At 37.9% G+C, this 72,089-nt stretch overlaps 1 protein-coding gene across 2 annotated transcripts; it reads left to right on the forward strand.

The window, feature by feature from the left end:
* The first annotated feature begins 1,140 nt into the window (after window positions 1-1,140).
* HPGD (15-hydroxyprostaglandin dehydrogenase) lies at window positions 1,141-30,925 on the forward strand. 2 transcript variants are annotated; one of them, XM_045831565.1, is made up of 7 exons: window positions 1,141-1,296; window positions 1,602-1,725; window positions 4,877-4,983; window positions 11,017-11,113; window positions 25,096-25,172; window positions 27,320-27,483; window positions 28,496-30,925. In XM_045831565.1, the coding sequence occupies exons 1-7, from the start codon at window positions 1,204-1,206 to the stop codon at window positions 28,632-28,634; spliced, it is 801 nt and encodes a 266-aa protein (XP_045687521.1). In that variant the 5' UTR covers window positions 1,141-1,203; the 3' UTR covers window positions 28,635-30,925. The 2 variants fall into 2 exon arrangements, with proteins under 2 accessions (XP_045687521.1, XP_045687522.1); XM_045831566.1 differs by lacking the exon at window positions 1,602-1,725 and having other exon boundaries at window positions 1,153-1,296.
* The last annotated feature ends 41,164 nt before the right edge of the window (window positions 30,926-72,089 follow it).

Below are 72,089 nucleotides of genomic sequence, written 5' to 3' on the forward strand. Positions count from 1 at the left end.
CTCACCTCCCCAACTGTTTAGATTTCTCTGTTCATATAACAAATGCCAACTACATGAAAAAAGAAAAAGAGAAAGAGTGAGTAGGTCAGCACACTAGCCTTGGCTGAATGCATCTGGGCACACAGCTGCCTCTCAAGTTCCTGGAGGACGGGGAACCTCTGTGTCGGAGTTAACTTCAAGCCCCGAAGCGAGTATGATTCAGTGAACAAGCATTCCATTGAACCAACAAGTCACCAGTCTGACAGTGACCTGGAAGTTCTGGGCAAGCAAATGAGGACAATTCTTGCAGAGTGCTCTCAAGATGACACACAACTGATACTGATTTGAAATGGAAGTGTCAACAGACTGCTGAAGTCCCAGCCATGAAAAAATAGATTCAGGGATTTGTGGTCAGGGCACAGTTCACTTATTATCTCCTGACTCTGTAAAAGTCCGTCAAAAACACAACAAAGTAAGAAATAGGGGTGTTACTTAACTCAGCTCTCCCCACCCCTACTGCAAACGCTGTGAAATTAGAATTCATACAAAAGCTTAGATTGTGCAAAAGAACAACATCCCTAAAATTTTGCTTTGTTTCCTTGGTGGGGGCGGGGGGGGGCGTCTTGGGAGCAAGGGAGCAGAAGACCTGCGGGCAAGTGAAAAAAATCAAGCTCCTAAGCCTCTCCTCTGCCCTCGTTTTATGGAGGTGGTCTTGGGGAACTGAGGGTAAATATTTTATTTTATTTTATTTTATTTTATTTTATTTTATTTTATTTTATTTTATTTTATTATTTTATTTTATTTTTCAGTCACTGTTTATGTTCAACATTATTTTGTATTAGTTTCAGGTGTACAGCATAGTAGCTACACAATCACATACTTTACAAAGTGTTCCCCCTGATATTTCCAGTACCCACCTGGCACCATACAATATTATTGATGGAGGGAAATCTTTTTTAAAAATAACCTTTCTGCTGTTCCTGTCGGCTAGCCGCCAGTCACGAAGCCAGAGGTTGCTGAGTCAAGAAGGCAAAGATCGTGCAGCTAGGCGCCCAGAGAGTGTTCAGTCCAGGTGACAGAGTCCTGCGTGCCCCAGGGTTGGCTTGACAGTTTCATCCCCGCCCACTTGCAGGAGAGCGCTGGGCCGGGTCGCTAGCGCACCAGGAACATAAAAGCCGCTGCGGCGGCAGCGGGAGGCGGAGACGCACGAGCTGTGGCCGCACCATGCACGTGAACGGCAAAGTGGCGCTGGTGACTGGCGCGGCTCAGGGCATCGGCAGAGAGTTTGCAGAGGCGCTGCTGCACAAGGGTGCCAAGGTAAGAGCGGCGCCCGGCCGCAGAAACTTCTCTGCTCACCCCGAGACTCACCCTCCACCCTCGCCAAGCCACGGGGCTCCCGGGGAGATACGGAGGTTGCACCCCAAGTGCCCACCTTGCCACTTTCAAAAGCTATTGAGGCTGAGGCTCTCGTGAGAAGCAGTCCTTGAAAGCGTCTAGGAGAAAATCTGACCTTTAACTGCAGAAAGTCAGATCCAAAAGAGGAGCTACCTGCTGCTAATTTACTGTTTGTGTGTCTGTTTAACGAGCTGCGCAGGACCTGGACTCCTCTCCTCTGTCCATAGGTAGCGCTGGTAGATTGCAATCATGAAACAGGTATGAAGTGTAAAGCTTCTCTGGACGCGCAGTTTGAACCTCAGAAGACTCTGTTCATCCACTGCGATGTGGCCGACCAGGAACAACTGAGAGGTAAGAGAGGATCCATCCATCAAGGCGCTACACACCTTGAACTAGCAATAACCTGAAGGCAGCCCAGGGCTAGAGCGCCAGCCTGGAGTAAGCAGGCAGCTGGGACTCCTGTAGAGAGCCTAGAGATAGATAGCTTGGAGTGTTGTGTTCCGGCTGACATCCCAATAGCCATAAAAACAGAGAGAAGGGCTGGGGGATGGGGAAATCCAAGTCAGCTTGAGAAATCCTTTTATTTTAGTCATTTGGCAGTGCATAATGTAATCAAAATTCCTTCATGAATTGAAAGACAGTACTGCTAACAGTAGTTATTAAATGATTAAAACTGCAGATGGAACTTGGAAAGTTAAAAGTGGACTAAGGGACCGTGACAAACGACTTTCCCCAGAAAGCTGGAAGACACAGAGTCCAATGACAATGAAATGTGGCAGGTTTCTCTCTAAAATGTACTGGAGTGCAAGCTCAAGGGGTATCATCACAGACATGCTAGATACTGTTAACCACATGTTCTCTTTGGGTTTTCCCCTATGAGATGGTGCTTTAAAAGTATTCATGGCTGTGCTACAGAAGTAGAATGGCAGAAGACAAGTTTCTGTCAGACTTTCCTCAATGCTTTCCTGTTCCCGTCTACTCACTTAGTATAGAACGATCTACTTGTGAAGTATCAGGGACACTATTGGCATATAAACAAATTTGGTCATATGGAAGCCAAATAGATGTGCATGAAAACATTTTTTTTTCTGGGAAGAGAAGGGAAAATTAAAATATTTGTATCTCACAAAGTTTTATTGAAAGACTGAGTAAACTGTTGGGCACATTTTTTTTTTATCAAGGGAGCAAAAACATCTGTGAAAGTCACTCTGATACTTCAGTTCTTAAAGGAACACTGAAGTGTGACTTTCTTTGAAAATGTTGGGATATTCTGTAAGAGAACAAAAATAGAGCAGAATGTTAGAAGGGAGTGTTCCTTACACTCAAGGGAAATTGTTTTAAAAGAAGATGTGTAATTAAAATCTGCAAATGCTAATAAAGATTTGTAACATGGACTATGAGTATGAGTGGAAGAGATCTATAAACACTGTGCTGGGGGAACATGTTTTGCCAGAGGATAAAGTTTTGTTGATTGCACATGATGTTTTGGATGAAGAATAGAGACATGTCAAATCTCAGCATCCATGTGGATGGAATAAGAAACAGGATAGACCATCTGTAAGCAATTTCTGTCTGAATTTATGTAGTTTCACATATGACATTTAACCTTAATTGTTGTGCTTTTCTGTATTTAAAGTTAGTACCTTGGCTGTAAACACATTCCTTAAGGATAAATGACTGTGGAGGAGGAAACTCAGACACATAATAAGTGACCAGGAGGCGTGTGGCCATGAGAAATCCACATGCCGTCTGGACATCAGCACTTATTTGCAGTTCAGGAAAACATGGCATTGCCTCTTCCAATTTCAGGATTAAGTACTGCCTACAGCTGTTGAAACAATTTAGACATGTGGCCAAAGGAGACTTCATTGGAATCATAAAAATACAGAGATTTTTGGAGAATACAGAAAATGTTTGGAGGTGAACAAGACATAACTCATTTTATATACGAAGAAATGCACCATGGGGGTGGGGGGAGGGTAGGTAAATGATAAAGAGTACCACAGCATAGAAATGCCACCAAGAGCTAGATTTTAAGTTGCTCGAACCCCAAATCCAGTGCTATGTCAGAAAGAAGATGGTGTATTATACATTGGTGAGGGTAGAATATAAGGAATACAGTAGAGATGAAAACAAGAAAATTAAAGAAGCTATTAGACATATATATTCAACAACCTAATTTCCTATAAGGTGGTTGTGGAGTTCTGAAGAGAATGTTCTTAAGATGGGATGCAAAAAAATATATTTTTAAAGGTTTTTCTCTTACTAGAGGACCTTTTCTAGTATCAATTTGACATCTTAAAAAGCACTTAGAAGTTCCTGAAAAAGTAAAGTTTTTATTTTGTTGTTTTCCATTCCAGTATGGTAAAGGGAACATATTAAAATATCTTGGCCTAATTTTTGACAGTTAACTTGCATAATGATTTATCTATTTGGGAACTGATTAAGCCATGCCCTCCTCAATATGTCTGGTGGTTATTAATAATTCTATGACTTCATTTGAATCAAAATAAAGTGTGTGGGGATGTACTTTCTTCAAGGAACTTACATGTTGGGCCCAAAACCTTAGAGTGCGGAGTGTCGCTTAGAAGAGCAGCCACAATTAGTATCTATGGTCCCAAGTAATGGAATGAGAACCAGTGTTAAAGGGCCTGGGGAGACAGTTTAAATCAACAGAACTATGTAAAAGTCAACTCTGAGAAAGAATGTGTTTCTCAATATGCAGGGAGTAAAACCTAGCATGAACTGGCTTAGGAAGGTTTGCAAGAACTGGATTTGTAGTTGGATAATGGAATGAGTGACCTTCAGGTCTCAGAAGCTGTGCACACTTTACCTTGGTTGAACATAGTTTTTACACAAAGGAGTAATAACAGTGTGAGAAAGAAAAGAATGAAATAGTACATATTGAAGTTACAGTAATCAAATAAATCAAATAAAATGAAAAGTTGATTTTACTCACTAGGATCTTAAAACGCCTTGAAATTATGAGACTGGATTTGAATACACAAGAAGATGTGTTTAACATTACAGTTTATGAAGATAATATGACTTATTAAAAAAAGGGTACTCATTGTAGTCTGAGCCCCACAGCTCCAGTAACTTCTTAGGGACAGAGAGATGATGGCTGCCCACCTGACTTCTAAGAGCTCTTAGTGTAGGAGGTTCAGTTCTCTAAAATTTACACCACTAAGTTACTGCTAAGCAAACTTCAGGGTACAAGCAAATCATCTATGCATCTTATTAAAGTTAAGATTTTTGCTTCAGTAAAGTTAAGATTTTTGGTGGTCACAGATTCTACCTTTCTAATAAATCCCAGGTAATGCTGATGGATGCTGCAGGCTCGCTAACCACACTTGGAGGAACAAGGCATTCAGTCGCTGTCCAAGAATGTAATTTTCATACCAGGGTGGATAAATAAAAATTCATTTCATGGCATAGGATATGATGTAAATGTATATGTGGAAAGTAAGAACATACCTATACTATCTCTCTTTTGTCATAGATACTTTCAGAAAGGTTGTAGACCACTTTGGAAGACTGGACATTTTGGTCAATAATGCTGGAGTGAATGATGAGAAACACTGGGAAAAAATGCTGCAAATTAATTTGGTAAGCTATCGTAGCCATGTTTATCACCCAAAATTATTTAATAATGTGATGTTTTTCAAGGGAAATGGTTTTTATATTCATGGAAACAACACAATGACTTATAGAAAAAGTTACAGAAAGCTAGACATAAGGTGATTCCTTTTACAAATGGGAAGATAATTGAGATTTTTAATTATGAAAATAAATCTCTCCTAAAATGATACATGAAAATGTGAAAAGGAACAGAGGTTCTTGCATAACTTAGGAGCTAGTGAACTATGGCCCACAGGCTGAGCTTGCCTGCCACCTGCTTTTGTATGACTCATGAGCTAAAAATAGGTTCTACAGGGCTTGAAAAAAGTGAAAAGAAATGCAAAAAGGATGACAGCCATAGTCATTCATTTGCACATTGTCTGCAACTACTTCCATGCTCCAGTAGCCGAACTGAATAACTGGGACAGAGATGTATGATACACAATGCATAATACACTTACCATCCTGTCCTTTACAGGGAAAAAAATTGCCAACCCTGGCTTACTTATTTATTTAAAAAATAAATCTTAATTCCAGAAATATAACAGAAAACAAGGCTAGAGTGACTTTTAGACTCTGTAAATTATTAAGATTTTTATCCTGAAAGTCAGTGTGTGTGTGTGTGTTTGTATGTGCGTGTGTATGATTGTCACCATGTTTGGTCACTACCTCTTACTTAAAATTACAAAAATATGGAATTAGGAAGTAAAATTTCTGTTTCATTCATTGTAAAACATTTTCATTGAATATCCCATTTTGTAAACACATTTGACAAGATATTGGGGTTTGGTAAAACCCAAACCTTAGCTAAAGCAAAATGTCCCAGCTGAGCTGTGCCGGTGGTCACCCTGCCCTTGCTAAGGTCATTCTCGCCTGGACAGCCAGCCTAGGTAAAGTCCAGGGAGTGGCCTCTGCTTCATGGTGTCTAACCAGGAGATTATAAACTTCCAGAAAAGGAACTGTGTTCTGTTCTTTTTTTATTCCTCTCTCAGTAATCAGCCCACTATCTTAAAGACAGTGCTTGGTTAATAAATGTTGACTTGAATCAACATTTTCAGCAGTAATTACTAAATTCTATTAATAACTTTATGGAAGCAATGAGAATTACACTAGTTTACAAGAGAGCTAAATCTGTAAGCATAACTTTGATAAGGTTACAGAGCTGCTCCCAAGTTGATAGATGTCTAAAGTCCATTAAGTGAAAAGAAAAGCTACTATTTGAAAGAACAAACACCCTCCTGGAATTTTTTTGAAATTTTTCTCAAGTGTTCTTGGATATCACTGTATTTCAAAGTAAGTTTAAGACCCACTTGTCAAGTTTCCCTCAAAATGTTTCTGGTGTGTGTGTGTGTTTAGAAATACCTCACATTTGCTCTTCCTGAATTAAGACAATCCTATGATTTCTCTTTTACTTTAATCTAGTATCATAAGTAAAATGAGATGAAATATTTTCTCATTGTGAAACTTACTTACATCTCTTAGCTAAATTATACTTTATAATATATCAATGTTTAATACACCATTGAATTTAATTTTATATTTTTGTCTCTTTGCTTATAAATGATTGTAGCTTGCAATTTTATTGTCTTTTAATATTTTTTGTTTGAATGTCAGTTTTTCCTTTGCTGACTTTTATCTCCTTGATCTATTTCTGAACAGAACACAGATCTATCTCAAGTGACAGATGTTAATCAACCTGACTGTTAACATTTAGTTCCTCTACTTTACTTCCTAGTTTATACTTCCTAATTGTTTTTGGTTTTGTTCTTTTTCTATTTACTTCTTAAATTCCATTAGTTAGCTTTAATTTTCACCTGCTGGTAAGAAAACTGTACATTTAATATTTAATCTTTGATAATTATCCTGACTTATCATGAACCATATTTCATTACATCCTTTGGTTGCCAAATAAAACAAAAAATTAATATACAACCAGTTGGGAGCTTCATGAAGTTTTAAGAATGTGTTTTCATAAACTTATGCTACTCTTCAAAACCACATAGGGACAAGACTTCTTCTTCTTCTTCTTCTTTTTTTTTTTTTTGGCATCGAGCAGCCCTAGTGAGAAAGCACACGTCGTCCCTCGGCAGCTCTCTCCCTTTGGCTTCACTTTTGAAGTTTCTAATAGTTTCATCAGTAGCGCACGTCTTCAGGTATTTTATAGAACAGGGTCACTAGGGCATAAAGTTCCTATACTCAGTGCAGTCATAATGGACACCTACTGCGTGTATACTCTGAGAAAGCACATGTCCAAAAAGTGTGCAATGATTAGGGTCAATATAAGAAACGTGAAAATAGTGAAAAGATTGTCACAAAGGATTTGAATGATCTGCCTTCCCCTAGCTGACACAGGCCACTCCTTAGTTTAACACCAGAGACTGATGACATTTGTTTAATTATACATAGGACAAGAAGATATAACCTTTGTCACCCATATATGACAAAAAAAATCTGTTACTTCCCTTCCTGCTTAATTTACACCCATCGCAAGAGTAGATTAAAGTCTGACCAATCTTTGTCCTCCAACTTGACTATCTCTGTTAGTATAATGCAAATATTTGTGTGTGGTTTATTGAATAATTTTTTAGACACTGTTCAGAATGTAATTTGCTTCCTCATACAATCCTGTGTGTTCTTTTGCACACTTTTCTATGTTCCTGTCCATGTAAGAGAGTAGCCACTTATTTAAAGGACCTTCCTACCTACCTATCTCTCCCTCTTCTGAAATCTCATACAACATGTTTATACCATTCTTATATGATATACCAATTTTTAAATTTCCTAAAAATTAGTATTTTTAGAATGATTTTTATACTTGTATACTTTATGATAGTGTGCTATGAGGTCTTTCAAGGCAGAAAATTGTTTTGTGTACAGAGTATAACATTTATTGGATAAACTGCCATTCTATAATACTTTACATCCATGGATATTCAATTTTGCATTTTAATACAAAGTTTGGATAATTTCCTAAGACATCAGTATTACCAAACAGTATTATCTGTCCTTCCACTTTGACTTCTTACCAAACTTACCCCTTCCTTATTCTCTGATCTCACCACTCTTCCCGTACAAGAGATACACAAAACCTCTTCCCAGTCTTTTGTTTCCATTAGGTTGTTCTGTACTTCCTCCTTAGTCTGAAGCCAACCTCAGCAGCCTTATTTATAGCTGCTCAGAACTATAAAAGAAGTCTTCATAATAATTATCAGAGGTTACATTGGCAATTGGGCAGAGGTAGATTTAACTTTGAATATAGATAAGGACATTCTGTAATGTACTTATTTTGCATTCTATAGCTTTAATAAACTTAAATAATTTATCTCTACCCAAGTGGGATTTATAATCTAATTTGGACATATAACTAACATATTAAAATTCCTTAGTATATTCATATAATAATTAAACAACATAGATGGCTATTGCTGTTTTTTTCCCCCAGAAATACAAGAGTTGACTAAATATTTGAACTTGGAAAGGACATACATTTAGAATTAGTAAAAACTAGATTTTAGTCCAGAATTTAGAATTCGTGAACTTTTATTTTTCTGATCTTGAATATCCTAGTTTGTGAAAGGATGAAAATAACTTCTTAGGATAGTTAAGCATAAGTAAACCATAATTTGTATGAAACATCCAGCACAGTGCTACTACAGTATTATCCACCTGATAAATTTCATTTCTTCTCCAAAGTATAGAAACCTACATTTTCTTCATTCTCACTATCTCATTTCTGTATGGGTTGGGTTCCTCTGTCCCAGCTCATACCTACCTCTAAGTGAGTATCTAGGTGAGTGATCATTCTACCTCTAAATGAAGAGTTGGAGGACTGGATAGAAACATTGCTGTCAAATGCACTCCCTTTCCTTGGCTACCAGGATGTTGATTACAAATTAAATTAGTAACTACTTTCTGGTATTGCTACTCTATAATATCTAAAGATCCAGTTGAACTATTATTATAGTTAGACAGAACTTGCTAAGTCATAAGTAATTCCCATAGCAGTAAGACAATAATACAGCAAAAATGGAAAAATATTGAACCTGAAAGATGAAAGATGACACTGAATTTCAGAAAAAGGGATCATGTAGATTAGTGTATTTCTTGAGAACTGAACTGAAGAAGAGACAAGAACTGAAAGGCAAAGCATTAGGCCTTGTCATGTGGATTTATTCCAAGAATATTTTCATTGAAAAGTTACGCAATTCTTATCCTGATAACGGTTGAGAAAATTATCCTTCATCCTCCTCCTCTACCAAAGACCTGGGAATCAATCTTGCTTTAAAAAAAATAAAATAAAGCTTACACATTCCCAAATTTTCTAGCTGTTTGCATCTTGTAGATGCTGAAAACACAAAAGTGAGGTGTCAGCAAGCTGTAAATACCTGAGAATAGAAGCATAGAGCCAATACGTGTAAACAGAAGTTCTGTTCTGACATGCTGGAGACTTGGGCGGGAGCTAAGAGCATCTAACTTCAGTAATTTCAGCAATCTACATTTTTTCCTTCTTATACAAACCATTAATGTTTTGTGTTTCCATTTTAAAGAGAATCATGTGGATATTTTACTCATGCTCTCTAAGCCTACTTAATACCAAACTGACACACAGCTTAAGTGAATAGAATCTTCGATTTACTTCTTTGTAAATTCCTAGGAGGCAGAGAGGCAACTCTGAATGCTTTTCAAAAAACTCCCAAAGGACTTTTTAAGTTATAAGAAGGTAAAAACTAATATGTGCCCTCAGTTCCAGACTCATTATCTGTTGTATCATTTTCTTTGCAGTATTACAAAGAATGAAAAAAAGTAGGAATTAAGATGTCAAAAGGAAATTTTCACCTTTGCCAAGTCTGAGCTAGGAGAGAGTTCTTAAATTAAAAGGGAAAATAGGATTTCAAATAGAAGTTTCATATCACAAGTTGTTTTGGGTAGGGGTGAATTCTTAAATGTTAAAATAAAACAGAAAAGGTGCGTACATGTGATGACGAGTACTGAAGCCGAGTGAACCATGAAATGTAGACTCATAAGCTGTGACGAACACAGTTAAGTGATGACCATATGCCCCAAATGACAGAAAGTCTCCCACTTGAACTGGTGAAAGTTGACCTCACACCACAGAACTTCAGTGTCAGGACTGTTTGTGGTTCTGTCTCAGTTTCTTATCTGCTCTTCCATCCGCCATTTTTTTTTTTTGCTGGTTCATCATAAAGATGATAGCAATACTCAGTGCAGCCTTACAAAGCAATGACAAAGGAGTAATGTAATAATTTTTCTGGTTTTCTTAAGAGTAACAAAATTTTCTCTGATTCTTGGCATTTTTGTTCAACCCTTCTTCCAACCTCCACTGACTACTCTTCAAGCCTCACTGGCCAAAAATGGGTCACCTCCCAGCTCCTAAACTATTCACTGGCAAGGAGAATGGTATTTCCACAGATGAATTACATTAACCAGAGTCTACACTAAAGCTAGGAGATCACCTTCTTCTGTATTACATGGGGAAGAAGTAGACACAAATGCAAAATAGAGTTTTTATTAGGGAAAAATGAAGCAAATGAAAACTAAGAAGTTAAGGGTATCTACTCTTACATATTGCAAGATCTAAGATAATTGCATAGGGCAGATGGTTGTGGACTCCCTGGACATGAGAACCATATGCTTCTAATGAGGATAAATAAATTTTATATCCAATATTTAGAAAAGAAAAAGAATATGTAGAACTCGTAGAGATAGTGAGAACTGAGTTAACATTGACAAACACTACAGGGTAAAAATCTTTATCATAAAATCTCAGAGTGGACACCTAAGTGAAGTTCTGCAGAGATGTGATAGCTCCACAACTTCAGGCAAATGAGGGAATCCAGGTCAATGACTAACTTTAAAAAAAAAAAGCCATTTCAAAACCCTTCATTAATAACAGTTGCGGGAATCTACATTGGTGCCTGGGATAGTGGTGGACACTGGTGTGGGATTGTATGACAGAGTGTAATGGCTTTGTTGCTTTTCTCCTTCCTGCCTCTGGACTAGGTTTCTGTCATCAGTGGAACCTATCTTGGTTTGGATTACATGGGGAAGCAAAACGGAGGTGATGGTGGTATCATCATCAACATGTCGTCTATGGCAGGTAAGGATGCTGGTTTTGTTAATAATTATTTATTGGTGATTTGAACCACTAAAGTAGATTGTCACAGTGTATTTATTAGCATATTGGGTTTGAAACTGAAACTTTAATTTTTGCCTTTTCAATGGCTCTAAAAATTAATTTTATAAATTTTCTATTGCATATCAAAAGTTTGAACTGTTTTTATTTCTGTTAAATTGTGACTCCTTAAATTATTTTACTGAATTATTATTTTTAAAATATGTATTTATATATTTTCCCCCCAGTGTTAGTGTTTTTCAAAGGTGGTTGTGAGATTTCTGATGATAATTCATGTGAAAGCACCTTTGACAAAGTGAAAAGTATAAAACAAAGTTAAGGTATCTGTACTCCCATGTGATTTTAGAAAGAATGTGAAGTTTTATTTTTTATTATTTTTTAAGGATTTTATTTATTTATTTTTAGAGAGGGGGGAGGGAGGGAGAAAGAGAGGGAGAGAAACTTCTGCTGGTTACCTCCTGCATGCCCCCAAATGGGGGGACCTGGCCTACAACCCAGGTGTGTTCCTTGACCAGGAATCAAACCAGTGACCTTTAGGTTTGCAGGCCAACCCTCCATCCACTGAGTCACATCAGCCAGGGCAGAATGTGGAGTTTTAAAACACGTCATAGGTACTAGTTGGGGTATACTGTCGGGAGGCTGTACTTTACTTCTATTCTTTAGGTTCGCTGTGTGGGCCTGAGAATTAGATGTGAGGTAGATTCACTGGAGAAAAGCATACAGATTTTTACATGTACATGGGACCCTCTTGTGGAAAGTGGAAACCCACAGAAGTGGCCCAGAAAGCGCTTATGAACAGTGAACAAAGAGAAGCAATTGTGGAAAAGTAACTAAAATATACAGGGAGACTAGAGGAAGAGTTAATTTATTTTAACAAGGTCTATACAGATTTCTCAGCCTTGACTCTCAGTCTCTGATGATAAGAATGTTTCTTTCTCCCTGGTGTAGGTAGGGCATCCTTTACATAGATTTTTAATTCCTGCTTTCAGAAAGAAAAGGGATGTACCAGTGCCTTTCTTGCACCTGCTGTTTTTCAAGTCTTTTTACTCCAAAATAATGCTTACTCAAAAACATGGCATATTTGGAGGCAACCTAGTCTGCCACTCATCAATGTTAAACTGCTGTAATAAATAGACCCAAACACATAATGGCTGAAATATAAGGTACGCTTAGTTGTCACTCACACGCGTCAGCCCAGGCCAAGGTTCTTGCTGCAGGGAACCTCTGCTCTATGCAGTTATTTGGAAAACAAGCCTGGCAGAAGCTTTCTCTTCACCATGGAGCTTTCAAGGTTCACTGTGGCATTGGTAGATTCCTTCTCTCCAATGGAAAGAGAACTCTGAGAAGGCACAGCTGCTTTTTTGAAACACCCCTCCCCCACCCAGTAATGGCAAACTCCACTGCCGCTCACGCTCCAGTGTAGAATTTGACCTCATGGCTCATCTAACCATAGGAGAGTGTGGGAAATGTGGCCTACCTGTGTGCCTAAGGAAAAAGTAGATTCTTGTGGGCAGTTAATCTCTATCACAACATGCCATCTAAACTGCTTTACTCAGGGCAGAATGATTTACTATCTGCCAATATCATATCACTTGGGTAGGAACTTTTCAAGCAACTTAGCCAGATCCCTCACTTTTAAAATTCTAGGGAAAGAAAATCAATGGTTCTTGAATAGTTCAAGGGTTCTTAAGAAATTTTAGAAGTCTGATCAATAATGACAGCAATTCTAAACTATTTATATCTAAAAATAGTGAGACTCTCTTAAAATATCTGGTTGATTTCTTTTAGTATGGTCATTTTAGCATGATAGGTGACCCCACCCCGTGCCCTCCACCTCCCAGCTCCAGTAGTATCTGGGGAGTCATGTTTGCTGGGACGTGTGACCACAGTGGTATCTGATTCTCAGCATTTTTCTCATTCCTCCAGGAATCATTCTCAGATGGTCCTTGAACCACTGAAACCTGCCTCCAATGGAGACTTAGAAATTTCCTTCTGTAGAAGTTCTCAAAAAAAAAAAAAGACTCATTTTCTGGGTTGCTTAAGGTCAAAACGGCATCCCTGAAGTTATTATATAACTAATTCTGTAATTTTTTCAGGATAATCTAGTTATTCCAAATATGACATCTACTTATAAATTATAAAATATTTTAATTCTAAGAATACATTGAAAGGTAAGAGCATGGGCAACACTGAAGATATTTAACCTCGGAAAGGACCACATTTTAGATGCTAGGAGGCTGAAACCCTAAAGACAAGTTGTCAAGGCTAAATCTACATGGTTTTAAAATAAAACCACAAGAAAAAGTACATACATAATTAGAAAATTAACAAAAACTTGCCTGTTTTATTTAAAATATAAATGTAAAACAACCTGGGGTAGTAGTGAAGAGAGACAGTCCCATAGATTCTCTCTCGAGCTAGGAGAGCTAGTAAAGCTTGAACCGTGAATGCTGTACAGGGAGCCCCTTGCCCTGTATCCCAGGAGACACTGATTTCTTCTTAGGAAGGCTGGAGGTCCTCAGGATTGGATCAGTTTAGGACTCTAGAAGAAGTTCTGTACCATAGAGGAGGCTTACTTGCTATATAGACCATAAATAGAGAGATGCAATATACTGCCTTTTATCCAATTAGAATATTTAAATATATAATAATTAATATTCATTGAGCACTCACTGTTTACATGATATTGTTTTAAATATTGTGTATGAGATTATCTCATTTAATGTAGCAACCTTATGAAATAGATTTTATAATCTCCACTTTATAGATGAGGGAACCGTGGCAGGAGAGTTTAATTAAATTTCTTGCAATAGATTTTCCATCAAAGAAGCAGTAGAGCTGGAATTCTTGTGCAAGCAGCGTAATGAAAGACCTCTTATGTCTAATCACTAGAGTATCTTCTATCTATGGGTTTGTCTGTTAATCTCTTCAACCATGTCCATCTTTGCCTGTTAAGTAAAAAGGAAAGAACTACAGCATGATTAAGCCAGTGTAATTTGCTAGTATCTTTAGGCCTCCTTGGCACTGCTTTAATTTTTTTAAAGATTTTTTTTAAGATTTTATTTATTTGTTTTTTAGAGAGGGAAAGGAGGGAGAGAGAGAGAAACATCAATGTATGGTTGCTGGGGGCCGTGGCCTGCAACCCAGGCATGTGCCCTGACTGGGAATCGAACCTGCGATACTTTGATTCAAAGCCCGCGCTCAATCCACTGAGCTATAACAGCCAGGGTGGCACTGCTGTAATTTTTTTAATGCACTGTTAAAATTTTCTTGGGATATATTTATTAACAAGAAAAATACCTTAGCTTTCTTGAGGTCTATGGTCCTTTTTTTTGGAGCAAATATTTCAGAATTAAAATAAGAATGAAAAAATATTAATATATAGTGAATATAACTGATAATAAACCTGTATGATCAATAAAATGGGTATAAACATAAACCTACACTTCATAGAACAGATAGAACAAATGGCTAATAAACAGGAATAAATGGTCAACCTCATTAGTAATCATGATGCAAATGAAAGCCAAAATAAAATGTAACATTTTAGTTATCAGATCAGCATAGGCTTAGTGTAAATACTCATGACTGGTCAGAATGTGGGGAAAAGGGATCATCAAATACTGCTAGTGTATGCAAGCCACTGCTTCAATATGAAAACCACATTACTAAACCTTCAGTGACATCGTAAGCTTTTGCCTCCATTTGACACACAAAGTAAAGCCCTGCAGACATTTGGGGAGCTTACCAGTCTCCAGTCAAAACATGCCATTGAGAAGAGCAATTTAAGGATCATAATTAGAGGTCCACTTTGCTTTGTTGGCTAAGAGTTTGGTATTTATTACACAACCCATACCTGGGTGTTCATTCTCTTCTTACCTATCTCAGAGCCAATTTTGGGGCCATGCATGGATCTCTCTCTAATCACACAGAACAATGAGTGGATGTAAATTCAGTGATAAGATTGTTCTGGTTTTAAGTGATCTGTCTTAGCACTCTTATAGTTAATGAGTGCCTCAGCATTCCAAACTTCTCCTCCCTCTGATGCTCTACCTGACAGGCAGGGTGACTCTGTTTATAATGATTAAATAGTTTATCTTTGTCCCTTCTACTTGATTCAGTCCCTTCATCAGTAGGAAGGGAGGCACCCACCCTTCTTAATGCCAGGCCTCCATAACTGGTGCATTTATACTGTTTCCAGTGGCCAACCTGGACAGCCCCTGCTTCCTCTCCACGCACCAGGACTTGGTCACTAAGGAGCCCTCATCTCAATAAGAGTGTTACAACGTATTTCATTTTATCCACTCACTATGAACTTCTGTTCTTACCATGATGAGATTAGTTTGACAAAATTCAGAAGTTTGTAATAGTAGAAGGTAAACATGGCTCTCTCTGGCTTTGCACTTTCCTCTGGAACGTTATCAACAATGTCATACCCCTGAAGTCATAGCATGTGGGTAGAAGTCAGATGACCAAAACAGTCTTTGAAGAATTCTAGAGTCAAATTAGTTTTCAACCTGCTTGTTGAGGTATAATTCACAAAATTGTAGGAAAAGTATTTCTACCGTTTGTTCCCTTTTGGTTTCCAAACTTTCCTTCCTCACAGATTTTTCTTGTTTTCTTCCCACTGCTCACTCTATTAAAGGCATAGTTGTGGGTTGCATTCAACCCAGCCAGTCTGTCATCATGATCTCGTGCATAGATTCAGTGGCGTCCTTCACTGTCATCGTAAGAACCTTGGCACACTGGTTTGGGCAGAGAAGTTAATGAGTAATGACCACTGACGCAGTCCGAATATCAAATGCAATTAATAAGTTTAACAAGCATAGGAGTAGTTAAAGTGGAGGGTGATTCCTCAGCATATTGAGGGAAGGGCCGTGCTCCAGTCTGGAGGCCTGGAAGTTGTTCTGATCATTGTTAACCGCGTAGACATTTCTATACGATTTTTAATTTGTAAACATAATATGGAAATCTGCGCTCATTTGGTCACGTCCATCCTTAACCGTTAAAAGAGAAGTTGGAAGGAACAACAGAGAAGACTGAAGCCTGGTTTAATGCAGATAATTAAATGTCAGAATTCCCATAAAACATCCCATAAAAATCAAGCATGCTTTTTATATACTTAATTGCTAAAAACTGTGGGAAGGACAAAGTAGTTGTCAGAGGAAAAAGAATTTGCCTATAATCCTGCCTTCTACCTGCCTATATACTCAGCCACTGAAGTCTCGGTGTTCTGGGGGCATTTGCGCCTCTCTCTGGTCACTCAGTGGCATTTTGTGGGAGATCCCATGAGAGCCTTATTTACTCTGAGTTGATATATTAGAGTCTCAAAAAAATATTTGAAGATCATAAAAAAGTTTTTTTAGCATGTCTTAAGTAATCAGCCCAGGAACATACTCACATGAGCTATGACTTTTATCTAAAACAATATAATTAGCTTGCAGTTTGTGTTAAGGTGGAACTGCTAAAGTTACCACTTTAAGGAACAAATTCAAGTTAATCAAACATATGTTGAGCATTTACAGAAAGGAAATGGGGAAATGAAAGTAACTAGGCAAAGTTTCTACCACAGAGCTATATAATCACTATCTTGTATCAATATGGTGGAATGTAATTGGACTCGAGTATCATGACAGACCAGAAATTTCAGGCAAAAAACATGGATCACCTTCCTTCATCTGCAGGCGAAAAATAAAATCACATGGTACTACCTGTGCAACTATGGCTGATATGAGGCACAGAGCCTTCCATAGTTAGCAACTGCCACACTCCAGGCATTGTGATAAACCATTGGCTCTATGGTATCACATTTAACTTTCACAAGTCCCTGTGATGGACGCCAACTTAAAAATCTTCAATTTAGAGTTGAACAACTGATATCAATCAGGCTTCCTCACTTGGAAAATGTGGTGAGAATTAGCAGTAGTAATAAAAACAACTTTATTTTGCTATACGTTAGTGTATGTCATGGAATGGATGAACCTACATTTTGGACATCAGTTGGTCAGATACCAACTATTATGAATAGGAGAGCCCCCTTTCTTGCTGAGTGCTGGCAAAGTTCTCCATGGGGTTCATTTTGTTGTCTATGGTTTGAAATTACTAAGAAGGCTGACTAAAAGAAATAAGTAGGAAAGATTAACTAGTTTCAAATTGGCCTCTTAAGGAATGGAGAAAAGATTTAGGGTTTCCTAGCCTGGGGGATAGAAACACTACTAGGAAATAAATAGTTCTGAGAATTTATCATGCATGGATATTGCCTAGGGACTTTGTTCCTGTGCAGATTATGACAGAGGGTCTGGGGTGCGTTCTAACGTTCTACTCCAGGAATTCTGATTCCGGTCCTTGGCCTTCACTTGCAGGAGCCAGCTCCCAGGTTGCATGGTGATGATCTTGGAGTGGCTAGGAAGTTCATCTCCATCTAAGCAATGCCTGACCTTTTAGGGAGGTGGATTTTGGTGGGATATTGGGAGCAGTTTTTTAAGAAATAACTGTCAATTCTTAAAGTTACCTTTCTGGGAAGATTTTAATTATAGAAGATGTAGTAGTTTTATGGAAACCTATGCCACTTTTTATGTCCAGTCACATTTCAAACTTTCTGTGTGATGGCAAACATGAGACTGAGGGGGAAAGCAGCCTCTGATACAATGTTCTGTTTTGTGGGAAAATCACATAATGAGGAAGTTCACCAGTCAATGCACGAACATAGATTCTCAGTAGTTCTCCATTTTACCTCGTAGTAGAGAAGTGATGGTTAAAAACAGAAAGATGTGTAGACAATTTTTTTATGGTAAAGAAAATGTGAGGAATTCAGATTTCTGCTTTTTGGCACTTCTGCTAACCTCAAAGATCAGGCAAAGGTCAGTGTCCTTAGATTCTCATTTTATTTTCCTAAGCTGAATTTCTTTAGCATTTCTATATAGTCTATTTTACAGGGTTCCTATTTATTAAAAGACAGTATGTTTTATGATTGCGTACAATTGCCCCATCTGAGCAGATTTCAGTTTTTTGCACAATTTTTTGAGCTGTTCATCTATGAGATGTAGAGATTAAAGTTATCTTTTTGAAATAAGGGTAGAAAGAATATTAAAGATGAAAGAACAAATGTGGCAATGGAAATTATGTTTTATTTTTTCTAAATCACTTCCTTATTTCTTCTATAATTACATATGTAATTTTCAGTCATTTATTTTTTTATAATTATCTCATCAGTCTGTGGCCATTTGGTCGTATTATCCTGAGTGCTTATAGAAAACATGTCTCTGTTTTGTGGGTAGAATTTCTCCCTCTATTGGTATTGTTTTCTAAATCCACAGTTATGACAGACATAATAAGCCTGTTACTGACTAGACATGTTCTATTTTGAGGAGAGCCATTTTACAATTCCTCAAGTAAACTTGCAAAATGATGGGCCTAGAATAAGACTGAAAAAAAAACTATCCCTTTTGAATGTAAGTTACTCATTTTTAAATACAAATAAAAGATTTCTCATGACATTAAATTAAATGACATTTCTTCAGAGACTCCTTTCTCACTGTCACAATCTTTTGTTTTGTTGTTCTTCTTAAATCCTTTTACGTCAAGGCAAATGGGTGCCCTGTGAATATGGGAAATAATTTGCAAGATTTAAAAAAGCCAAATTAATTCCAGCAACAAATTGGTCCTGTGTCATTATAGCAGCAAAACTCCCTGAAGTTGAAGAGGGTTGGTCTGACTATTGGACCCATAAGTGCTACCCTACCCCCGCACCTGGGTTCCTCCTGTGGGTGTTGCTCATTTCAATAGAGTGTTGTTAAATGCTCCTTCGTTATACTTTGTACTTTAGATGTCCTACACATATAGGTCTTAAATAAATGCACTTCTGTAAATCCTTTTGAACTAGGATTAGCAACAGTTCACAGCTTGGCAAGGTTTGGAAACCAAGCCAAGGTCGGACTCTGTACCAGATTGTGACATTTTATTGCAAAACACACATTTTCCCAAGAAGGTGCAGGTAGATAAATAGATACATAAGTCAATAAAACAAGACTTTAAGATGTTGCTTTTCAAGTAAAAATGTTGAACTTTATCCTTTTATAAAAAGAATAGCAAATAGTAGCGCTTAGTATAGGACAGGCCCTGTTTTCTGTATTTTATGTAAATTAGGTAATTCAAAACTCACAGTAGTGACTATTTATACTCTAGTCCTCAGAAGAAAAACACTGTGGCACACAGCAGCTACTCGTCCAAAACCAACGTAGCTCCTTGTGGTGGGTTGAGGGTGTGAGCTCAGTGAGCCTGGCACCCAGAGTCCAAAACCACTGTGCTGTAATCCCTCTTGATAAACTTGATTAAGAGGACATTTTTAAAACAGCTAAACATTATAAGTAACATTCTGGTAAAACGGTGCTCCTCTCATTGGTTCTGTATATTTCAATTGACTGCATTTAAAACAATATTTTCATTTTATTTGGCACTTAATTGGTGCCAAACGCATATTTCTAAGGTGGTTCACCCCTATAAAACCTTTTGAATTAGCACACACTATATTTTAGGAAAGAAAACAAATTGGGCATTAAAAAATCCAAATTTCCTTCTTTGCAGTTCCATGCAGAGTGAGAGACCCTAGCTGGAGACCTGGAATTTAAATCTGAGAAGTTTATGTGCATGTGGAGATGATAGATAGAGAGATAGATAGATAGATGATAGATAGATAGATAGATAGATAGATAGATAAGAAGGGAGGGAGGGAGGGAAACAGAGACCTTGAGAGAATGAATTTAATCCCAGAGAATGGATAAGGTCACCTAGGGAAAGAGGGTGCGTAGAGAAGCAGAGGGCCAGGAACCGCTCTGGAGTTCCCCAGCATATCCATGGGTATGGTCAAGGGGAAAGAGCCAACAAAGGACAGGAGAAGGAGCTGCTGGTTAAGATCTGTTTGCCTGGAGTCGGCAGATGAAAGCCTCCTTAGAGTGAGCTGTGGAGCAAATGGGAGGTGAGGCGTAGAGACGATGACTGTACTAACTTTTCTGGGTACTTTTTGTTGCCAAGAGAAATGGTGTGGTAGCTGCAGAAAGATGTGAGACCAAGAAAGAGATACTATTTTCAGATGAGTGGCACTGACACCTGTTCATACCTTAAAGAGAGTGATTCTCATTTGATTCTCCACTTGATAACACTGACCACTCTAGGTCTGTTAAAATACTGTTATCCTTAATTTCCTTAATGACCCAACATTTAGCTTGTTTCTTTTTTTTTTTACTTCCACCTGCTCCTCTTTCTCTTTCTTGCTCTCTCTTTATTGAATATATTGGGGTGACATTGGTTAATAAAATTATATAGGTTTCAAATGTACAATTTTATAATACATAATCTGTATATTATATTGTGTGTTCACCACCCACAGTCAAATTTCCTTCCATCACCGTTTATCCCCCCTTTACCCTCTTCTACCGCCCCTACCCCCTTTTCCCTCTGGTCATCACCATACTGTTTGTTTTCTGAGTCTGTGAGGTTTGTTGTTGTTGTTGTTGTTGTTGTTGTTGTTTTCTCTTTTAATCCCTTCACCTTTTCTCTCTTTTGCTTGGCTACTCTCCTCGACCAGAGAGGGCTGTCCTATGTAGTTCTGTAAGCTGTAAACTGCACAAACATTAGGGGTGCTGTTCATATGAACTACCACATGAGCGGTGTCCCCCGACTCACACCGTGCATGCTCGGCATACTCGGCACAGTTCTCTGCATTGGCCTTTATTACCAGCATTAGAACACAATTTTACCTGAAGCACATAGAAACATTATGTGTTGGGGTGTGAATTTAAGGTAACAAGTACAGCTAATCAATACTGAAGCTGAACCCAATTAGCAATAGTCCTATACCTGTGGAGGGAAAATGTGTCTTGAGATCCAATAGAAAATGATTTCTGAAAAATTTTCATTTCAACTAAAATCATTGTCACAAAAAAGCTTGAAAAAGAGCTCTTCTCCCCCCATTTAACCTACTTTTTCAAAGCAGCAAACTGAGGTAGAGATAGTAAATCTCTACATTTACTATCAAGTCAGGCTTTACTATTAAAGTCAGTTGAGCTGCTTGAACCTGAGTCTTGGCCTCTCACCTTCTTCCCTGAACAACATGAGTTTCAACACCTGTTCCAGCTTCTCTACAAACTACCTGACCCTGGGCTACATGAAGTCATCCACCCACCGGGCCTGGCTGACATCTGTGCAGGCACTGGGGGTTCAGGCCCCAGGTCTCTGTGTCCCACTCCACCAGCGTGCAGGACAGCTGGGGCCTGGGGCGTGGCTTCAGAGATGGTCGGGGGTCTGGTGGGCATAGGGGGCATCCAGAGTGAGAAGGAAACTATGCAATACCTGAATGTCCACTTGGCCTCCTGCCTGCAGAGGGTGAGGGGCTAATAACTGGAGACTGGAGAGCAAAACCTGGGAACACCTGGAAAAGAAGGGACCCCAGGTCAGAGGCTAAAGGCATTATTTCAAGACCAACCACCAAGGACCTGAGGGCTCAGATCTTTGCAAGCTCTGTGGACAATGCCCACATCATTCTGCAGATTGGCAGTGCCTGTCTTGCTGCTGGTGACTTCAAAGTTAGTAAGAGACAGAGCTGGCCATGTGCCATTCTGTACAGAGTGACATCAATGAGCTCTGAAAGGTGACTATTATCACTCTGCTGCAGCTGGAGCCAGAGATTGAGGCTCTGAAAAGAGCTGCTCTTCATGAAGAACCACAAGGAGGAAGTAAATGGTAAAAAAAAAAACCCAGATTGCCAAGCTGGGTTGACTGTGGAGTTGGATGACTCCAAATCTCAAGACCTCGGCAAGATCATGGCAGACATCTGGGCCCAGGATGACGAGCTGGCTCAAAAGAACCAAGAGCATCTAGACAAATACTGGTCCCAGCAGACTGAGAAGAACACCACAGTGACTGCTCAGATAGGAGCTGCTGAGATGACACTCACAGAGCTAAGATGTTTGGTCCAGTCCTTAGAGATCAACCTGGACTCGAAGAGGAATCTGCAGGCCAGTTTGAAGAACAGCCTGAGGGATGTGGAGATGTGCTATGTCATGCAGATGTAACAGCTGAGTGGGATCCTGCCTCACCTAGAGTCAGAGCCACCCCAGACCAGGCCAGAGGGGCAGTGCCCAGGAGTGTGAGGCCCTGCCTCACATCAAGATCAAGCCAGAGACAGATCACCACCTACCATCGCCTGCCGGAAGAAAGGGAGGGCTTCCATCTTGGTGATGCTCTGAACAGCAGCGACTCTATAATCCATCCAGAAGACCACCACTCACAAAGTGGCGTCTGAGGCCAGTGACACCAAAGTTCAGAGGCATTAATGCAGCAGAAGTGGGGCAGGCAGTCAAAAAAGTTCAGAGATCCTTGGAAAAGAAAGAAGGAAGAAAGTCAGTTGGCAAGTTGGGGAAAACACCGCAGATTGCTAACCCATCCTACCTGTTGGAAACATAAGAAGCAACAATGAAAATTCTACGTGTACTGTAGATGTAAAAGCTATTTATCTAAATTAATTCCAACTTTCCTAAATAATTGAAAAATATCTTTTTACTTATAATTCTCCTAACTATAAAGAACCCACATATCTATCAACAGGTGAATGTACATACAATTGATAAGGTTAACCTTCCACTGAAATAGTGTTCACAAAAAAACAAAGAAAAATAAGCTATTGATACACACTGCCATATGAATGAATCTCAAAATAATTATCCTGAGTAAAAGAAGTCAGACAAAAGTTTTTGCTGTATGATTACATTTATATAAACTTCCAGAAAAGGCAAACTGATGTACTGTGACACAAAGCCCGCGGATCGGTGGCAGGCTAGGGGGAGGGAGAAGGCCACAAGGAAGGGGTGACAAAGGCACATGAGGAAACTTAGGGCGACGGATATGTTCATTATGCTGATTGTGGTTGTGGTTTCATGGTGGACCCATATGTCAAAACTTTTATTGTATGTTGGTAATACCTCAACTTCTGCATGTCTAAAATGAATTCATGAAGCCTTTGCTCTAATATCAGAAAGTGAAACTATGCAGGAGTAAACCTGTGGCAGGATAGCAATGAAAATGTCATTAGAACATTACAACAAGATTCATAAAACCAAGTGCCGTTTTAAAAATGCAAATTCCTTCATGTTCTGGTTGCATTTTCAGCTCTACCTTTAAAGGAAGGTGTATGTCTTGTGCTTGCTTCTTAAACAGAAACAACATAAACAGTATTTGATTCATTGCTGTCCTGTGACACTTTGAACTAGCTCGGGTTCAGAAGTTCAGTACCTCGACATACATAACAAAACTTCATTCCAAATTCATCCTTGACAACATTTAGGAACAGCAGCCTTATGCTTTTTACGGTTGTGTCAACTAGCTTATCTCTGATGAAGGTCGCTCTGCATTTCCTGCAGCTGGTGAACACCACCCCACAAGCACACTACCTTTGAGAAATGTTTAAGGAGAAGGTAAAACAGCAACTAACTTAGGGAGTAAGAAGCAGCAATGCCTGGTGCAGCTATTTATATCCTTTATCTCAGCTCCTAATACAACTGTGCACCCTGTGCAGGCATCATGACTGCTTGGTGACTGATTTTGCCAAACTTAATTAAATTACACATTTTAATTAACTTCAAAACAAAACAAGATGAGAACTACCTGTTATATTACTTTGAGATCACTGGGTGGATGCACAATGTGTGAACTGTCATTCTCAGGCTTTAAACTGCTCTTGGGAAAACATAGTTTATAAACTGAGACCTGGCAGGCACCCAGGGAGTGGTTAAGGTCTGCATTTATGGCTGAACGTTGGCACAACACGCTCAGCTGATTGGTGGTGTTCTGGGACTAGTTAGCTGGGCGGAGATGAGCATGTCTCAGCGGAATAACTGAGTATTAAAAGCATGACATTTGGTGGTAATAACATTAGAGTAATCAGGGATCGCTGTTTCTTGACTCAGAAATCACGAATTTCACAACATGTGAAAATCGGTTACTTAAGAAATTAGTTAAAAAGCAAAATATACAAATGGCTCCAGTTAAAAGTCTTATTGCTGATTAGATGGAGAATTGACAATTATGAGAAACAAGCTTGATGGCAACAGTTACTACTGTAAAATGTGCTTTCCTTGTTGTTTAATGGGGGCAGGGAGATTGGGACCCAGAGGTAGAGGAGAAAAATGCTATACTGCCCTGATACTGCTTTTTCCTCCAGGCCATGAAATGAATCATATTTTTGATTAGTCACTATTGTGTATATGTAGGAAATTAAATACTAACATCGCTTGACTTCTGTTGTCGAGTACATGATGATGCAAGAAAATAAAACAGTACCATAGATTTTTATTTCTGATTTTCTTTTCTGAGGTCATAGGGCAAGAAGATCTAGGCATTCCTACAGATTAAAATGAAAAGGAGTTAACTTTTAATTTTCTTAAATACTTTGAGGTGTGACTGTTGACAGGGAAATGCATACTAATTTATAATGAAGACAAATAATAATCTCTAAATTCCACTTGAGCAATTTAAACCTCTTAAGTCACTTGGAAGTCTTTAAAAAATGTAGAATATATACTCTTAAAAATCTAGACTGAAAAACTGAAAACTAGATGGTAACTTACTGAACTTAAATATGATTCTCTTTATAGCATTGACTTCTCTTGACAGAAAGTCACGGAGTCAGAAAACCTTACATAGCACTCTCGGCTGCCTCTCTAGGCTGTAACTTACCTGCCATGAATTCTGGACAGTGCAGTAGATAGAGGTTATGGAAGGAATAAACCCTGCTAAGACTAGTGAGTTTTACAAAGCTGTCTGGTAATTATTTTGGTGTATTTTCTAGATCAATTTTTAAATGAACAGACACAAATTATTCATTTGCATAGCAATTATTGGGTTCCATCTGCTTATTGTTTAATAAAATTGTTTCAATTTTGTGTTTGTTTTAGGACTCCTGCCAAGTGGACAACAGCCTGTTTACTGTGCTTCCAAGCACGGCGTAGTTGGATTCACGCGCTCGGCAGCGGTGAGAATATAGCACCCAGTATCTCTTTTCCTCTCTCTAGCTATATGTACCATGAGTTCTCTCCAGTCAAGAGGAATAAATTCTGAATTCAATACATCTGAGTAAAAGATAGAAAAATATTATACTTCAATCTTTTATAAAAAAAATAGTGTCAGATCACATGAAAAAGGACCAAACAACCAGATAATTTTAAAATGAGGTAGAGTCTAGATGCAGTATGTTATTGAAAAATATCCTCAAGCTGGCCCTGGCTGGTGTAGCTCAGTGGACTGAGCGTGGGCTGTGAACCAAAGTGTCGCAGGTTCGATTCCCAGTCAGGGCACATGCCTGGGTTGCAGGCCACGGCCCCCGATGTTTCTCTCTCTCTCTCTTTCTCTCTCCCTTCCCTCTCTAAAAATAAATAAATAAAATCTTTTAAAAAATCTTTAAAAAAGAAAAATATCCACAGGCTAAATAATGGGAAAAAAGTCTTTAATTTTAAAATTGACTCCAAATCTAAGCCGTATTAGCTTCAGCCTTCCTTAAGTAGAATTTTCAGTGTGCTCAGTAATGAGCTTAGACTTTATTCAAAATGAAACCATCGATGGGATTTTTTATACACAGCGTGGCAAGGTCAGATTTCTATTTCAGCGAGACCATTCTGGCTGCTGTTTAGAGAGAGTGTGGAGAGGACAGGTGTAGGAGAGGCGAGGACATTGGGAGGTCCCTGCTGTGGAGAGTCTAGAAGAGACAGAGAGAGAGACCAGACAGATGGAGAGACACATATTAACGACACAAGAAATACTGAGGTTAAAGAAAACACATCTGTGGGCTGTGACCAGTGCATGTCTGACCTGAAAAGGAAGATAAGCAGCTCTCACAATCTTCATTTAAATTGATTGTAAATTTTAAATTAATTTCCAAGGACTTAATCTTTAATTCAATATTTAATGAATATATAAGGTATTTAAAAAAAACAAAATAAATCTCAAAGACCAGAAATCTCCTATTGACAGTTACAAGACTGGAAATTTGTATAATCAATTCTTATTTCTGGTACTTAATGTTCGATAAAATCACTTGCAAACACTGAATTAGAGAAGTTCCTTCGAGCCTCTGGTCACAGCATTTTGATCAGTCAGTCAACACATATGTGAATTTCTGTTTAAAGTTTCCCTTGAGTTTCTGTTTAACAATGCCTTATTTAATATGTGTGGTATTGACCTTGAACTCAGCCAACAGCACTTACATCTCAGGCTTGCATTTTCTCTGTAAGGCACATCACAGCCTTCTTAGGAACGCCAGACAGCGTTTCAACATTGTGCTTGGGATGGGGAGCATTTTAAATAACAAAATCACAAACAAAAAGCACAAAAATGAGAAAAACATGGACTAAATACACCGTGAAAAGGACACTTGTTTGTAGTTAGAAGAGCCAAAACTAGAAAACAGTGTGTTGTTTTGTTTGATCTCAGCTGGAACATCAGCATTGGGCAACTCACATTTCTCACTGCTCCTTGCCTGTCCACAGATGACCCCAAAAGCTCCACGCCTATTGATTTTGGGGGGTTACAAATAAATTTTAGTACATAATTTTAGTATGTGAACAAAGAGACTCTTCAAACAATCAAGCATATTTTATTTTACAAATAGTTCAAATAAAATCAATAGGTTGAAAATTAAGCCAAAGATTGTTAGTCTGAAGATACTTAAATTGCCTTCCAGATAATCAAGAGTATCTTTACAATCAAAGTCCTAAAACCTTCCATTAACAATATTTTTTAAGCAAATATTCTCTTATACAACACTCATTTTTTAAACAAAACTTGAGATATTAATTTTAAGCCTCAGCTTCTTATCTTCAGGCTCTCGCAGAGTTCAATAGATAAGAATAACTTAGATCATTGTTTTCAGGAGTTGTCTAGTAATATTGATTCTTTAAAAATTAATTAGGTGAGGCCTTCAGGAGTTAATTCAGCACTTTAGATACAAATTCTTTTACTTCCCACTACCAGCCAACTGTAATATTGTCATTATTATGAGGCCAGAAGGATATCTGATTAGTACTTTTCTCATCAGAGTCTTTTGAAGATCTTTAATTATGCTTGTCCTATGCTCTGCATTTATAAAACTACCCAAACCTGCAACCTTCTATTTCCAATTGGCAGATGACTGCTAATCTTATGAAAAGTGGTGTGAGAATAAATGCCATTTGCCCAGGCTTTGTTAATACCCCCATCCTCGAAACCATTGAAAAAGAAGAAAACATGGGACCGTATATAAAATATAAGGATCACATCAAGGATCAGATGAAATTCTTTGGGGTTATGGAGTAAGTAAAACTATACCTACCTTTTTTATATGATGGAGCAAAATACTATCTACAAATAAGCAATAGAAAGGGAAAAATTAGGTTTTAAATTTGAGAAATAAATGCAAGCTTCAAAGTTTTGGTTTGGCAAACTCTTAAAAGAAAATATTCTTCTTGGGTTTCTGAATAGAATATGCTTCTACATTATGAATTTTGCTTGAAGATATAGACAATGTATCATTAATACCTTCAACCATAATCAGATACTGTTTAAAAAGGTGATGTTTTCTTACCTTTAAAAGCAATGATTCCCTATCTGCCTAAATTCCAAGCAATATTTACATGTAGCCTTTGTGAAATTTCATATGGTTCCCTAACTTCAACCATTTTCATAATGAACAATGGATCATCACACAAGTTCAGTGAACAGTGTGTGAGTTAGAGTGGTTGGAGTTTCCTAGTACAAAGTCGTAGCTATCACACTGATGGAATCAGACCATCTGGGATCAAATCCTGGCTCCACTTCTGACCATGAACTTAGCCATCGAGCTCAGTTTTCTCACATGTAAAAGGGGGCTAATACTAAAACAATCTTCGGGGAGTTTTGAAAGTCCACAAATAAGTTGATACATGTAAAGATACAGCAACAGATCAGTAACAGACATTCAATAAATGGTAGCTATAATTCTTATTTCTACTCTAATAACATTTTTATCTGGCAAGTCTACAATATACTGACAGGATAAAGACGAAAAAATAATATTTTTGTCAATGTAAATAATAAATATAAATTCATAAAACCTTCCTGTCCACATGACAGAAGTTTAGGCATGGGGATCTACCCCCTGAATTTATCATATAATTTAGTTAATACCGAATGGAGAAAAGAGAATGGGGGTAACAATAGCTTCCTGATATACATTTTCCTATTACATAGTAAAGGTGGTAGATTATTCAAAAGCAACTCAAAAATGAAGGGAAAATTATGCCTGTATCTTTCGTTTTAAAACACCAGTGTTTCCTTTGCTTTTAGCCCATCAGTGATTGCCAATGGATTAATAACACTCATCGAAGATGATGCTTTAAATGGCGCTATTATGAAGATCACAAATGCTAAGGGGATTCATTTTCAAGACTACGATGCAACACCAGTGCATGTGAAAGCTCAGTGAACATCTTCTGCATCAGCCATCTCTGCAAATAAACACAAGCGGCTTATACTCAGACCATATCTTCATTTGAATATAGTTTTTTAAATAAAATGTTATTATTTTACTCTTGCCTTCATGCATTTGATGTTAATTTTTCCTATGCAATTAGTCAAGTATACAGATTCAAAAATAGAAACCATCAAAAATATGATATGGACCAAAGCTAGATTTTGATTCTTATAGTTCGAGTAATGATTATGACAAAGGATATTCAAGGAATATTCTGCTTTTCAGAAAATGTATTTAAATCTGTGATTCATAAATATTAATGTTTTTCAGAACATCATTTTAAAGGAGATACTTGAATGTTATTTAAATCAAGCCAGATGTAAAAAAAAAAACACCTCATTTTGTTTCAATATTAGCATTTTAAAACAGCGAGGCTACTTTCAATGGTAAATCTTTAGTAACGATAACTTTTATTTATATGCCATCTTTCAGCTGAACAGTTCAGCTCCTTAAAAATGTGACACATTTGGGGGCCAGTAGTTAAGGAATAAATTACAGTGTCATGTATCCTAGATGAAAAATCTGATGTATAGAAAAATGACAGAATGTAACTGGCTGAGATGTTGATCCACAGCTCAGCTTCCCATCTGGGGAGACATTTCTTTCCTCTTTGCTTACTTTAAGAACTTTCATTGATTCCAAGAATCTCAGGAATGAAACTTTTAACAGTTACAGCAAAAAGGATAGTTGTTGCTCCTAAAATGTTGTGTTTAAGATATGCTCATTAAGAAAAAAATAAAAATGTTATTTTTTTCAGATTACTTCTTTGTTTATTTGTACCAACTTCAAAAATGCCTACCTGTTGGTGAAACTTTTTTTTCTGATCTCCAGAAATTATTTAGTGTTCTCTAGCTATGAAGAAGAGGAAACCAATTTTGTCACAGCCTGAACATGTTCAAAGCCATTATCACAAGAGGTAAAAATAACTGTGATTTTTTTTCTGTTTTCTGTCAGGGATTTTAAGATACAATCATTAATTATACCCACATTAGGTAATCCTATTTGCAAGCAATAATTAATGCTAATAATAGCAAAAGCACAACATTTTTATTCAACCATTTCTTCTTATCATTTATAGAAAATACAAAATAGGAATATTGTATAAGTGATTCACCCTGTCAGCTAACTCTAGAGCTCTCAGCTTGGAACAAAATCCATCCGTGGGAGATGAATACGTACTTCCTGGAGATGCTGGAGTGCTGCCGCGTGTTGCTCTGTTGTAATTCTGCCATAGAGAACAAACTGTTTACTTCTAAGAAGGAATTTGAATATGAGTAACAGTTGTCTAGCTCTTTACATAATGTTTTTTCAAATTTATTTATTTTCAGAGAGGGAAGGGAGGGAGATAGAGAGAGAGAGAGAGAAACATCAATGTGCGGTTGCTGGGGGTCATGGCCTGCAACCTATGCATGTACCCTGACTGAGAATCGAACCTGTGACACTTTGGTTCACAGCCCGTGCTTAACATAATGTATTTTTTAAAACACACCAAGGAATGAACATCAGCGAACATCTAATAAAGTTATATGACTAGGCACAGACTTGCTCATGCGTTGTGGCAGTCACCAATTAGTGAACCATATGGGTACTGTATGTAGTGGACATATCTAGTGGACAATATCACTTATTGTCTATATCTTTCAACTGTAATGTTCAAAGTTGTAGCTGACACTTTTCATTTATGGATAATTCTTTGCATTGGCAGCTTTCCGTATACTTTCTACTTCGATTTTTTTCCAAATCCATAAACTGCCGACATTTAACACTGAGTAGAATTGAAAAATATGATTTATATTTTAAAAAGTTGTTTTACATTGAAATTTATCTTCTTTAAATAGCTTTAAATAAATCTATAATGTTATATGATATCTCTATGTACTGGTTGAGAAAATAAATATTAAATTTGGGGGAGCTTTGTTTCCTTAATTGTTTTTTTTAGTGAAAGTTCTAATGTGAATAATATGTATTTTTTTCTAATAAATGAAGTGGGGCTTGCAGAGCAGCAAAACTAAAGATGTGTGGATGCTAAAAAAAAGGCTGAGATTTGATAATGACATTGAAATATCCAACTCATTTTTTTTTTCATAGAAAAATAATTTTAGGTACTTGTAGTACCATTGAAGATACAAGTGATTATGTAATGATTTCTGTCTGTTTTTGCTCTATTTGTTCATAAATTAGGATACAAAAGAGGTCTGAAAATGTACATTTTTAATAAAATATAAATCCTTTCACATACTAAATATCATCTGCTGGGTAGTGTTTTTTTTTACATTAGAATTTCAAAAGACACTTTTGCAGGTGCTCTGGAAAAGGAGACTGGACCCAAAGTCACAAATGTTGTCATTAGTCTTCCCCCATCTCTGTCCTCTCGTTGGCTCTGCTCCTAGGTAGCTTTCTCCATGCGACGCTTCCACGATCTACAGCCTGATCTTCACCGGCTTCCAATTGGCAAAACAAGAACTTGTTTTTGGCACCAGAGCTCATTTGCCTTTCTTAGCCCGTGTGACTATTACTGAGGTATCCTTTGTAGTCAGAGATGGCTACTCTACTTGACCAGCACCAAATGACGTGCCTCCCCCAGAGCTGTTAGAATTGGAGAGCACTGGGGAACACGTGAGGTGGGCAGGATATTGGCCTGAACCCTACGGAGTAATAAAAGGAAAGGGATAATTTCTAAGGGGAAAATTATGCTGCTATTACCAGAAAGGAGGTGAATATAGGCTGAGCTCAGAAAAACAAGGGATAGCCTCTGAGGAGGAAGACAAAGAGTGAACAAAAGATTAGTTTTGCCTTAATCTTAGATAAATTTTCAGAGACGATCATGGTTCTTATGTCTAGACCCATGTTTTTCAGACAGTATGTATCATATTGTCATATGGATAACAGCATATTGGACGGGATGTGACAGACTAGAAGAAGATGAATGGAAATGCAGCAGGCAGCTCATGCATGTATGGTTGTGCTCATTCTCCATGTGAAATATATTTCTTACTGTTGGTCAAAGTGAAAGGGTTCAAAAGCTACTTGTTTTAATATTGACTGCAATCCTTGCCTCTAGATCTACCCTTCATTTCTGAATTTCTGACTATGTCATCATTTTAATCCTGTAGTTCCATTCAAATTTCTTAGCATCACTTCTAATCACTCTTACTAAAATTTCATCATCAGTATATAATTACATTGAATTCTGATAGGAATTTGGAAGTTTAACTTTGAAACATGAAACTATCCTTTCAAGTAACACTTCTAGCCATATATTCACTCATTCAACAAATTTAATTACTGAACAATTTGGGGGGCAAAATTTATATATACATTTTAATATATTGTATTCTATGTAAACATTAGTGCAGATGTATATTGATTAAGGTCTGGTCTGGAAAATGGCACCAAAATCTGAAGAAATCTACTGGTTACAAAAGTATTGGAAGAGAACTAAAGAGCCAAACATGGAATGATGATACAACTTAGGGTCAGCTGGAAACCAAAAATGACTAGGTATTCTGTCCCCCAAAATGATTTATTGAGCAAAAATAAAGGATTGCAATCCAGAGCACACAGACATGGTGAGCAATATGCACACACTGCCCCCAGACGAAAGTGGAGAAGGAGCATGTAGAAGGGAAAAGGAAATAAGGGGGTAGACAGTACAACCATAGAGCTCTGCTGAAATACAGGGTTCTTCCTATAGGGTTCTCGTGATGACACAGACTACTTTTATTTGAAATTGCACTGGGTGGTCTATTCAATGAAATCAGGCAATGAAAGGAAATGGCACTGTAAAAATTGGAAAAGAAAAACTATCATTCTTTGCAGTGGAGATAAGTATTAATATACACAAGTCCAAGAGACTTAAATATTAGAATTCATGATGACTTTAGCAAATGTTATAGATTAAAAATATGACCACAATTCTTTGTAGCTTCTCTCAACAAGAGGCAGAGTCTATCTCTCTGAATATGGGCTGGCCTTGTGACCTCCTTTGTCAGAACAATGCAGGAGAGTCAACAGTGTCTGATTTCTGAAGAGGGTTTTGAATGCATGCTTCTGCTTCTGTGTGTGGAATCCTGCCATCTCATAAAAAAGCATAAGAATGACTTGTTGGTGCATGAGAGACCACATAGAGAAAAACCAAAACACGTCAATTAGCCAGCAACAGATACTCGAGTGAGCCCATACAAGATTAGCCAAGCTTGACTTGGAGCAACAGATCTGCTCAGCTGAGCCAAGTTCAATTTGCCAACCCACAGTATTGTGAGATAAATAGTTGTTTTAATCCACGAATGCATGGGTTCTTTGTTATAAAGCAAATGTGAACTGATGCAGAAAGGCTCTGCAAACAGATACTAAAGGAAAAGAGTGAAAATTCTAAAACAAAAGAAGGAAAACATTTAAAATAGAGTATGTTTAATAGCAGAAATTACCAAGTAGCTTCTGGTTTTGTTGGGAAGGTGGGGGCAGGGGGAGAGGGAGAGAGAAACGAAGGAAGGAAGCAAAAGAAAGGAAGGAAGAAAGAAAGAAAAGAAAGAAAGAAAGAAAAAGAAAGAAAGAAAGAAAGAAAGAAAAAAAAGAAAGAAAGAAAGAAAGAAAGAGAAAGAAGAAAGAAAAAGGGGAGAAAGGGAAGAAGAAAGTGTGAGGGAAGAAAAAAGGGAAGGTAGAGAAAGAAAAAAACTTAAAAACTTTGATCAAATGCAAAAAAAAATCTCATTCTCATTGATGTCATAGGATAGGAAAGCTATGCAGACAATGAGAATTTGAGAGACTAAGATGATGGAGAAAAGAGAAGCTCACTAAAATGAGTGTGGTGTTTTTGCTTCTTTTCCATTGAGGCCAATTTTTAAATTCACAGAGATGCCGAAAAGCTGAGCAGAACATGGCTACTAAGTTACAGAGAAGTAGAATAGAACAAATTAAAGTGTTATAGGGTTGTGGGGAGTGAGAATTGGAGTTTAAAACCACCAAGACACAGAAATTTGAGAGGAAAAGATTATAGAGATAAAGGAAGTACAGAAAAGAAAGATCTGAGCCAGTTTCATTACAATTCATTCAACATTCCATAAGAAGCTTGGAAATTTTGTTGGTGGCAAGAATGACACCAGAATGTCACTAGCAATTGGATCTCAGTACTTGAGTTCTGGCCAAGGAAGAATTCAGGGTCAAGACTCAAATACCAGCAAAAGTTTATTCAGAAAGTCACAGAGGTAGTAGAAGTGAGTCTTAGAGGGAATGGGCTCAGGAAACAAGTTACAAAGGCAAAAGAAGGGCCCTTGGAGCTTAGGAGAGAGAAAGTAACAGTACCTGGCCAGGAGGGAAGAAGTGGGGGAGTGGGGAACAGCGTGGACGTGCTCCCAGGAGTGAGAGTTACACTGGGTCCTTCATCCTGAGGGTATTTATCTGGAAGTGTCAAGGGCGGATCCCAGTAGAATACTCATCAGGTTTCCAGGCACATCCTTTCAGGATCATGGTCTTTAGTGAGTGGTTGGCACCAAGTCAAGGGGCTATTATTAGTCAATGCAGCTGGTCCAGGTGTCAGCCATGGTGAGCTTATCTGGCTTTGCTGCTTTTCAAGGTCTGGAGCTGAAACAAAACTGAGGCCTATCTGTGTTTGATGTGGGTCAGAACCTCATCGTTCTGGGGGCTTAAAGCTGAGCTTTAAGGGGCTTAAAACTATTCTCTAGCCCTGTTTTTCTGCATGATTTGCAACCTGCATGACTTGCAACATGCCAAGAAAGCAAAGGTTACTCTAGGGATGAGGTCTTTGTTTTCCCCACTTTGCTCATTGCTTTCTTTCCTGGTGACCCTTCTATATCTCATGCACCACCCTTGCTCTGCGCATGTCTGCCTAACTACCTACCACAGTTTGAGAGGCAACTAACTATAAGATGGCTGCCAAGAGACTGGAAAAACAAAGTGTAGCTCTCATCAATTTACATGTGAGGAAGAAAGAAAAAATTAAGTGTCCTTTACAACTGTGAGGTAATAGAAAATCTCCCAGGCTTTCATTTGAGGACCCCAAAAGGCTATACTTTATAAGTAAGGGCAAACCAGAAATAGAGACCAGGCTTCCCAAAGACTAAAAATAATTAAGGCTAATTGAATCTTAAGCACAAAGACTCAATTGTGCTTAATTCCTTATTAGATTTAACTGATGTAATACTATGTTATTCGTCTGTCATAAGCCAATCAAAACCTCCTCTGGAGAAAAATCATCCAAAGCTTCTTTAATTTTTTATACACAATTTCTAGCATTAAATTAAAAATATCTAGTCTGAAATAAAAAGAAAAGGGGGAATGGAAGATACAGAAAAACAGCATGAGAGAACTGTGGGCCTTAAAACAGTGTAACATGGGTGCAACTGGAGTTCTAGAAAAGGAGAGAAAAAATCAAGGCAGAAGCAAAATTCGAAAGTAATGTTCAAGAATTTTCCAAAAGCCCTGGCTGGCGTAGCTCAGTGGATTGAGCTCGGGCTGTGAACCAAAGTGTCGCAGGTTCGATTCCCAGTCGGGGTACATGCCTGGGTTGCAGGCCATGACCCCCAGCAACCCCACAGTGATGTTTCTTTCTCTCTCTCTCTCTTTCTCCCTCCCTTCCCTCTCTAAAAATAAATAAAATAAATAAAATCCTTAAAAAAAGTAAAATTTCTAAAAAAAAAAAGAATTTTCCAAAAGCAATTCAATCTGCTGATTTAAGAAACAATACAAACAACAAGAAGAAAAGCACACTTCATCAAATAGTAGTAAAAACTACCAAAAACCAATAGCCAGGGGAAAAAAGACAAGTTATCTTCCAAGTAACAAAAATAAAACTGTCAAGTATCTTCATAACAGCAACTACATAAGTCAGAAGACAATGAAATAATATTTCAAAGTTCTAAAATAAACAAACAATAAACCCAGAGTTCTATACATGTAGTAAAAAAAATAAAAATTAAAGGTACAATAAAGAAAATATTTTCAGAAATAAACCCAGCAAATTTCTTACAACAGATCTACATTCAAAGAAATACAAACAAGGAGTTTTTCAGGCACCAAAAAGGATCCCAGATGGAGGGAGAGAAATGCAGGGAGGTATAAAGGGTAATGAAAAAGGAAAAGGTGTGAGGAAAGAAAAATATTTATTCTATTATGCAATGAAAATGATAACTTCTAGGATTAGAATTATATGAAAGCGCAAAAGTCAAGAGGGTGTAAATAAAGTGTTCTACATTATTTATATTTTTGGGATTTGGTAAAAAAACTACTAAAGTTAGATATTGATGATATTAATAAATCAATAATACCTAGCATAATATATAAAAAATAATTAGGAAGAACTTCAAATAATAAAGTTAATAAATCCAAAAAATAGAAAGAAGAAAAGACAGTACATGTAATGGGAGACCCAACAGAAAACAAATGGGTGCTTGAATGATCAAAGTGTAAATGCAGTCCCCAACGTTTTCCCATTGCAATCAGAACAAAATCCTGCTTTGACTCACGGGTTTTCACTCACCTCCTGTCTGCCTTCTTTCTAGACTCACTAGCTTCTCTGGCCTTTGAATGTGTCAAACTTTCTCTTTCCTCCAGGCCCTTGTACTTACCCTTCTGCCTAGATGGCTCTTTCCCCATGTATTATTGGCTCTAATACAACCTCCTAGGTACCACCACTCTAAATTAACCATTCAGCTATTCTACCCTAGACTGTCTGTCACATCACACTTGTTTTTGTTTTTCTCTTTATAGGACTGATTCCCTGTGAATTTATCTATTTTCTTCCTTTTTTTACTTCATTATGGTTTTTCTACACAACCCCAATATAAGCTCTATAGAAACAAGGACTTTATCTGTTTCAGTGCACAGAAAATGGTGTGCATCAGTGTGCAACACTGTTTTTTTAAATATATTTTTTAAGATTTTATTCATTTTCAGAGAGAGGGGAAGGGAGAAAGAAAGAGAAAGTATGGTTGTTTCTCATACTCCCCCTACTGGGGACCTGGCCCGCAACCCAGGCATATGCCCTGACTGGGAATCCAACCAGCGACCCTTTGGTTCACAGGCCTGCACTCAATCTACTGAGCCACACCAGCCAGGGCTCAAGTAAATATTGTTGAATGAATGAGTGAAATGTCTATTAAATGGCTAAAACCTCCTAAGCTATTAAAAAATATAAGTTCTCCCAAAACAGATGTTACTATTTCTAGTCTTCTTTATCTTGATCAGATGACTTCTGTGATACTGTGTTTGAGTTTAAGTATCACATTAAGAGGGATTGAATATCTGGAACTTGGATTTTGTCTTAAGTGCAATGGGAGGTATATATAAAACTTCAAATTCTGGAGTTGTTGTAAAGATAGAATAGATTTAGTTTTCTCCAGGGAATAGAATTATGAATAACTGGAGATACAAGGAATGTGATATAAGGCACCATCAGAATTAGGATACTGTAAATGTGATACATTTGTGCTGGGAGCAGAAAATTCATTGATCACTGAAATGGTTGAGGCCGATAGCCACCTATTAGGGATTTTGTATACAGCATTTCTGTGTAAGTAGGAAGTTGAACCAGAAGAGCATTAAAGCTCTTTTGACTTTGTTTCTACTCCATAGTACTACATAATAGTCTTTGCAGTTAAGTTTACAGCAAGTAAATGCCACTCATATTAATGCCATATTTTGAATGTATAATGCACACTTTTTTGCCCAAATTTTTGAGGGAAAAATAAGGATGCACATTACACATGGGTATGATGATTCTATACCATGGGCATAATAATGGGGTGTAATAGCCCTGTGTATAATGTACATAAAAACATGGATTCCCATTATACACAGAAAAATACAGTGTTTCCCTTAATCCAAAAAGGTTTTCATTCATTGTTTTTCTTTTTTGATGTTTTGTGTTGATATCCCATTTCCCCTATTTAATATCAGGATATTTCCTGAATCGTGTGGCTCTACTTCACTGCTTCTGCTCTTGCTGGCCCATCTTAGAGGTACCTCATTGCCTACTTCCAGCCTCTGGTGAGGACATTTTTAGAGTCAGAGGCCATCTAATTTTGGACCCATTCAGTGCTCATTTTATTTAGGCTTTGTGTCAGAAAGCTTACAGAGTGTTAGCTGATGAATGGTCTGTGCCATCCTTCCGGTCCAGGGGAATGGGTGTGGGGAGATTTCCTTGGTAAGGAGGATGTTTTGAATACCATTTTCTTAAGTAAACTTTATCATCCTTATCTGATGGCCCTTAAAGTGTTATCATAAAATTTCTTCTTTTTTTTGTTGTTGTTGTCTCCTCTTCCCACATCTTATCAGAGAAAAGATTTTGTAAACTCACTGAAGTGACACTAGCCAACACCTTTAGTTCTGCACGGGTGAACATGCTGCCATTTATAAAATTGTGTCAGAAAACTGGATCTCCTTGACTAGGATCTTTTGTTTTTCCCAGCCCATTTTCTCTGACCCATTTCTGCTGCCCAAAGTCAAGTTCTCATAACATCTTACACGGGCTAATGTATTTTGATTTTTATCATGACTACTCTCCAGCTTCCAGGATCTGTCCTAGTCCATTCACCCTTAATACTGCATTGGTGTTAATTGACTAGGACATGCCTCTAACTGGGTCACTCTCCAGGTCAAAATCTTCTGCCTCCTATTTCCAAAGGCACAAAGTCCAGACCTCCAAACAGGCATTCCAGGCCTTTCACCATTAAACCACAACTCACCAGTCCTGCCTTATCTGGGCTAATCCTTATCAAATTACAAGAGTCCCAAATTCCAATCCTAGATTTTGCTTACTTTATTTCCCTTTTCTCTTCATCTGTAAATCTTATTGGGAAGGAGTAGAAGAAAGTGCAAGGGGGATGGGTAGGATAGAAATCCTGCACATGAAATAAAATTAAAATTAGGAATGGAGTATGAGGGTGATGGGCATTTTAGGGTAAAGATAATAGGAAGAGACTTGAGTGAACTGCAGAGAAATGTTTTTAATATTTAGCTTAGTATAAGGGCATAAGGAATAGATTTCTGAATTTAATTGTATGCATACAGATGTTTGTAATCATTGTTGATTCAGATTCAATGAAACAATGAATAAGCTTCTCTTATGATAATCATTGCCCCTAAAACAGAAAAGTAGACTTCTCCTTGGTTCCCAATAGCTCACTGGGACATAGTAAGTGCTTAATACTTATTACTTGCTGGTTCATTTGAACTGTTTTGGTGTGTGTGTGGTGATGGGGGTGGGGGATTATCAACCATAATCCCAGAGCGTCCATTCCATCACAGGACTTTACCCTGGACAATTATTTTTCTGTCATGCTCTAAAACATCACACACCAGGCCCTCGAATAGCTGGGCTGCTCTGTCTCTCAATGTCGTTGCGTACACAGAGCCGCAGAGAAACCGTGGCTCTCTGCTTTTCATTATCTTTCCCATCTGATTACAAGCTGGGGTGAGTGACTAATGAGGAATGCTCAACTCCAAGCAGTTCTGTTTTTTGTCATTGCTGTAAAATATTCAAAAGTTTAAAAAAACTAAGGAGAATAACACTGTTTGGAGAGCTCTTTGCACACACAGACACACACAGAACACCACAGGACCAGCAAGTCTGAAAGGATAAAATGGACACTCTCCAATAAAATGTTCTCTTTTCAAGGGCTACTTATTTTTTGAAGTTTCTTAGGCAAATGCGAGTGTCTTTTTTCATGACCTCCTCTTGGCTACTTAAGCATTTCATAGAAGAGAGAAATGGCTGGGTCATCCCCATAATAATTTCTAATCATAAGCTTCCTTGAATTGATCTCTATTGGGATTCTTCCCATTTACATGGAAACAAAAAGTAAATAAAGGGGAAATTAACCCTTAAACCCCTCCCCAAATGTAGTCAATCACGTCTGTTGTATTTCAGCTTATTTGTGACAGATCATATTTTAATGATGTTTTAACTTGCATAAAAAAAACAAAAGTTATGAAATACTTTTCTATTTTTCTCTGCCTCACTATCTGGGGAGACAAACTTGCTTTACTTTAATTTAGTGCTGGTACAGTATTCAACAGTCAATTCCCCCAAAAGAAGAAGAAATTGTGAGAAAAGTTAATTTTCTTAAAGCTCTTAACCAGAATATTTAGTGAGTGAATATTCAAGTTTAATTTAATTTTAATAAAATTCCAAGAATACCAATAACTCTTTCTTTCATTTCCATATATTTATTGAATAGTCATCTCATGTCGATCAAAGTACTGGACACCAAGGAACCAACGATGAAAAAGTCGTGTGCTGGCCTCCAAGGGGGCTCACGATCACGTTCAGGGAACAAACACGTAGAGGAAAAAAGTCACTACTCCACATTATAAAGATTGTAATAGGTTTATGGAGAAGGTTGATGGGAAAATTATCATGGAAATTCTGATGGGGGGTTAGGGAAGAATAGGCCTTCATAAACAAGGAGTCACTTGAGCCCATCCTTGAAAGATTTTTTTAAAAATTAGAAGGAAGAAATTCCAGGGACAGGAAAACTGTACAATTAGTTGAACAACCTATAATCAGTTCCCTAGGAGGTCAGCGCAGAACTTAGGGTTGAAGCTGTGTGAAACACTCTGTGTGTCATTGTAAGAAGTTTGCACTTCTGGTGGCCCATAGGGAAGATTTCATGGATATTAATAAGAAGTGATATGGGAGGAAGGGGTGAGTGGGGATGGAAGAGGGTATAAGGGGGATAAATGGTAATGGAAAAAATACAATAAAAAAATTTTTAAAAAGAAGTAATACAAGCAGGTTTGTGTTTGAGAAGACAGCTTTGGGGTGGGTTCAGAATGGAATAAGTAAGCCTGGCCTGAAAGTCTGGATAACTAAGTGGGGAAATATCCCAAAATGCCATAGAAGAGCTGACAGAGGCCTCCATAAATGCAGTAATAATGGAGAAGGAGAGATACATGTGGAAAGGAGCACACTCAGAAATCAGATCACAGTGCCACCTGGGGAATCAGCAGTGGAAAGAAGGGACAGTTCACGGGTTTGTAGATGCCCCACACAAAGTTTTAAAAAGCATCAGCAGCAGCATTAATAATACAAGGGGGACTCCCCCCAAAACTAGAATTGTCTTCTTGAGGGCAGGCCCCTTGCAGTACAGGCTTTGTCTGATAGGTGGGTGTTCTAGGAACCCATCTGTATCAGTGCACCAGCTGGTGGTGATGTGAGAAGCTGTGTTCGGCATCAGTGAAATTTTTTGAAGACTCTTTCACTGAGTTTGCTCATTTCACACGGGGGCGTTGATGAGTGTACCTGCCCACGCCAGGCTGAGTGTTGAGGTGTTGAGCAGTTTTTGACCGAAAACAACATGACCCGTGTGCCCCACCCTCCCTGTTCACCCGATCTCATCCTGAGCAACTTGTCTTTGTTTCCCCAGTCAAAAAAGTCCTCTATGATGTTGAAGAGGTGAAACAGAAACGGCAGAAGCACTGAAAGGTGTGAAAATTGACAAGTTCAAAAACTGTTTGGATCAGAGGGAAAAATGTCTCGATAGGTGTATTACATCAAATGGAGTACTTTGAAGGTGACTGAAGTTTAAGCGTGTAAATATAAATACACAGTTTTTCAAAAATAATGTTTTGGGGGGTCCATCCTTGTATTTACTGAGGACTTTATTCCAGACACAATGCCAAGCACTATCTTTCAAATCTTGGAATATCTTATAAGACAGACGCCATTTTTATCCCAATACTGCAAAATAAACAAAGTATAAACTCTCTTGGGGAGATGATGGAAATGTGACTATAATTCCAGCAAGCCTGAAGTAGAATTATTCTTTTAAAACTTTTTTGAAGTTTATATTTATTTTCTCCATATCCATATGATGCGGGGGTCCAATATGAAATCCACTTTATTCGACTATATGGGGAAGCTGACCAACCTGGGAAAAGTAGGATGACAGCTCAAGAATGAAACTCAGTCTCAGTGTGTGCGGGCTGGAGAGTGTTCTGGCTCTTCTGGAATTACTATGACTAGAAAAGATACTGTCTCCAGTTTGTATTTCAAAAATTACATTTCTGCAGAGAGATTCTGTAAGAATAACCTAGATGAGTTCAGCTCTTGGTTCCAAGTGAGGGAAGGGACGGAAATGCAGCTAGTGGCAGAAACAAGAGGACCCAGGATGCCCCAAAGTATCAGTGCTGCTGCTTCTTCTCATCTGTTTGACTCTTTTCTCTGGGGACTCCAGTTCCCTCCCACAGCCCAGAGACATGCAGGTGGGGTGGATTGGCGTGTCTGTATTGCCCGGGTCTGAGTGAGGTGGGCTGGTCTCTGTGGCCCCAAGATGGAAGAGCATCCTGGTCCTGTCCAGGGAGGGTGCTCGTCTTGCCCCTGGGCTGCTGGGAGAGGCTCTGGCCACCCATGAACATGGATGTGTAGCTCACATTGATTTCAATGTTTAATATTGCAATGGGGTCTTTATGCTGAAGTCTAATGATTTTGTGACCAGAAATATGCCGTAGGAACTTGTTTATATCAATGAACCCGGTAAAACTGGTTTTGTTTTACATCCTTTTGCTTAAAGTAGCAGTCTCCATGAACATATCTATGATGTTAAGTAAAGATTGACTGTACCAAAGTATTGATTTGATTTACCTAACTGTCTCTGTGTTTCATTTTGCACCTCTTCAAAGAGACGATTTTATTATTTGAAGAAGAATTGGTATTGACCTCTCTGTGTGCTGAAATTACTATTGATCCGAGATTTGGGCCGGGGGAAAGGCCCAGGACAGTAACCATACAAACTGATGTTGATCCTGCCACTGACAACAGGGTTCAAGGCACTCCTCCATCTAAAATTGTCATCTGATGAGAATAAATGGACTTCTGCCACCCGAGACTAGAGCTGACATGCTTTCACCACTTAATGGGATTTTGTATTTCTTTTTTCATGTTGTTTTTCTTTTATAATTTTAGATTTAGGTAACATCTATTGGAGCTTGCTTATCTTTCATGACTTAGTTTGATTTGAATATCACACTTGTTAACTGCATTCTGGCTTGTTCTATCTGCAGAGTAAAATGCACAGCCACTAATTGCTCCCACATTTTTACCTTTATACCCACACTCCTGGCATACGAACAAATATTTTCATTCTAAAACTCTTTTAGGGAATCCAGTTGATCCAGTTCAGCTATGGTGTCAGCCTGTGGACAGGACAGTCCCCATGAGAATGAGGGATGCTAGGCAGATAATTCTGTAAAATGTATAATACATAGGCATTAAAACTGATAGGATTCAATTTACATGGCTTTAAGTTGATGAACAGAAAAGATTTAAACTCTCAGCTCCTACAGTGGAATATTTCATAGTAGCCATCTTTCAAACTTCTTACCCAGCTGGCCTTTCTCCTTAGGGCCACTTTTACACTCTCATACGCACGTCTTCTTCAGAGCTATGTCTCACATGCCTGCTCTTTGGGGGCAGCAAAGAGCTCCACACCTATCCTCTGTTTGCCAGAAGTAGGTGAAAAAGACCTGCAGCCAGGGCCAGAGAGGCAAGAGCCAACCATTTCACATTCCAAGCTTGACACAATGATTTCCTGGGCATATGAGTAGCATGCTTTTCTGTGTAAGCTGTATTAAGGATTCTAAAAAGGAACTTGTCCAGACAAAGTCTAAAACCAAATCAGGAATGATCCCACAGAAAGAAATTCTAGGTACCAGAGGAAGGTAAAGAGATATTTTTGGATATAGAGGCTCCGGTAGCAATAAAGTTGGGGGTTGGAACAGGGCTACCACAGGCTCATGTGTCAATAACAGGCAGAAAAGTAATTATTTGCTACTTTCTGTCACTTGGATTATCCTTGAATATCTGAACACAATGACCTGAAAGTGAAGAAATGGAAGACAGATTTTCTTTTGGGAAAAAGACAGTCTTTTCCCTTCACTTATCTGAAAAACAACCCTGTAATGAAGTAGGAGCTCTCATAAGGACAGCCAGTGAAATTTCCAACTATGACTGTTAGAAGACATAGCAGCTGTGGAACCAAGAAGAGAGATGAGGGTCAGGAAAACTGATTCCTAGACAACCCTTGAAGCACCGAAGTGGTTCTTTCCTCGGAATTCTGTTTTTATAAATTAGATATTTATGCATGCCCTGTCTTCAGTTGCAGCATGAGCATTTTAACCTTGCACCTCACTGGGTGGATCTCACAAATTTGGCTGGGTATCCTCTTGGTTCTTTTCCTCATAAGTGAATTGTATACAGCATCTTAGAATTTCTCCAAAAGCCTGGGGGCTAAAAGTGCCATTTCATTATATAGTTCTTAGAATCTCTTACGTGGTTATCTGTGTTTACATATGTCAGTTCTAAGAAATGAGTAAAGATTTGGTTACTATAAACTAGAAAGAAACTTTCTTTGCTAAACTAATATGAGTCATGCACAATCTTCCTGTATAGCAAACAAAACTTTAAACCTCTGTTTTCCTGTACATTTTTCAAAAACTATATAGTGAGGAACTTGGTGAATAACAGTTGGTTATATACTTTGAATTTATTTCACTTTTAATAATTACATGTAGCTTTTCCTTTAGAAGTGACCCTCCCCTACTGTGCTACAGCCATGGACTTTGAATGGGTTGACTCCATTCTGCTTCCAAGCTATATTATTTTATTCCACTTAAAAAAAAATTGGTCCAGTAGGGGCCCAGATCCATCAGCATTTTGTCTCTTCCTGGCCACGGTGACTAGCCCAATTGGAGTGAATCTCAAGACTTTCGTTAAATGATGATAGAAAGTGACAGTGTCTCTCCCCTTGGGTATGAATCAAGTAGCGTGTTGCTACTGGCAGCCATTTTGTGCCTGCGAAGGAAGCCAGCCTGGGGATGAAGCCAGAACGCTAGACGAGGATATAGCCAAGAGAATCACAGAACACTGGGAGGCTGCCTTAATCAAAACATGCCTTGCCTTTGCAGACATGTGAGCCAATAAATCTGGTTTATTATTCATGCTAATTTGAGTTGGAGGTCTGTTACTTGCAACCAAAGAATCTCAACTAATATACCCACCATCTGCAAAGGTGGACTTATCCAGAAAATGAACACAAGAATATAGTGAAGGTTGAATTGATCACTACTGCTTATTTTCATTCACTATAGCATTTCATGGACTCAAGAATTTCAGATGAAAAAAACCAGAGTGTTAATTAGGATCAAGCCCCCTTTTGATGCCAACTTTGAAATTCCTGTTAGAAAAATATGCCCAGAAAACAGGGTGAGCCATTTGGAGGTTGCTTGGTCTAAAATTTTCTCTCTACTAATGAGCCACTCCATTGCATAAAATACTCAGCATTAGTCATCCTTACAAGATAAGGTTTTGAAAGATCTTAATATTCAAAATTATAATCTTAGGTGGGCAAGGTAGGGGCAATCATTTATTATTAAACAGCTCAGCAGGCACTAGATTATCAGATTAGCTCCAGCAGAGCAACAACCTTCAGGAAATGGAATACAAGTTGTACTAGGTGGAGAAAAGGTGTGGAAGAAAGAGATCTGGACCATAATAAGTTACAGAAGAAAGTAGGTCTGAGTAGAAACTAGATTATCATGACAGGTATGGGTGAGGAAAGAGTAAAGTGATAAAGATTGTTCCAAAACTAACCTCACTTACTTTAATTTCCTCCAGAGCTGGTCTATGTAGGGAATGTTGATAAATTACATCCTAGTGTTTGGGCTACTTATTTATACGAGTATGGACCCTGACACCAATGACTGGCAAAATAATAAGAACATTTTATAGAACCAGAAGTTTCAAGCCAGAAACCTGCTGCAAATGAACAGAAAAGGTGCCACATTTTAAACACCACAGTTTGCCTTCTTACTCCCTTTCCCTACCTACCTCACTCTACCTGAGCCTGGCAGTCAATAATTTAATTTTCTTGGCAATCTGTCCTTACAAGATGTTTGCATGATTTCTCTGCTGCACTTTTCATCCAAACTAGAAATGACCTGCTTTATGAAAAATTTCTACTTCTCTCACTGGAGGAAAGCAATGATTAACTACTAGAGTTGTATCCAGACATAACTGAAGCTGGTTCAGCTCTTATTCAATAAACTTGACATTTCTAAAAGAAATAGCATTGTTCTTTTTCCTTCATTCTTCTCTGTGTGTACTATATCTTTAGCTGACTTTTCTCTAACACATCAAGTAAAAGGTTATTCTATTTGAGGGGGAATATTTTTCCAAATATTTATTGGGTTACTTGAAAAAAATCTTTATAAAATCACTTTGGGAAAAATATTTTCTTCCTAAAGCAAAAACATAAAAAATATGTTTTAATTTATCCTAACAGAGAGAAAGTATTGTATTAAGGTAAAAAAATGCCACTTGACCTCTTTATCCCTTGGTATTGAGTTAATATTTTGTAAAAACTTATATTAAGAAAACTCTTTGGTGTGTAAAATTGCAATATTAAAAAAAACAATGCCATGTACAATTGTTTTGAAGTAAAATATCCTTCTCTATATATGTGGTTAAGGTTTGCTCTCAGGAAACAAACAAAAAAAGAACATCACTCAAGCCTCATCTGATCCATGGCATTGGTGCCTCAGTAATATATGGATGACAATGAGCCAAAGGCAACTAAGGCCCAGTGTTATGAAGAGAAACTTCTGTCCTCTCCCTGCATCTATCTAGAAGACTCTGGATGAGGAGCCTTGTCCAGAATAAGAGATTATGAGAGATGATCCTTTTTTTGATGTACCTATATGGCAGGGCAAATTGCTAACCATTGGACATGTGTTCTCCTTGCAATGACCTGAAGCCAAGGTGTATTAACTCAGTCCTAGCTCAGAATGGTTTCTATACCTCATTTTCTTTTCTGTCTCAGGACCTCTCACAGATGTGGGGGTCTCTGACTCTCATGCATACAGTGCTCCTGTGCACACGAAATTAAATTTGATTTTTTTCTTGTTAATATGTCTCTTAATTTGATTATTCAGCCAGTGATAAGAACCAGAGGAGGGAAAGAGGAATTTTTCCTTTTCCCTACAGTACCAATTTACCAGTAGATGAATGCCAAATTTTGCTATTTATTGATATTTTAACCTTTTATTTTTATTTTGCTTAATCAGGAAATATTTAAAATTACAGTTTATTTTAGGCTTCTAGGTTTCACAGGCTGCTGCTCATTTGCCAGCAGCCTGTCCTTCTCCATAGGGGCTCTGGCAGAAGTAAATGAAGCCGGGTAGAATATCAAAGTGTATCAAACCACAGGATGTCCAATGTCTTAATTTGCCTTATTACTCTCTATCCCACACACCCACTCCCACCCTAGAAATTAGTAATGCAATCCAGAAAGGAACCATGGAGTTACTAAATTAAATAGAGTGTAGCAGAGAATCCTAGGCTCAGAGGAAAATCAATTTATATTTGTTTACAAATTTCTAAGAAAACATTTTTAAGAATGATGCCAAAAAATTAAAATTCAGAAAGCCCACTTGCACACCATTCTCGCTATGGCCCTCATGAACAGTTGATAATTATACTTCATTCTTGCAGCCAAGAATCCAAATCCAATTTCCAGAAAATATGTGAAGTACTTATTAGAAAAAAAAAACTTGGAAAAAATGGCATGAGGCAAACTCATAAACTTAATTTTAAATTTCCTCTAAAAATTTCTACCTCAAAGACCGGAGCTTTGATAGCCTTTTTTTTCCTAGCAAATGATGCTGCTAAAATTCTTTTTAAATTGAATTTATTGGGGTGACATTGGTTAATAATAGTATATAAGTTTCAGGTGTGCATCTTTATACTACATCACCTGTATTATCTGTAGATTCTACTGTGTGCTTCCCACCCAACATCTAGCTAAAGTCTTAAAAAAATAAATTCTCAATATGAGAACTTCAGTGTACTGGCATATTTCCAAGAGGAAAAAACAACCAAAGCAAAACTACAGAGGCCACCAGATTCCATGTGGAAAATACATTGGATCTATCTATATTTTTATAAAACCAACTTTTTCAGCACTAAAGGATTCACCATAATTTATCATTCTTACCTTTCTATCTACCCAAGCATCAGTAGACAACTTCTAAATCTAAAGTAATCTTATAAACAATGGAGGTAGATCAAGTACAAGCTTTAGATTTTGAATGTAAAGTAAAAGAGAAATGCTTGTAAGAATGTAAACTGGTTCAGCCACTGTGGAAAACAGTATGGAGTTTCCTCAAAAAATTAGAATAGCTTTACCAAATGAACAAGCAACCTCTCTTTTGGGTATCTACCTGAACCTTTTGAAAGCATTTATTTGTAAAGATCTATTTATCCCCATTTTCATTGCAGTGTTGTTCACAGTGACCAAGACAGAAACAATCAAATTGTCCTTCAACAGAGAACTGGACAAAGAAGCTGTAGTGCACACACGCGGTGGAACACTGCTCAGCCACAGGAAAAGAGGAAGTACTGCCGTTTGTGACATAAATGGAATGTGAGAATACCATGCTCAGCAAACTAAGTCAGAGGGAAGAAATCAAGAACCATATGATTTCCCTCTTACATGGGAGAGAAAACTGAAAACAACAGATGAACAAATAAGAGAAGCAAAAACTCGTAGACACGGACAACAGTATGTTGGTTACCAGAGGAAAGGGCGGGGGCAGGAGTGGTGGGTAATAAAGGTAACGTGGGTCAAATATATGGTGAGAGAAGGAGATTCACCTTTGGGTGGTAAACAGGCAATGCAATATAGAAAGGATGTATCATGGAACAGTACACTTGAAACTTATACAGCTTTATCTACCAATGTCACCCCCAGTAAGTTTAATTGTAAAAGAGAGAAATGAAGTAAACACATCATCTTTCATTTTTCTACTTTGGACCCATGAACCTGCCTCCTCCTACTTCTCCGCCTCTCCCATAACTTTTCAAGGAAATGGACCAAAACATCCATTGAACATTGGGAAAATTCAGCTCCCGATGAACTATTTTAGGATTATAGTAGTGAGTTTTAATTTCATATTCTAATAATAATGATGATAATGTCTTGAGTTTAACCTGCCTTTCTTTTAAAGCATTTGAGCATATTGTTTTTGTTTTTGTTGTTAATAGTTTACCCAACATTCCCATGTCATACTTAAAGCCACCTGATTCACTGGCAGAGCCGAGACTACAACCTAAGCCTCCCACTAACGTCTAACGTTCACTCCACCAGATTGTATATCAGTCAATTCAAAAGATACCCACGTCGATGACAGAGTCCAAAGGCCTTGAAATAACAGCAAGAGGTCACACCAATTATGATTACTTTCCCTCTAGGAGTGATCTCTGTCCTTTTGTGATAGAGCTCATTTTCATTTTAAAAATAAGCTCCTTGCTTTTCCTTGCATAATTACTACCTAAGGAAAGACCTATCTGAGCCGCTGCCTTTGGGTCTAATTACATACTCATACTTATGTTAAAATGCAAAGTCAAAAGGCTTTAAAAATACTAAACTTCTCACTGGAAAGGAAAGTTTTAATTTTTAGGGGTTATGGAGTTTAATAAATATATAAATGCGATTTACTCCAAATAGTATGTGTTTAGATGCTGACAAATGTCTGCCTTAGGTAAACCTTTGTGGCCTTGCTTATTCATACTGCTTCTTTTTTCTTTTTGTTTTAACTTTAAATATGCCCTCTTTGTTATATTTTACAGCAAAGATTGTAGAGCACGAGCTGTTTGCAACTATATTGGATTTAAAATTACCTCAGGGGCTAGAGCTACATATAATTCAGACTGTGGTAAATCATATAAACATTTCAGTCTTTGTTTAAAGGAAGTCATTTTTATTACATTCCTTTTTTTTTTTTCTGGGCAGAGTGCCTTTACCTGCTCTGTTTTTTTCCTCTGTTTTATCAGTGTTCTTTATTTACATAATAGTTTCCTTCAACTTATAACTTACAATTGACTTGACATAAAGCTCTTTCTTTCTGGATCAGAAAAAGAAAATATGTCATGTATTATTATCCTTTTTTAATCAAACCAGCTGAACATCTGGAAGCAGAGTGCAAACCTGTCAGCTTCTTATGGTATAAAGCAAATATGCATTATTCTATGGAGGAAGCTAAAACAGAGGTGTTCCCTCCTCATCCCTCCACCTCATAGAAAGAAGTTGAATTTATGGAGATTTCTGTGAAGAGTAGTTTATACCAGAGAGGAACTGCCTGGCAATCCCCTCAAAAACAAACAACAAATAAAACCACCCAGAGTTTCGTTGAACACTCCCAGTTCAACTGTATTTGCTCAAACTGTATTTCATTTCTGACAGAGGCTGTAGATATAGGGAGGGAAGGATCAATTTCCCAGCCAAAATGTTGTCAGTGGAGGGTAACCAAGGAGGGGAAACACGGGTGTGTTGCTTCTTCAGCCACTCAGCCAACTTTGTACTGTAAGACTTATGAGGATGTTCGCAGCACAGTGGCTGTGAGATGGCCAGGTTGCATGTAAGTGCAACCGTGCGCAGCTAAGGTGTCCTACTTCCTAATTTACTCACTCAGCATAACAGGATTACACCCTGGTGTAATGCCTCTGACCAATTAAGAGCAATAACAGCCATTGCAAAGGTAATAGGATTTCACCTATTTCAGAGTTTTCAGTCAGCTGTTGTTACACAACTTGAAAAAATGCATTCCTAGGTAACATGAGGCTTAAAGGGAACAATATACATTATGCATTTGGCCCACTAAATGCACAGCCCAATTATCAAAGTATCTAAGAATCAGTAACAGGAGCTGAAATACTAGTGCCTTTCCTTCTGTATTCTAACATAGATTTATTCTCTACTAAATAATTATATGCATCAAAGCACAGCTTCTTAATATAAAGCTAATGTTTGTAACTCACCAACCATATTTTTATAAACAATGAAATGGAACAGTTTCATTCTGTCTATAAAGCATTCATATCTATGTCTGTAACATTCATAGACAATGCCATTTAATGCTATTCCTCTTAGCAATTCTATGATTCTCAGAGATGAGACAGAATTGTTATTTTAGTCACTTGTACAGAATGATAATACACACCAAAACAATCCTTGAAGATGCTATTTTACCTTTATTCATCTTTATGGAATGATTTTCTATCTGTTCCATTCAATCCCACCCTGGAGAACAGTTTCTTCTCCCTTCAACCTCATCCCCGCCCTCAAACCACTTCTAGGATCTAAGATGTGTTTGGGATTCTCTGTGGCCCCATTCTACAGATTTGTCTACTGTACATCACCTTTCGCTTGTGAGGGGCCCTCAGGCTGCAGTTCTTGATGTAAAAACAAGACCGAGGTTTGGGAGAGCCTACACACATGCTCACCTTCTCTCACCAACATTTACAAAATCCCCTCATTGTCTGTCGCTTTCCTTGATAGCTGGGCCCGTGCCCTGAATGACAGGTTAAGTCTTGTAAATTTCTGAGATGTTAGACTCCCTCCGGCTAGATTTCTAGAACTTGGAAGCAATTTTGAGAGAGCAATTTTAGCACTGACTCGAAGAAAGTACAAACCAAACTTTCCATTATAACTATTCCAATGTGCTTCTTTATAAAAAACTGATTTTCATCCGGTTCAAAGAAAATATTGGTGCTTTTCAAAATCCATCACTGTTCCTTTATAGCTCAACTCTTTTCCTTGGCAAAATTCTCTGGATTGTATTTGATCTCCCAGAGACAGATTTTTAAATCACAGGTTGGTGTGTTTTAATTTAAATGAAGACTTCCCACATATGCTGTAGAACAAGTGTACCATTCTTATTGGATCTTTGTACTTGAAAATAAACTTTATTTTAAGCCATACCTTTCTGTGAAGTTTGACAAAAGAAGGCAGCCAGATTTGCAAGGTTATGAATTCTATGATGAAACTTGATTCATGGCTTCTAATAAAGATATTTTAAAGTTCCTGCCAAGTTCAGCAACAAGGCTTGCCAGAACAGAACATAGAATCTCAAGTAAGCCTACCCCTTAATTTTATGTGAGAAGAGAAAACAGGTCCAACGACTACAGGGCTGGATATGAGTCCGCCTCTGATTGCTTTGCCCAGTAAAGGCCCACTGTACCAGCAAGAAACCACACATCAGTTATGCCTGGTAGTGTTCAGAGCCATCAGGGAGAATAGGGGGGCTTTCTGATAGATTGAGCACCTATGTACATAGAAAAATGCCTTGTTTGAATTATTCACTTAATGTATTTGTTTTCCCCATTAAATGGGGACAGCTTTTGATTATTCAGCAATTGGGGTGGGAAGGAAAGGGGAGGAGACAAGACCAATGAAAGCGATAGGCAGTTAAAGAAAAAAACAAAACCTCAATTGTGGTTGGCTTTCCATTTTGTTTTCGTACTTGCAATGAAACATGGGTGTGTCTGGCATTCTGGGAATTTGCATTTCTGAAAAAGTAATAAAATTAGACCATAGAGACCGACTCTAAAAAGCTAAAAAGTTGTGTTAGTGTTTCATCTGCTTAATGCCTGGTCGTCTCCATTCCCTAGTGGGGATGGACCTCTTCGCTTCTCCAATTACTACCTGACTTAGTAAGTGGAGTGGTATATGTCTCATTTCTTAACCAGAAAATGAAAGCACAATTTTCCAGGGAATGATGACATAAAAACTTGAGCAATAGAGATTTCACTGTTTCATAAGAAAATCAGTGAATTACAATTAACCTGCTTCTTAGGACATTGTAACTCATCATACATTTCAGAGGTGTTTAGCCTTATGCACTTGATAATTGCATATATTTTCCAAAGACAAGATTGCTTGTGGAACTTTTGCTTACCTCACTCCCCACACACCCCACATCCCTGAGACTGAGAAATGAGACAGACATCCAGGTAATGGCACAGAATGGAAATCCAGGAGATACCAGAGGAAGATTTGTCCTCTAGCAATGAAATAGCAAGAGACAACCTGAGTACATTTTCTACCTGGAGGAGAAAACGCTTCCCAGTGCTGGGTCAGAGATATTACAAGACAAAGAATACTTAAAAATGTATTTAACCTATACATCTTTCCATTTTTAAAGAAGTAAATTAAACATTTATAGATTTGGCAAGGGGTATACACTGTGTTCACTTGCCGAAATACTGCCATTTCTGTGACTTCTTTAAAAAGAAAATTTTAGCACATGATTTTGATATTTTACAATCATTTCCCTAAAGCCAAATCCTTCAAATTACTGTTTGTGATGAAACAAACAAAGTGTACAGATGCCTTAAAGCTGGGAAAATTTTTCACCAGAAAGTGTTTCATTTTAGTGAGAGTTGTCTCAGGAGGACAGACATCTCTAAACAACGCTAATTCAGGGACTTGGCTAACATATTGGGTATGGAAAGTACTGCTTTATTGCCAAGTTTTGGAGATGTTTGCACAATATCTAGATGATTGGATTATATACATGGCAAATCAAAGTGACAAATATCAGTTCTATAAACTAAATTTGTAAAGGTATCTAATGATAGGAAATTTAAATTAAAAATTAGGACTTCATCCCTTTTATAAAATGAAATTCAAAAATTAATGGTATTTCTTGTGTTATCAGTCTACGCAAAAGCAAGTAAAATTAAATGTTAAATTGGTAAACTGTATTAATTTTATGTTTATGCTTTCAACTGATATCTTTATTGTAGGGAACAGTATATGTTAAGTACTCAAGAGATTATCAGTAAAATTCAGCTTGACTCAACCTGGCATTTTATTCAATGCGAAAAAATTTTGTTCTGCAAACAGCAACAGAAATGGGGAAATGTAATAGCTTATTCACCAGCCAACATTAGATAGGAAGAAACAGAAAGAAATGCTCTTTGACACAGTTGGCATGAATGATGCCTAAAGCATGAGTCCTAAGTACTAAGTCAAAATAGATGGGGGAGGTTGCAGAGAAAAGACCAACATTTCTTCTGTAATGTATCCAGGTCTTACTGTGATAGACATTAGAGAAATGTGTTATATAATACAAAGGGAAAAATGGCCATTATTTTTCAAAGGATTTGATCTTTGAAAAATAGTCATCCAAAGGATGATGCACAAACTAAAGAATACATCCCACCTATTTTTTTTAGAAGATACCGATTTAACTGATTCTCTCTCAGATTCTTCAGCATCATTACTTTGGAATAGCTGCATTCAAATGACAACCTTACATAGTAATGGGGCAATCAGAGCTACACAAAATTTCAAATGACTTACTCTAGACTTGAGAATTTATTATAAGGCGTTCAGCAGGTTCACAATCCCCATTAAACTTTGTACATACGAAAAAAAAAGGTTGTGGGCAGAAGTCAGAGATTAGAAGCAGGGGGAGGATTCCAATGTTCCATTTCTGGTTTGAAGATGCAGGGGCCATGTGTCAAGAAATGTGAGCAGGCTCTAAATGCACAGAGCAGATCTTGACTGACAGCCAACAAGGAGTCAGCGACCTCAGTTCTATAACCACAAAGAACTGAATTCTGCCAACAACAAAAATGACCTTGGGAGGTGAATTGTTTTCACTCCAGAACTGCCAGATGACAGCTCGGCTCAGCCTACGCTTTGATTTCAGCCTTGCGATACCCTGGAAAGAGAATCTGGCCGTGCCATGCCACACTGTGGACTACAGAATTGGGCCAGCTGTGGTCTTTCTATTGCATTATTTTCCAGAGGAATCAACTATTCATTTAAGTTTCATGTCAATCCACAAACCTGGGCGACAGAGTCCTCCTCACGTCAACATCAGAGGAAGCAATAAGAGATTGGAGCCTACCTTGAGGCTATAACATTTTTTTTTATCTACTTGGATAATGAAACCCTGACGCATTGGCATTAAGTTTGCAAACTATTTTGGTGCTCCAAGTATTAAGTCAAAGTTGGTGGGGAACATTGACGTGAAGGAAGAGTTACATAACAGAGCTCAGGAGAAAAAAACACAGTAGAAATAACAAACAGAGTAAGATATGAGAGAGCACGAGTAAAAGGAGCTGAGGATGAACCGTGTGTTTGCAGTCTTTAGAAATTAGTGGTGCTGCTTCCTTTTAAAGTCAGCAGTGCTATTATTGCACTATCATTAAAAGCTGATTATTTAAAAATAGTTTGTGGCATACGCAAGCTGTAATTCTTCACTCACTAACAACCAGACTCTGGGTTTAATTCAAATATTTTCAAAGTTAGAGAAATGAGATTTGAAATGGTAGGTTGAACCATATGAAACTGTACATATAACCATTTATGACCTATGAAAATGGCACTTTCATGTGGTTCAACTTAATAGATTGCTAGGAGAATATTAAAAACATGACATGGCTTTAGCCACGTAATTAATCTTGGTGAAGAGAAATGAATAGTGACTGAACAACCATAAACCTCTTCACTGAGGACATTAAAGGAAAAACTGGACTTTGCCTTTAAGAGAAAGTACCTTTAGCAATGTACTTTTATAATACGGTATATTCCTTTGAGAAAGGGGGATGTTATTTATTGTGATTGGCTACCTTTTTGAACGTTTGAGGCATGATTGAATAACTTTGTGTGAACAGAATATTTTAAAGTAAAGGATACTAATTTTCAGTTAACAAAATAAGGTTGCATAATTGGGGCACACGTTACGTCACAAGAAGACAAACCAGAACACTCCGCAGCGGGAAGATACTATTATCTCAGAGAACCTCCTCTAAGCTCCTCTTATGCCTGCAGTGTCTCAGTGCCACATTTACTGTCCCAGCCTCGGCTTCATGGCAAGTCATTTCAGTGATGTCCAAAAATCGCCTTAGAATAAGCTGTTATCCTAATATTTTGTCATGCCATCAATGACAATCCCTGCCTTGGGTTAATCCCACGGTTTCCATCATCCTAATACCCTCTACCACTGATTGTACCCACTCAAGGGGCACTCTAAGTAAACTCCACCAGGCTGGAACTAGATAGCAATCTTTCTCTTCACTAGTTCCCCTAGTAGTTAATTTAAAAAATGTCCACAGTCCTCAAGTGCTAATACTTGCTCTACATCCAAACCCAGAGGCTGAATCGTTGAAGATTTAAGCCATTAACTGTAAACTTTAATTTCTCTTTTTCATAGTCTAAAAAGTTTACCTTATTTCCTCTACCCATTTCTTTAACTTTGCTCGAGAGAAATAGTTTGCTGTGATTTTCAAAACTGACCCCTTTACTTATCCTAAGAATCTTGTTTTCACCTTTCTCTTACTTTGTATCTCTTGAATTTCAAAGGGATTCTTCCCTAATGGCTTGATTGCAAGCAACCTCACTGTCTCTAAATGGTATTCCTCAGACTCCTGAGCAAGCTGCAAGCTGCAGTTTTAGCATTTTGACAAATCAGTGAGGGCTTTCTCAGGAGATTTTGTATTGTTATCTCTCAACAGTTTCTACCTTGGTTCTCTCATATCTACACACGCTCTCTGTTTTATTGACTTATTCTGCATAAATTGCTATGGCCTTGTCATTGAACTTTGCTAAGAAAGCAACTTTGCTACTAGGAAAAATTCGAGAACCTAAAAGCACCACTTCAGCCTAAGGGAACGTCACGGACTACTTACTATTCAGATTTTTCTACTTCATCTTGTGTCAATTTTTGGTGATCTGTGCCATTCAAGGAATGTGTCCACTTAATTAAAATTATCAAACATGTTGGTATAGCACTGTTTATATTACTTTATTATTCTTTAAATGTTGAAAGGATCTAGAGTGATACCTCCTCTGTTATTCTTCATATCACCAATATATGTCTTCTCTCTTTTTTATTGATCTTCCTAATGATGTCTTTCTACTTCAGGTCTTTGGAACGCGATAGACTCTCAGTCCTGTGTGAGTTCTGGAAATGTATCACCTCCCTGGTAGTTCTTCTCCTGGCCTCATAGAGTTTCACTGTACTGATGCACAGTGTAGGACTCAACAGTAAACTCAAGGGAGATGGTATGCGAATTTCTGTAGCACATTTTCCACTTCCTCTCTGCTGCTTTGCCACCTAAATTGAAGCCCCTCACCCCTCATGAATTCTGAGTCTATCTCCTTAGTGGAATTAGTGAAACCACCTCCTCTGCCTGATACCTCTCCCTGTGAAGCAGTACAGAAAGGGGTCCAAAGGCAGAAAACTAAGATGATTGCAGGGCTCGCCTTATTTGTACTCTTTCTCTCAAGGATCATTGTCCTGTGCTGCCTGTTTCCAATGTGTAATCTCAGTTTAATATATTTTGCCAGTGGGAGGGCAAGGCCATGGTCAATTACTTGATCAGGGCAGAATTAGAATTTCTCTAGTGTGGGCTGCCTTTTGGATGTGTTCATTCTATCGCTAGTGGTCTCCTTGTTGCCATGTTTATCTCACCTGTCATCAGAATCTAGCTACAACTGGCATCAGTCTTGCCTCAGCATTCTTTACTAACAGCTGTGTGTTCAGTAAAATACCCTGGATTTTGAAAGAGCAATGGCTATTTGCGTACTTGTTTTTTAACCAGTCTTCTACTCTTGCATAACAGTGGTAGAATGGAATGTTAAGCTATCATATTTTAAATGGCAAATTCTCTGGGAATTATAAATGTGTTCTTTAATTCTGAAAGAGGTGGCCAAAGAACCTTTCTGATACAGAGAAGACAGACAGCAGCAGGCCATTAGGCATGAAGGAAAGTATCACAGAAAAGGGAGAGGGCATCTCATCCTAAAGCTAGTTCCTCAGGACTCTGTCTGTGGCACAAGCCAGGTTTTTGGCCTTCCCCAGTCACCCTTGAGGCCAACTCAGCCTCTCGTCTTCCAGTAAGCCATGTAGGGCCAGGGATGGTCTTCTTCCTTTTTTGGAGAGAGTTGTGTCTCAAGCAGAAATTGGAAAACATATTACACGGTTTGGAGTAGGTGTAAGTCACCTTCATAAGCAGATAAAAAGGAAAATTAAAGAAAATACTAAATTATTATATCTATTCTCCAAGGAGGACCTATAGAGGGCTCAGAGACATATGAAAGGATGCCAAGCATCACTAGCCATCAGGGAGATGCAAACTAAAACCACAATGAGGTACCACTTCACACCAGTCAGAATGGCCATCACAAACAAATCAACAAGCAACAGGTGCTGGCGAGGTTGTGGAGAAAAGGGAACCCTAGTGTACTGTTGGTGAGAATGCAGACTGGTGCGGCCACTGTGGAAAACAATATTGAATTTCCTCAAAAAACTAAAAATGGAACTCTTTTTTGATCCAGTGATTCCACTGCTGAGATTATACCCTAAGAATCCTGAAACACCAATTCAAAAGAACCTATGCATCTGTATGTTCATAGCAGTGTTATTTACCCACAATTTACAATAGCCAAGTACTGGAAACAGCCAGAGTGCCCATCAGTAAACAAGTGGATCAAAAAAACTATGCTACATTTACACAATGGAATACTATGCAGCAGAAAGAAAGAAGGAACATCCATGCTTTGCAACAGCATGGATGGAACTAGAGAGTATTACACTAAGTGAAATAAGCCAGGCAGTGAAAGACAAATACCATATGATCTCACTTATAAGTAGACCTTAATCAACAAAACAAACAAATGAGCAGAAAATAACCAGAGACATTGAAATAAAGAACAAACTGACAGTGACCAAAGGGGAGGAGGGAGTGGGGTAATGGAGGAAAGAAGAGAATATGTACAAAGGACCCATGAACAAGGACAATGGGGTGGGGACTGTCTTTGGGACCAGGGGTTGGATGGGGCAGGGGAGAGCAATAGGAGGGGTGGGGAATGTGGAAAATGGTAACTGAACAATAAAAAATAAATTTAAAAATATATCTAGTTACAGAATAGAGATAAGCAGATTGGGCAATGAGTCAGCATGTCCCCAAAATATGTGATGACATGTTACTCTTTTTCTGAGACTTGTTATCACCTATTATGCTAAAAACAAGTTAATTGTTCAATCAGTAAACTAAGATAGACATGATTTTGCTTCAAGAATTCTCAGGACCCTTAATAATAGGCACACATGGTGAATCTCTAAAAGGAAACTATATTAAGTATATTTGACCTGTAATATGTTAGATCCAGCTATTAGCTTCTAAAAATCAACTGGTAGTTTCACAAATTTTGGAAGTCAGTAGTTAAACACAGCTATTATAAAAATTAAATTATATAAACTTACAATTAAATAAATTACATGAAAAACTAAAGAAACAAATACTCAGAATTCATCACTTTCTAATTATGTTATGAATATGTACTTCAAAATACCCCTTTGGTATACTGACTATTTAAACTTTAGGCAGAAGTTAGACAGATTCTCCAAAAGTAAATCAATTGTCATAAATTTTCTCCCTGGGAGTTTCATCCACCAGGCAGGATTGACCCTTGTCACAGAAAAGGAAACTAAAAGTAGACAGCACCCTCAGACAAGCTCTCTCACAAACAATTATAGTCCCATTGATACTTCTAGGGGCCCACTCATCCTTCCTAAGAAATCATTTCCTCTTCCCAAAGAATCTTACATTTCAAGAGTTGCTCCTCTTTTCTCGAATATCTCCCATGTACACATGAGGTACGTAGGTTAACACACTGTTTGTTTTTCTCTTTGTACTCTGTGTTTTATTACTCAGAAGGCAGCGAGGAAATTATCTCTCCTCCTATACAGTTACTACTATCTAAGTTCTTGAAGTTTTTTTATTTCTATTGTATCTGTTTGGTAAAAATACTGTAATATGGTGTGCTACTTCACATAACTCCCAAACAAATGCTACAAATTAGGACTTTTTAAAAAAATAAAGCCAGTAGTTTAACATTTACTAGCCCATGGAAAACTATTTCCTCTGAACAACAGGCAGGACCAGTGTCCTCAGAAGACACTTTCAGAAATGCTGACCTATAGAAAAAAACGTTCTTTCCAGCTCTGTCTCCCAGCCGTTCCTATATTTATTCTTTGCCACAGCAGCATTTAGCTTACCTGTTTTCTTCAACTCCTACTGATTCCTTTTTATGAAACCTTTTTTATGAAACCTTCTCTGATGTCTCTGTGTTACAGGGTGCAGCCAAGAGGAGGAACCCCAAATGGGCATTTGAAATGGGGTCCAGAACTCAAGGTGTCCAGGAGATTTTAAGATGTCTTCACCCCTTCCCCCACAGGTGTGAGTTGGGGGAAGGGGCACACAGAGCAAGGACATGCAGGGCTGTTTTGTACAGCGACAGCTTTGCAGCTAATCCATGGCATAGTCATTTAACATACCTATAGCCTTCGGCTGGTCACTTAAATATGCTAAATAGCTGTGGCCATGCTCTGGGCCAGGGGGATGGAAAGGGACTCTCCCACCCAAGATGTGACTTGGGGGGCAGGTCCTCTGAGTTACAGTGCCTGCGTGGGAGTTTGGAGAAGATTGGCTCCATGACATGGGGCCGCACCTGCCCAGACCCACAATGGCAGCCCAGTAAAGTTGGAAGAATATAAGATTACTGGCAGGTATAAATGAGTGTGGGAGGAGTCGGAAGTGGGGCTGCAGAGGAAGATTGGCGCGGGGATTTAAACCCAGCCACGGCAGCGGCAGCCATTGAGGGAGAGAAGCACGCAGTTTTGGCTGAGTGGGGACTCCCGTGGCCCTGGGAGAGAGGACCACGTGCCTTTGCCAGAGTGAGGACCCCTGCAGCTTTAGAAGGGGGAACCACCACCCAGCTTTAGCAGAGATCCTGGCGACACAGCTGAGGGTGCCGGGAACCCAGAGAGGTCTCCCAGTCAAGACGGATTACTGGGCAGAACCGGGGCCTACCTGAGCCAAGGACTTCTGTTTCTTTTCCTGAGATACGGTACCCCAGACTGGACAAAAGGGGAAGGAAAGACTGTCTGTTTGTGGGTGTTTTGAGGGACTTTAGGATTTTGATGAAGACATTAGGTCACTACTTTAAGTTTGTATAGCATTAAATAAACATTTCCTTTCCTTTTCACAAATCTCTGGCATTAAGAGACATCTTTCCTATAGATGGCAGACATAACAAACCTGGGGGTTTCTTTCAGTAATAGTATATCGTCCCAGGCCCCCCACCTTGTTTGTTCTGTAATATCTATGTATATATTTCTTACTGCTCAGTGTAGGTTAACTCACAGGAGAAAAGACCAAGGAAAGAAAAGGTAGGGCGTTTAGAGAAGTGACAGTAGGAGAGATAAAATGGAGTCATGACTCCATTGGGATTGGAAATGAAAAGGGAGAAGTCTAGAAAATATGGGCATGAAGCATGAACTGGAAATGGTGATGGGGCAGAAGATGAGAACAGTAGTGAAAGAGACAGAGCCTCCTGTAACAGTCCAGAATATCATGACCTTGGAGCAAAGGTCTCAGTTTTACACTGATCCAGGCACTGGAATGTTCTTGCCTGGGAACAGGCATTTGAAAGCATTTGCATTGGAATGTGCACATAAGCCAGTCTGGGACTGAAAAGAAAAAAATTTACTTGAGAATCATTCAACCTGCCCCTGACCACAAGCTAAACCACCACTCATTTCATGGCATTCTTTAAATAACGTATTGTTATATTTTTGCATGATAAGAATACCCTAGCTTACTAAAAACAGATAAGTTCCCGGTGTCCTGGTGGCAAACACCCACTGAGAATGATACAAGCATTTCCAACACTTTGAGGAAACTCCCTCATTTGCTGCCAAATCTTCTTTCCCCCTCCAAAAAGCCATATCTAGCCCCTGGAATAATTTTATAATTTTAACCAGATGCACAAAATTGAATTTGCAACCAAAACCATGAGCTTTACATATTGGGATCTCGACCACATTTGTTTTCTTCAAAGTATTTAAATTTAAAACACTAACTCTGAGAAGTCAGAACACCCACATGTCTGCAAAACAAATAGTTCAACAATTTCTCAGGCATTGCCATAAAGGAAATGTAGACGTACGACCTGAAATCAGAACGAACAAAGACACTTAGAAGCACTAGAATTCAGAACACAGATATAATGATGTCATGGATGGTCCTCATATTTCCTCTGCAGATTGGTTCAGGGCTACTTGTTTTGAAATCCTACAACCATTAGTACCTGACAATTACACTGGGCAAGTGCTTTTCTTATTTCATATCACATTTATTCTAAAGTACATAGAATCAAAAGTATTATAGTCAATTAAGGACTTTGAAATTATATATTCTAATTTTGTCAATTTGATTGTTGTTTGGTAATTTTTGATCAAAGCCTTCTTTAAATATCTGATATTATCTCTGAACGCTCTGCTGGGAAAATTGCATGTGTTCTCTGCATAAACCTGTCAACTCCCTGAGACCTGTTTATGAATGATGGTACATTTCAGTGAGGAAAGCAGGACCCACAGGTTCCAGGTCAACCGTCATTGATTTGGACCCAACATATTATCTGCAAGGGAAGAAAATGAAACCCAGAGAGAGGCTAAGTGACTTGACCAAAGGTCACACAACAGTCCAGGAGCAGAGCCACCAGTGAAATTGAACTTTGTCCCTAACATATGGCCCTGTATGTTTCCGCTATCTACTGGGAATTTAAGTAACCACAAACTATCAAGATGTTGGATATCAGCTTCCCCTCCCAAGACAGTATAATCATAATCAAGAGATAGTAAGGTCAGAAGTTAAAAATATTTTGTTTCATTTCTGAGTGATTGAGTGAGTGAGGCTCTTGCATGGCCGGACATAAAGACTTTTTCTACATCAATCTCTGTGTGAAATAAAAACAATTCTTTCTAAGCCATTTTCAACCACTGTTGCAAAAGCAAGTGAGATAATTATTTATAGCATATAATATCAAAAGCATATAACTGCAGGAAAAAAGTTTCCTTTAAAAATAGAATAATAGCCTGTGTTTCCCAAGGTATCACAATCTAAGATCTGTGAAATCACACTTTTGGTACAAATAAGTACCAAAAATTTTCTCTGATTCCCTGGAAAAATAAATCACTGTGACGCAACACTGTTACTACTGAAAGTTTTAAGTTGTGTCTCCTATGCCCTCATATGAAAGCTATCTCAGCTGCCACATGACATCTACTTTTCTCCTCCTCCTGGGGCTTCAGCTCTTGTGGACATGCTTGTGAAGCCTGGTAACTAACTGCCCTGTTACTGCCACTAGAGATAAGTCTGCTTCCTACTCACACCATCTCCCCCACCAGAGGGGCCACTGACGCGCCATGCTGGTGAAGTTGCCTACAGGAGTGTTATTTGCATGACTTTTGCTGATAACCGACGAAGTGGCCCAGTGACATGTTACTCTACTCTAGATCCACCCCATCGAAGAGCAGACCACCCTGCTTTATTTGTCCTGAAGCAAGGCTACTTAGCATTCCTAATGTTCCACACAGATTTTTTATTTCTAGTGGCTGGTGCATACTTGGTACTAAATATTTTATAAATGAAGGCTGATGGGAATGTGTAACAAAGAACACCAAATTTGCAGTATTATCATCATTTCAATGTGTTAGTTTAATTCCTTCACTATGTTGCCAGTAAACATACTGAGTCTTGGTCATGCTGGTGAAATAAATACAGAAATAACACAGACTCCAAAGTAGACTTACCTAAAATGATATTTATATGGCAGCTTGTAAAATATTTTTTCATCTCTTAAATTTCAATTTCTGATAAAGTTAATTGAGAAAGTTTGTTGAATGCATATAATTATTTGAATGGGAAACGACTTTGTGCTAGTAAATACAGTAATAGATTTTTTACTCTGTATTTTGGATCTTTTGGATGAAAAGACATTACACTGGGAAATACAGTGGAAATTTCAGATATGAATATCAGTGTATGAGCTTCAGAAAGACAAGGAGGCGGTTGCCAGAAGGAAAAGTGTTCTGGGGAGGATGAAGAGAGCAGAGGGAGTCAAATGGCAATGGAAGGAGGTGAGGCTTTGGGCGGTGAACACACAATGCGACATACCGATGATGTATTATACAATTGTACATCCGAAACTTATATAATGTTATAAATCAACGTTACCATAACAAATTCAATTGTAAAATGACAAGGAGGGTACATTTACATTTAGGGTTTTCTTTCTTTACAAGTTTTATAATTGAGGTAAATACATTTAACCCAGAGAAAGAAAAGACCTGAAAGTTATTACTGTTCCCATTTTTTTCTCCAGTCTTATTAAGAGTTTTACTTAATCATGTAACAAATATTAGTACTACTACCTGTTAGACGCTACTTGATATGGAGGATACAGTGCCGCATAAGCAAAATACAAATCACACTTTAGGCAATTTATAGTACGTGGGAAATATAGACAAATAAAAAGACAGTTACTTGGTGACAGATGCTAGGACTGGGGTCTTACTTTTCAAGGAGGAAGTGCCAACTAAGATTGAAAGATGATAGACATTAGGCAAAGGAAGAGGACATTTGAAGCAGAAAGAGGAGTGTGTACAAAGACCCAGAGTGGATGTTTGGAGAGGTCAAATCAATTCAATCTGGCTGCAGTGTAGACTGTGAGAAGAGACACTGCCTAGAAATGAAACTGGGGACAAATTAAGAAGGGTTTTAAGGTTCTTGTTAAAGAAGTTTAATGTTATCCAGAAGAATGGATAAATATTGATGAACTGGTAGTAGAGTGGAGGCATCAGATCTACACTTCACAGTATTCTGACTCCAGCCTGGAAAATGTTGCCGCAGAAAGTCCACGGAACCAAACTAAGGGCAAGGAGATCAGTGTGACCTAACTGTCCAATAAGTAGTTTTTTTTGTATAACGCTCTGTGGTATTAATTAGGCATATCACAGTCACTTTATTAGTCCACCTGAACTTGTTCTTTACTGGCCAAGTGCATTCTGTGGCCTGTATGTCAAAGGTGAAATGAGTAATAGTCATCTATCAAAAGCTAGCACATCTACTGAAACAGTCATCAGCTATCTGGTAGAGGATCTATTCCTCGAATGGCTTAATTACATGATGTGGAGGGCAATAAATATGTATTGGCCTGCAGTGACCTAAAGAAGTGGTTTTCAATGCTGAACTTTAAAAACAACTGGGAATGCAGGGTTCTTGGCTGGTGTGACTCACTGGATTGAGTGCCAGCCTGTGAACCAAAAGGTCGCTGGTTTGATTCCCAGTCAGGGCACATGCCTGGGTTGTGGGCCGGGCCCCTAGTTAGGCATGTGCAAGAGGCAACCAATTGATATTTCTCTCCCTCTCTTTTGCCCTCTTTTCCTCTCTTTTCTTCTCTAAAATAAATGAATAAAATCTTAAAACAACTGAAGGAGGGCTTGAAAAAAGATTGATGTCCAGGTCCCACCTCAAACATCTTAGATCAAAATCTTTGTGGATTAAAACTCAGGTATTAGTATTGTTAAAATTCTTCGGTTATTCTAATGTTTAGCCTAGGTCATGAGGTTAGGTTCAACAGGATTTTGGTGACTGATTCAGGGTGCTCCCATTGCAAGGTTCAAGGTGTATGAGGTCTGTATTCTCTAACAAAGGGTCCAGGTGTGAACTCATGTGCTTAAAGGCCTTAGAGCCTCTTCTTGCTCATGCAGCCGCCACAGCAAACTGTGTCAGACATGTGCAGGCAGGAGGGGCATATGTTAAAGAAGACTTTGGCAAAATAATTTTGTAATTTTGTCACTAAAACTTGGCGAACAGAAAGAAAAAATGACCCAGATTCATATTTTACAGGTCTGAGTTCATCATTAGAAAGAGCTATGTGAATATTTGGGAAGGGAACATAAGAAACAAAAGCATGTATGGGGGTGCTTGTGGAGCTGAAAAGAGAGATGGAGTTAGAGAGATGAGAGAGATGGAGAAAGTGACATAAAAAAAGAGAGGAAAATAGCGGAGAAACAAGTTGGTGAACAGTGAGTAAACATGAACAGAGCAGTTGTCCCCGGCCAGAGGTCATCACTTGACTCTGAAGTATTTAGACTTAATGTGGAAGAATGTCGCTTTCTCATCCTATCCTTTAATAATCCTCCCCCAAGGATCAGCTATTTTCTTTGAGTGACTATTCTAATTTCTGGGAACTGAAACACTATTTTCATCTAATACATGTTAAATAATGACAAGCATCCCAGAAAATATCTCTTGAGACAATACTGAAGCTTTCATGATATATAATTCTAAAGTTAACAGTGATATCTACTCTTTATTCGATACCTATTGTATACTGGGTTTTATTTGTCAGGTTGCTATGCAACCCCATGATTTATGTATTACTAGTTCCATTTTCTAAATAATGAAACCAAAGGCCAATTTCCTTTCCCAAGATCCAAAACTCAAATTCTTAATCACTCAGCTGAACTGCTCCCCACATGGGACTTTCTAAAAAGCAGCACTATAAAACAATAGGTTTTTTTTCTATTTTCTGAATAATAAGAATAAGAGGTATCAAAAAAATATCTCCAGTATGACAGTTAATGGCATTTGGAATAAAGATAAATATGTATGTATATTAAGCAAGAGGTGTTTCTCTAAAATGGACAATACATTGTCCCTTTGACTTATATATGTAAAAACATAAAAATAGATATAAAATTATATTCTTATAACTTTCATATAACTATGAGACCAAAAGAAACATAAACAAAAAATTGCATTAACAACATTAATTTAACATGGCATCTGATATCATTAAAGTCACCATTGTCAATATGAATATCTGTTTAAATTCTGTTGATTTTCACTCAACACTGGTTTTGCAAATTTTGTTCACACAAGGAATCATCACATCATTTAGCTTTCCCATGGTATGATGACTGTACTATTTAAATATTAAATCTTTTTAAAAAATGTTATTAAACTTAGACAGTTGAAACAACTGTCTGTGCATTAGGACCCCTACTAAAGAAGCTTACCCAGATATCCCTACACCAACTAGTTCCTCCCCATTTAGTATAGGGTGCTATTTTGCATTCCTCTTTTCCCACTGAAAATGAATTCCCCCCTGAGATTTATTTTCTTATAACCAGGCTCATCAGCACTTCTAAAGTAAAGACAACTATGGAGGATATGTGTTTTCTTTTGGATTTCCAAAACCAAAATAAAAAGAGGGAGGAGAAGGGGGGCTAAGGGGAAGGAAGGAGAAGAGGGAAAAAAAGAAGAAGAAGCTGGAATGTGGATGGACATCAGGGGAGGAAGAGTGTATGGCAGTCATCCCTTGGAAGGTACACTCTTCTCTTCCACCATTTTATTCACCAATTTTTAATCTCAAACTGCACTTTAAAATAAAGTTATAACATAGGAACCACTTTAAGAGTGAAACAAATTTGTACACAAGAGTACTTTAAACTACAGAAATGGTTCATGCTCAAAACAGACTCAAGCCATTCTGTTGCACACACCTTTCACTTGGTGTGTGTACTCATAACCCAATTTTGCATTCACCCAAGCATAATTACACAAAACCTATGTCAAGTCTATTGGCAAGTACATCTTTTGCCTGAAAACATGTTGAAATACCACTTCTTGTACTATATATTGTCAATACATTTGGGGGTAAAAACAGCCATACTAAAAATGATAGGAGTCGTTCACAAAGAAGCAAACTCTTCGAGAGATATGACAAAAATTATGAATAAAAGGTTATTACTAGGAGGAAAATCTGTATTGCTTGTGGTTTTTCTAGGATGAAGTGCTTTCTGGGGTAAGGCTTTGAGGATCATATTGCCCAGTCCACAGAATGCAGGAAGTAAATGAAGAATGCAAAGACTGGGGTTTGATGAGCACTAATTTATTGTCTGTAGACACTTTATTAAAGGGGTTTCGAAAGAGGGAAACATGAGTCCTGCCTCTCCCAAATACAGGCTAACCTCCGTTTTCCTTTTCTAAGCAGGGCAGATTCAAGAACTGGCAGGGTGCAAATACGGCCTCTGTTCTAAGAATGTGCTGGAGAAAATGAGCACAAGACATAATTCCTCTTGCACCAGAGAATTTTGAGAACTAGAGTTGAGCATCCTGGAGTATGGACTTCTTGGGGCTCCTAGAGAGGCAGGCCCTCAGAGCTTCATGGATGTATACAGAGATGCATAAAAGAACATTTACCAGAATCTCCTTGTTACTTTAGGGTGAGGATCTTTCATTTTATTTTAACTTTCTTATGTGTACATGTAGTGGTAGTATTTCTTACAATAAACTGTATTATTCCTGTAATGAGAAAAATCAGAACTTTATTCAATTACAAAATAGAATTAAAACAGAAAAAAAATAATGACAAAAGTTTTAAAAACTAAATTCTTGGCTCAACTCAAAGATACTTAGAAACCCAGGGACTTTCTAAAACCATTCAAAATGAGTCCTTATCCCCAGCAGCTGCAGGGTTGAAGAAGTCAGAGGATAAAACTATTTCTGAGTAACTCAATTGTTTGCTTTTAACCCACATTAATTAAGCCCCAAAAATAATATATATCTATTTCTTAAAATGTTTACTTTAGATTAAATTGTTCCAATATTGCCAAAACATTTACAGCAATAACACAAAATTATAAATGACATTTTTGAGTCATTGAATAAATTTTATTATTGAAATTTTATATTTGCTAAAATACTCTTTATTGATCCATTTAGTACTCACAGGTGCATCTGCCTCATGGTCTTTAGCTTACTGGTATAAAAATATAGCAATAACTACCATAAATTGAGCATCTATCTGCCCATGCCAAGCATGGTGCTAGGCAAACTACATAGATCATCTCATTTTTTGACCTTAAAAAGCCCAGCAGGTTTAATTAAGTCTTTATCCCTCTATAAGTGAGAAACTGAGCCTCGCAGGAGGATAAAGAACTTGCTATTTATGTAAGCGTTCCTGTCACTGCTCCCCCGTTTATTTGTAGAAAATGTAAGATTCAGTACTATTGTTATGACAGTCCTATGAGAATCACAGAGAGAAGTACATGCAGTAAAGTAGCTCTTTTACCTTAAAATAATAACTTAAATGAAAAACAAGATTGTCTTTCCATACTATTGAGAAAAATCCCTTGGTTGTTGGTTTAACAAACCGTGTTTTCGTAGGAAAAGCTATTTGATGAACTTTGATGAGTTAAGAGTGAGTGACTAGCTAGCGGCTATTAGTTGTCTGTGCTAAGAATGCTTCTCCTGGTTTTTACTTTCTGTTTTTAGATGTTATATAATTTCAGTTGGATGTCAACTTGCATTTTCATAAGCTTTCCCGTCACTGCTCACCCAATTATGAGGATAAAATGTAAGATTCTGTACCATTGTTATGGCAATCCTATGAGAGTCAGAGAGAGCATCGTAAAATAAAGTAGATCTTTGACCTCAAAAAACAAAAAAGAGAGAGAGAGAAAGAAAAAGAACTTGCTTAACTTCACATAGTTTGTAGCTACCAGCGTGGAAAGTCAGTATGTTTCCTTCTCATTCGTGTAATCCGTGGGGTTTTTCGGGTAATTACTAACTCTAATGATTGAATTTTGTCAAATCCCTCAAAAGAAATATTTCAAAATCATCAATTGTTAAACTAATTACCCTAGACTGAGTTTTTAGAGGAGTGGTGACAGACTGCTTAACGTTCAGTTCCTTTGTCTTATCATGTTGGAATATACCCTGGTTTCAGGACACCCCTCTATTGAAAAAAAATTTTAATATATTTTAAGCCTCCTAGAGGAATCTACACAGTTGGAAATCCAGAAATAGAGAAAACTAATTAACTTTGAACAACAAAAAGGGTAGATTGGAACAGAGGAATAAAAACTCCAACTACTGCCTATCTTGATTTTGAAGTTTAGGTTTTATTCTATTTTAATGAAAAAATCTCAAAACATAATTCAAAGAACAAGAAATCAAACATTCTCTGTTTTTGAAATTCTTTAAAGTTAGTCTTCACTTTGAACTGACAAGAAGGTAGCTCGTAACTACTCGTTATCCTCAGACACAGTAGCTCTATTTACACGGCCACAGCCAACATATGAGTCATTGAGTCAGATTGTGACATGCCCACATTTCATATTACTTAACCGGTGCCTCCAAAACAGATAAGGAAAAATGCACCTTCTACAAGGCAATCATTTCAGCACCAATGCCAAATTGCACATAACACAAAAAGTTGCATTTCATTAACTAGTCTAGAGAGCAAATTCAATAGTTCTATGGAAGTTAGGGTCATGTTTTTTGAAAGAGGTAACACTTCTGTAAAAGTGTTTGGTTCCCCCTTTTTTTTAGCCTGAAAACAGTGGCAAACTGCCAACCTGAAAATTCTGAAAAGGAAAGAAGTTGTTCCTGTTGTTTAGTTTACACTGTAATCCTTAGCATGAGTGCGTGTGCAGTGATTTCTGAGGCTTACAGATAACACCACAAGTCACAGCTGAAAATAAAAAAGCAGTTTGTAAAAAAAGATAATTAATCAAATGTAAAGTCACATTTCAGCCAAATGGTTGGTACCGGCTTCTACTTAGTGTTCTCTTTCTCCCCAGCTCCTTCCTCTTCCTCTCCCTCCTCCTCCCCCACTTGCTTTCCCGTGAACTTCGCATTGGTCTCAGATTTCAGCCAAAGTTTGTGAGTGAAATGTTGCATACCTTGAGAAAAGTGTTTGCCATATTTCCAGTTATTTCAAGGCAATTTTAGATAAGGATACAGAATTAAGTATGATATATGGGTATTTCTACATTTGTCTGGGAGAAAATGCAGCCCCGCAAGTGTTTTGACAGGCCTTCCCATTTTATGAAAATCTAGACCCTTCTAACTTGTCAAAGAGGTGAAGGGGTATTAAAAGCATTTGATTAAATTATGGAAAGAATCAATTTAATGGTTTTATTTAAAAGGAAATAAAAATAATTGTTATAATAAAATAAAAATCTTTAATTTTTCACTTCTTCAATTGAATAATTGTCTCTTAAAATTAAATATTTATTTTGCTTCCTTTTTTTACCCAAAAATTCAGTTTAGTTGAGAGTCTGGAAAGAACTTCATAGTGTACTTTAGACTAAATAAGCTTAAAATTTACTAAATGTCAGCATAAAATCTTTTAACAAAACATTCTGCATGAGAACATATTTTTAATTTCCATAAATCTGATCTACTGAAGTCTAAAAGCCAGCTCAGGATTTACCTTGGCAGGTGAAGTTGGAGAAAAATGAAAGCAATCAGTTTTGAACAGTGCATTTTAAAGCTCTTTAAATCCACATCTGAGAAATACATACAATCAATAATTGCAATAGCTTTTATTTTTGATGGAATGAAAATTTGGTCATTGTATTTTGAAATAATTTAAGTGAATTCATATGCATGCAACTTCTCATGTAAGTGAAGCAAGTTGAGCAAAAGAAACATGATCTCCTTGTCCTGAAAGAATTAACAGAATGTAAATAAATGTAGAATGAATAAAAAGTAACAAATACTTATTCATTTGAAATGAATATATGATGATAAATATAAATGTATAAATATTATATATATTTGAATAAACGGTTTTTACTCAAAGATGTCTTTCAGGAAAAGTTGTGAGAAATTTACCCACTAAACCCAATGAAGAGACTGAAGGAAGTGAAATACTAATGCCCCATCTCCTATGTGTTGATTTAACAATTATTTATTTAATTCCACACAAAGTTCAAAGTGAAACAATGCCTGCAGCCTTATAGCTCTCATGGTGTAGGAGAAATGCGCACAAATATTGCACCAAGTGTGTAAGTGCCACAACTGAGGTGTTGACAGAACACACAGAAGTGGAAATATATGCCATGTCTAGAGGTGTTGCAGAATATTTCATGAAGAAAGTACATTTCAGCCGAGGAACAAATGATTGCAAGGAACTCCCTAGACAGTTAGTTATACAGGAAAGCAGTTGCAAAGATGTGGAAGAGAAAAAAAAAGCATGTCATATTTTGGAAAACTAAATGTTTCAAAAGATGTTGAAGAGCCACCAAAAGATTTTTGTTGATTATTTTGCTGTCAAATAATGCTTGTTCATCAGTGGAAATGTTTAAATGGAGCAAAAATGAAGAAAGTCAAACATACTTTATATCCTATCAGCATGTGGCTTGACACGTGTTTCATCTCCGCCCTGCCTCTAACGGCCCTGCAGGGCTGCGTGCGGGTGAGACAAGTATGCCCCCCCACCCCTGTTCTCCAGAAATGAACCATACACCCCCCACGTTTCACCGGAATTTTCTCCACTTATTTTCTACTACAGTGAACTCTTCTGCGAGTTCTGGTTTCTTCAGGTGGATTGGATTTCCCCTCGTTTGCAGACAATTCCATGCCTTTGTGATTCGTAGCTGCCATTTTCTACTCTTGGCGCTTAAGAAACTTAGTTTGGTTTTCCATTTTAAACATGTCCTATTCGTGTTTTTCTTCTAACATATTGATCAACTAAAAGGTTTTTTTGAAGTTTGCTCATAAAAGAAGCTTGGACAGAAACCCAGGGCATGATTTTTGTTTTATTTCAGAGTAAATACAGGTAAGTGGCACTGCTGAGCCAAGAAATGCTATTTAAAGATGTCTGGTCCACAGCACAGATTGCTTTCTAGAAAAACACCTATCTTCACTCCTATTAGTAGCATGTGAGATACAGG

The sequence above is a fragment of the Phyllostomus hastatus genome, unplaced genomic scaffold (assembly GCF_019186645.2).
Source record: "Phyllostomus hastatus isolate PE091 unplaced genomic scaffold, TTU_PhHast_1.1 phas_contig_159, whole genome shotgun sequence".
Taxonomy (NCBI): Eukaryota; Metazoa; Chordata; class Mammalia; order Chiroptera; family Phyllostomidae; genus Phyllostomus; species Phyllostomus hastatus.

Coding starts and splice junctions, on each gene's coding strand:
- HPGD (XM_045831565.1), top strand. CDS start 1,204: ATGCACGTGAACGGCAAAGTGGCGCTGGTGACTGGCGCGGCTCAGGGC. Junction 1,297..1,601: donor TGCTGCACAAGGGTGCCAAG/GTAAGAGCGGCG, acceptor CTCTGTCCATAG/GTAGCGCTGGTAGATTGCAA. Junction 4,984..11,016: donor AAATGCTGCAAATTAATTTG/GTAAGCTATCGT, acceptor CCTCTGGACTAG/GTTTCTGTCATCAGTGGAAC.